This window comes from Haliotis rubra, unplaced genomic scaffold (genome assembly GCF_003918875.1).
Source record: "Haliotis rubra isolate DU_JTF1 unplaced genomic scaffold, ASM391887v1 Scf796, whole genome shotgun sequence".
Classification (NCBI taxonomy): domain Eukaryota; kingdom Metazoa; phylum Mollusca; class Gastropoda; order Lepetellida; family Haliotidae; genus Haliotis; species Haliotis rubra.
Genome location: NW_025767519.1, coordinates 398,373 through 470,461, shown reverse-complemented (window position 1 = coordinate 470,461; position 72,089 = coordinate 398,373). Strand labels below are relative to the sequence as shown.

Below are 72,089 nucleotides of genomic sequence, written 5' to 3'. Positions count from 1 at the left end.
GCACCACATACGGACAACACCTGTCAAGTGGATAATGTCGGTCATCTGCATCACTTTAGGATTTGTGGCGGTGGGGTAGCCTAGTGGTTAAAGCATTTGCTCGTCCTGCCAAAGACCCGGGTTCGATTACCCACATGGGTACAATGTGTGAAGCCCATTTCTGATTTGACCTGCTGTAATATTGCTGAAATATTGCTAAAAGCGGCATAAAACTATACTCTCTCACATCAGGATTTCTTCAAGTACAAAACAGACAGGTAGTGATATCTTTATTCATAGTTATGTTTAACTCCCTCAGTAAGGTTGTGTCTTGTCTTCTGTATTCAGGGGCACTGAATGACAAGCAGGAGGTGACAACAAGACAGACAGAGAACTCCAAGTCCAACTGTAAGCCAAAGAAAAGAAAGGGGAAGAGCTCTAGTAAATTTGCATTTGGATCCTGCAAACAGTCGTGACATCAGCTGTCTAACCTGGTTGTTCATGTTAACTGCTTCTGTGACTTTGTTTAGCATCGCTCAGCTCCAACTGCTGATCAAGACATCAATGCTAGCAGTGTAAACTGAATCTACATTCAGTCCGAAGATCCCTTTGACATCAGTGCCAGCAGGATAAATCAAGCACAGTTCCAAACACTCAAACATCAATACTAGCTGGACAGACTGAATTGATGTTCAGTCCTAACACCTATCTGTTAGCAGCAGTTGTAGCAGTGTACACTGAATTGTCATTCAGTCCTAAGACCTAGCTTTGGCTCACATGCTATCAGAATAGAATTACAACAGTCCTAATATTACCTTTAACATCATTTCTAGAAGGATAGCCAGTGTCTAGCTTTAGATTCAATGCCTGGTGATAAAAACCTGATGAGACATTGGCACCAGCAAGATAGACCGAATTTGCTGAAACAGCTGGAGGGCTTTACATTATGTCATTGCTAGCATTATTGTAGGAAGAAATACCTAGGGCACTGCAAATTAAAATCTTAAATATATACTTGTATCAAATCAAAAGATTTGACCACTAGTACGTTTTAGTCAGCATATGTCAAAGTTGGCATTTTTGTTCAAGAGATGTTGCCTCGTGGACCCAGTATGTGTGTGTGCAAGAGAGAGAGACAGATGGAGAGATAAGTGGAGAGAAAGAAAGTGAACATATCAGTATGATTTTATGATATGTGATAGATAAAACTGAGGCTGAATCTGTCTCTGAACCCACCATGTTATTGTGGAGATGATTGTACTGTGATGATCAGTGCTTGTAGGTCAGTGACTGGACTGAATGTGATAACATGCCTCCTGGTATATACAAGAGCATGCTGAGGGTAAGGTTGGTCAGTACCTCTCCATGATACTGTCAGCTATTTGTGACTACTGGTGATGCCACCATGGGCAGAGTGTGTCGGACTGATCATGTGGAATGTAAGGTTCCCTCTGATGATGGAGATATACTAAATTCACCAAATTGTTATGTGATGTCTCTCTTCATATTATGAAAGTAACCGCCAACCAGACCAAAGGAGGTAACTGATGTTAACTGATATTTGTTGCTCTGTTAGATATCCAATCGCCATGTTTAGGGACGGAAAGGATTGGAGCAGAATATTTTGGTCATTGAGTTGTCAAAGAGAGGTCAAAGGCAGGATGCCAGCAGAGCAGTATGTCAGAACGACATGTTCAGACGAAAGTGTCATCGCTCGGGTACAGCCACTGGACCTGTGATGAAGAGCTAATGGCAAGCTTGACTGAAGCTCAGAATCAGAATCAGAATCAGAAACAAAAGTCTGAAACACTTTGACGAAGGGAACACTGAAGTTTGTTGTCAATATGTTCTCCTATGTTAATGTTAAGGACATAAGATTGGGAAATTTTATTTATGGACCAGTCTGTTTTATGAATGAAATTATATCATAAATATATTTAAAACAAGTTATTCTGTGTTTTGGTTTTTGGTGTCAATGTGTGCCTGGAGAAGGAGGACTATAAAATCTGAAAATGGATGTTTAGAAAGTCGTACATATTCTGCAAAATATATACAATATACACACATCTAACAACCTAATTGTGACAGAAAACATCCTTAAAAAATAATATGCTTCATGTAGCTTCAGCCGTAGGTTAGATTGTGTTATTCATGTCAGCATGGACCTCATGAAGCAGCCATGTTTTGTCATGGCCCAAGGCAGTTGACCCTGGCCCAGTCTAAAGTTTTGCTGATTGACTGAAATATTGGTGGTTTGTTTGTTAGTTTTGTTTGTTTTAATGCCATTCTCACCAATATGCCATCCACATCTGTCTGGAATAATAACGTTTTGACCAATGCGGATGAGCATTGATCTACATCACTGGGATGGAATATCACTCATCAATCAAGTCCCCTGATCTGATCCAAAAAAACATGCCACAAGTTGCTTGGTGTGACAAGTATGGTTTGGTAAGCCAGGTTCCAAACTAGGTGAAAAATAGCTGGTAAGATTGCAGTTCATCAGCAGTCCTTTGTGCATTGTTGTTTGTTTTTTAAATATATGGGGGGTGTCATGGATGGCCCAGTCATGTGCGGCGCCACAATTTGCTGTGCAGTGTTGCGTCCCTTGGGCACCCCGGTGGGTTTCTTCTTTCTCGATGGTAATAACCGTGTTCTTCATTGAACATAATTGGTTCTGCGATGATTATGTGCTTGTGATGACGCAACTATCCATCGTAATTTTAAAAACAAGTTAAAACTGTGTACAGGTGTGTTAGAGATCCTGGCTGGACAAGCTTCTTGCTGGCACTTGTGAGGCCAGACTGGAACTTGGTGATGGTTTATGAAGCTCCCGTACAGGTCTTTGTTAATACCGACTTGGCCGTGCTGGATCTTGTGTAGCGTACAGAGTCTATATATATATCGTCAGTGTTGGAGGCTACCCCAGTGTAGGTTCCTTAACATTTGGGTGACACAGCCAGGTGTCTTGCTGTGGTAGTCATTCTGGACTGCTTCCAGTGAATTGATTTCATTGAGGCAGTAGGGATCCCACAAGGTGGACGCATATTCCAGGGCTGGTCTGACAATGGTTGTGTAAGTTTTGAATTTTGTTTCGGGTTTATTACAGGGTTTGCCAACATTCGTAAGTTTCCTTGAAAAAGAAAAAGGCCACAGACGAAAAAGCCAGTGTCTCGTCTGTGGCAAGTTAGTTAGATTCTGTAAGGGCAGGGGTTAAGTAATGGGTTTGTAGACGATAACAGAACAGCCAGGTGAGGGGCTAGACTAACAATTAGTCTCTGAAATGAACATATTTTACTGAAAAAAGTTCATAGTAAAAAATATAAAATATAATGAAAAGGAGTCCTGAGACTTTCTTCATTTTCAGCTGAAGCTGAGGAAATCAAGACTTGCCACATTTTCTAGACTTGTGTGGACTTTCTTGGATATATTTGCTTCAGGGTCTGTACGACAGACTAGCGAGGGGCTAGAGGTACTAATTAGTGGCTTGTAACAACAGGGGCATAGAGGAACGGGGGGCTAGAGGAATGATGCCATTCCCTTCACTAATACTACTTGGATATGACTCCATACGCATAATTCAGTGTGATGGATGTAACGCCCTTATCTCGACTGAACATGCGTGAATACCCAGTTCGCAAATTTATTTAAATGTGTATTTAGTACATTTGCAGGAGATGTAATTTCACATTTCACATGAAGTTGATATGTTTGTTTGCTCTTATTAAGTGTATTTTTGTACAATGTGATATATTATCAAGGCCATACAAGACCGCCAAACTTTTCTAGCGACAGAGCCTCGTTTTTAAAATTTCCGCGATTTCCGTTTGTCAGAGCACGCTGTACGACAGAGCACGCTGCATGACGTGTTTGCAAGGATTAGAAGGAGCGTAGTGCTGCAATATGCAAGTGATTAGATGTATCAAATAATGCTGATTAATGTTTATATATCCAGTTGATTGAGTTGGTGTCAAAATTCTGGACTGGTTATTGTACTATAAGTTGCTCAACAGGACGGAACCCAGTCAGCAGGAAAAAAGACTTACAAAAAAGTGTAGCTACTCAGATAACCAGACCTGTCACTGGAATGTCAGATAACCAGACACGTCACTGGGAGGTCAGATAACCAGACACGTCACTGGGAGGTTAGATAACCAGACTTGTCACTGGGAGGTCAGATTTTATAACCAGTCACATCACTGGGAGGTCAGATAACTAGACATGTCACTGGGAGGTCAGATAACCAGACACGTCACTGGGAGGTTAGATAACCAGACACGTCACTGGGAGGTCAGATAACCAGACACGTCACTGGGAGGTCAGATAACCAGACACGTCACTGGGAGGTCAGATAACAAGACCTGTCACTGGGAGGTCAGATAACTAGACACGTCACTGGGAGGTCAGATAACCAGACATGTCACTGGGAGGTCAGATAACCAGACATGTCACTGGGAGGTCAGATAACCAGACATGTCACTAGGAGGTCAGATAACCAGACATGTCACTGGGAGGTCAGATAACCAGACACGTCACTGGGAGGTCAGATAACCAGACATGTCACTGGGAGGTCAGATAACCAGACATGTCACTAGGAGGTCAGATAACCAGACACGTCACTGGGAGGTCGGATAACCAGACACGTCACTCGAAGGTTAGATAACCAGACATGTCACTGGGAGCTCAGATAACCAGACACGTCACTGGAATGTCAGATAACCAGACACGTCACTCGAAGGTTAGATAACCAGACATGTCACTGGGAGGTCAGATAACCAGACACGTCACTTGGAGGTTAGATAACCAGACATGTCACTGGGAGGTCAGATAACCAGCCACATCACTGGGACGTTAGATAACTAGACATGTCACTGGGAGGTCAGATAACCAGACACGTCACTGGGAGGTTAGATAAACAGACACGTCACTGGGGGGTTAGATAACTAGATATGTCATTGGGAGGTCAGATAACTAGACACGTCACTGGGAGGTCAGATAACTAGACATGTCATTGGGAGGTCAGATAACCAGACCTGTCACTGGAAGGTCAGATTACCAGACATGTCACTGGGAGGTCAGATAACCAGACACGTCACTGGAAGGTCAGATAACCAGCCACATCACTGGGCGGTCAGATAACCAGACACGTCACTGGGAGGTCAGATAACCAGACACGTCACTGGGAGGTCAGATAACCAGACACGTCACTTGGAGGTTAGATAACCAGACATGTCACTTGGAGGTCAGATAACTAGACATGTCACTGGGAGGTCAGATAATCAGACACGTCACTGCGAGGTAGGATAACCAGACATGTCACACGTGACTCAGGAGGTCAGATAATCAGACATATCACTGGAAGGTCAGATAACCAGACACGTCACTGGGAGGTCGGATAATCAGACACGTCACTGGGAGGTCAAATAACCAGACATGTCACTGGGAGGCTATTGATAATCCAGACATGTCACATGAGATAATCAGACACGTGACTCGGAGGTCAGATAACCAGACACGTCACTGGGAGGTCAGATAACCAGACACGTCACTGGAGGTCGGATAACCAGACACGTCACTGGGAGGTCAGATAACCAGACATGTCACTGGGAGGTCAGATAACCAGACACGTCACTGGAAGGTCAGATAACCAGCCACATCACTGGGAGGTCAGATAACCAGACACGTCACTGGGAGGTTAGATAACCAGACACGTCACTGGAAGGTCAGATAACCAGACACGTCACTGGAAGGTCAGATAACCAGACATGTCACTGGGAGGTCAGATAACCAGACACGTCACTGGAAGGTCAGATAACTAGACATGTCACTTGGAGGTCAGATAACCAGACACGTGACTGGAAGGTCGGATAACCAGACATGTCACTGGGAGGTCAGATAATCAGACATATCACTGGAAGGTCAGATAACCAGACACGTCACTGGGAGGTCGGATAACCAGACACGTCACTGGGAGGTTAGATAACCAGACACGTCACTAGAAGTCCATATAACGAGACATGTCACTGGGAGGCTATTGAACCAGACACGTGACTGGGAGGTCGGATAACCAGACATGTCACTGAAAGGTCAGAAACTCAAGCATGGCACTCGAAGGTCAGATAACCAGACATGTCACTAAAAGGTCAGACAATCAAACATGTCACTGGGAGGCTGTTGAACCAGACATATCGGTCAATTGTCACTTGACCTTGAAGGCCAAGGTAAAATATATGCTTTCCTTTAACGTGGACGATGTCCTTCTGTTCTTGTTGTTGTTGTTTTTGTTTTTGTTTTGTTTTTTTGTTGTTGTTTTTTGTTTTGTTTTGTTTTTGTTTTCGGTTTTTGTTTGTTTGTTTTTTTATCGGGGATGGGGGTGGGGGGGTGTTTGAGTGAATAGAACTTTCTTTTTTTCCAAGCTTGAACATCATTTCAAGCTTGGTGACAGATGGCGCCGTCAGAGCGAGATCCACGCAGTGCAGAACACGCAGATCGATTATGGCTCATTGGGGACCTCATAGAAATAAAATTATTGATTTTTGCCAAACAGGAATCCATTTAAGCAACTGGAAAATGCTTGGATGTCATCAAATGGCCATGCAGTTACAAGAAAGTGTCGTGTGCGTCTCTCCGACCCTCCGGTCAAATCATGCGTACATGCAAGGACTGCAACGTGGCCAAAACATTCAAGAATGCAATCTGACCTTCAACAAACGGTGTGACCGCGAGGTTTCGATAGCAGATAAGGATATCATGAGGAAATAAGACAAATATGAGTGTCACATGATTGGCTAGAACATGAAGACAACAATGGAACTTTCACAGTGAAGACAGCACAGACAGGCCACGTGCATGTCACGCTATAGGCAGCACCAGCGTGACAAGCATGTTCAGAGATAAAGATGGAGCAGAGGTGAGTAGTTAAAATAGTCAACAAACACGTGAGAGTAGGAGAGTAATCCGTCTCACAGTACATCAACACTATTTTTTTAAATTTCCATCCATTTCCGATATGCCAAGTACGAAATGAAACAAGTCTCAAGGTAGCGGTATGGTCACGTGAAGCAATTGTAAAGTCAGTGTATAGATGTGAGTTTAGTGTGGGGAGCGTGAAGTCAGTATAGAAGAAGGTGTAGAGGAGGATACAGACAGCGTGTAAGATTGCGAAGTTAGATTAGAGGAGCGTGGGGTCAGTGTAGAGGAGGGGTGGAGTGTGTGGGATCAGTGTAGAGGATGTGGGGTCAGTGTAGAGGAGTGTGGGGTCAGTGTAGAGGAGTGTGGGGTCAGTGTAGAGGAGAGTGGGGTCAGTGTAGAGGAGCGTGGGGTCAGTGTAGAGGAGTGTGGGGTCAGTGTAGAGGAGCTGGTGGTCAGTGTAGAGGAGTGGTGTGGTCAGTGTAGAGGAGCGTGTGGGTCAGTGTAGAGGAGCGTGGGGTCAACGTAGAGGAGTGTGGGGTCAGTGTAGAGGGAGGGTGCGGTCAGCGTAGAGGAGTGTGTGGTCAGTGTAGAGGAGGGTGGGGTCAGTGTAGAGGGCGTGCTGGGGTCAGCGTAGAGGAGCTGTGGTCAGTGTAGAGGAGTGTGGCCTCAGAGTAGAGGAGGTGTGGGGTCAGTGTAGAGGAGGTGTGGGGTCGGTGTAGAGTTGAGTGTGGGGTCAGTGTCGAGGAGGGTGGGGTCAGTGTAGAGGGCGTGGGGTCAGTGTAGAGGAGGTGGGGTCAGTGTAGAGGAGGGTGCGGTCAGTGTAGACGGAGAGGTGCGGTCATGTAGAGGAGGATGTGATCAGTGTAGAGGAGTGTGGGGGCCAGTGTAGAGAGAGGTGTGGTCAGTGTAGAGGAGGGGGGTCATTGTAGAGGAGCTGTGGTCAGTAGAGGAGTGTGGCCTCTCCAGAGTAGAGGAGTGTGTGGTCAGTGTAGAAGAGTCTGGGGTCAGTGTAGAGGAGGTGCGGTCAATGTAGAGGTGGTGTGGTCAGAGGAGAATTGTCTTATAAAGGATGCAGCGGACATTCTAGAGGAGGTTGGATTCAGTGGAAAGGTGGAATGTAGATAATGGGCCCAAGTTTCGGGGAGAATTGTCGGTGCAGGATGCAATCGTGAAGATGAGGATGAGGTCGGTGTAGTGATAAGTGGGCGGTGTCGGAACTGACGACGAAGGGATCCATGAAGGATGTGTGAGAAGTAGGAATTTGTCCAGCGCAGAAGGGTGTCGTTAACTCTTGAGCGTGTATCCACAGGACCACGGACACCACAACCACAAGGAGGACGGCACAGTGAGGAGCACAGCAGGATCATGGCCGAGTGGCCAGGTGGCACGTGCCCGGAGACCACCATGGCACTGGCCAGCACAGGCCCATGTGATACGGAATTAAACCAACACAGGACCACAGAGGAACACCACACAACGTGGCCAGTTGCCGACCAACCACAGTGGCCAGTGGAGACCGAACAAAAGGAGGTGGCTCGGACCAACAGGAGGATGGACAAGGAATGGACACAGGACCACAGTGGCCAGTGGCCGAGGAAGGAAGGAGGGACAGGGAATGGTACACAGACGAGGTGGAAGAAGGTGGCCATGGGTGGCCGACCAGCTATGGAAGGAATGGATGGAAATGGACCAGGAAGGATGGAGGAGGAAGGATAATGGAGGAATGGAAATGGAATGAAGTTGATGGAGGAATGGAACGGAGTGGATCTGGAAGGAATGAAGGAAGGAAGGAACCTTGTCGGAAGGACAGTGGACATGGACACCGGATATGGAACACTGGAATGGAGACCATTAGGGAAATACATCTCAAATGGACCATGTGATTAACATGAAGATGGAAAATAATGGAAACAGCTGATACCCCTGACTGATTCCATGAAGGACAGGGAATGGACGCCCCAGCCATGACAGGAAACCAAGAATTGAACCTTAATGAATGATACATGGACTGGATAAATAATAAAGGATAACATGATGGATAATGGATGGATAGTGGAACACAAGCTTCATTCAATATTGACATTGGATGATGTTTTTCAATGATGTTCAAGAATGAACTGACACTTACTGCTTACGTGACTGGAAAGAATAGAATTATCATCATCATCATCATTAATATGCATTTATTATCATTACTGCAATTACAACAGCGTTTATTCACGAACTTATTATCACTTTTGTCCCCTTATAGTAAGTGTAATGGTACGTCTGTGTTACAATTCACCTACAGATGTGTGTATCAACTTGAACATATACTGAGGGCAAAAGAAACAATGTCTTCCAGTTGATTGTATCAAATGTTTGACTGTGAAAAGTATTATGTAAGAGATAATATAAAAAAATATGAATTGCACTCGCGTTTAGTTAGCGTTCCAAGAATACATCTACATAATTTTGTTGTTAAAATATAGTTTTGCTTAACACATTTAAAAGCACAAAAATATGTTGACAGATTACACAACTACTGACGGGTATCTTTTCTTTGAAAATCAATAAATTTAATTTCTCGGACACAATTGCACAATTCAAACACCGTAGAGATCGTTTCTTATCCCAGATGACATTTTGTGTGTGCTTTAACGAACTGTTGATAGTATTGAGTCATCATCAAAGTAACAAACTAACGAAAACCAACTCAGTATACTTTTTAACCATTCAGTTTAGTTTGCGATAAAATTGTATCTATAATATCACAGTACAAAACATTAAGTGCTTTCTTGTCGGCCAAATAAAGTGATAAAGTTTCGCAGATGTATTCTGGTTACTTGTTCTGGTCTCAAGGAAACGCGGCAATGAAGGCTTTAATCACCTGACAAACATGATAGGTGCAGGTATGTTGCTCGATGTAGAGCATACTATGATCCCGAGGTATGCCCTCCCAATCCCACATCTATAACATGACATTTAGATGTTCGTGTTTTATCTGGATATCAGATATAAATACTGGTATGTATGCATGTTGTATGTATGTATGCATGCATGCATATGTATGTTTGCATGCATTCATATGTATGTATGTATGCATGTTGTATGCGTGTGCGTGCGTGCGTGCATGTGTGTGTGCGTGCTGTGTGTGTGTGTGTGTGTGCGTGCGTGCGTGCGTGCGTGCGTGTGTGTGTGTGTGTGTTTGTTGTCACCTAAGAGATCATATCATTTGTTTATTTATGTGGGTTAAAAACATGATAATGGCACTTGATTTATTTGCTTTATGCAGAATATTTAGTTAGTTGTTCAGTGGTAATACTCAAATTCGTTCCGAAATGGCAAACACGCAGTGCAAACATGTAAGTATTAGAAACAATAACAGCTTGTAAAATATGCAGGATTTCTGTCTTCCATTTAACAACATTATGGCCATACATTTGGAGGCATTAATACCATATGGCGTGTTGCCAGTTGTAGTGACGACCTCATCTTCCCTCCTGGGGTGATTTGCTCCTTGTACATGTCGTAATGCTGCGCCAGATGCGACCCACGGCGGTCAAAGGGCAGCTACTGGCATTACTCTACATCCCCACGATAGGGGACCCAACACACAGCTGTGGAGTCTTACGGCACACGCACCAGTAATGTCTTGCGCCAACCAGATCCCCATGGAGCTCCTCACTGCAAAGTCCCTTTCTCGAAATGCTCTCTCTTGTGCAGCCATACTACTTCTCGGTTGATTTTATCACGTTTGATTTTCAATATAATATATCTTAATTTAGCGATATTGTATCCAAAAGAGAACGACACTTGCTCCTAGCTTCTTTATAGTTTATTTTTTTACATAAGGTTATGTTACATTTGAGAGGAATTTAGATCGGGTAATCATAGCATAGTAAATGAAAATTGAAATATTTTGGAGAAGAATTGGATTTTACTACTTAACAGTGAGGAGAATTTTATCACATTTGGATGGACATAGTAATATCTTTTAATATATTTGGTTCGCAACCGGTCATAAAACGGACATATTAGGAGGAAATGTAATTCATCTTCGTTTAAATTACAAAGAGTACATAATTTTTATTTTCTTTTACATTCATATATCTGCCTCTTTCAATCAACAAATCATGAAAAGAACATCTGAATCGGGCCAGTGCTATTCTAAACCTTTTAACATTAACACAGGATAGATATGACTCAAGGACTATGGCATTTTTTAAACAATGAATAATACATGCATTTATTTGATAAGGATGCCCTTTCACACCATGTTTGAATATACATATCTTTTAGTCTTGTCGTCTAAGGATTGTATATGAATAATGTAGGTGATTCGACATATTGTGTATTCCATGTAATTCCAAAACCAATAGAATATAGAAAGTTGTTTACTTTAGTTGCCCAGCATTTTGTCCACTTTTTCATATAACAACATCATATTATAACACTTCTTGGGTAAGCGATTTGAAGGCATAATCAACAGTTTTAGCCAGTATTTAATAACACTTTAATGCTTGTACAAATGTGCATTGGATACCTCCCGCATTCACCATAAATCACTGTGTTAATAGTGTTAATTTTAACTCCGAGAAAGTTTTGCATGCATATAAATGGATTTTTTCAATTTTGTTATTCCCCAAATTTCGGCCCCATATGATAAAATTGGACTGACTTTGGCACCAAACATTTTAAAGAATGAAGAGTAGTTAATATTACCAATTTACACTGAACTGTTTCATAATTCCAATTAATGCCTTTTGTCCCTGTAACACTGCATATTTTACATGCATCGTCCATGACAGGCCACTGGTGAAATATAGTCCCAAATATGTATAAAAGCCAATACACTCCAGCTTCGTACCTTTATATAACCAGTTTTTCCATTTTAGACAATTTGCCTCCATTTTTGAATGCAACAATTTTCGGGTTTTTCGCAGTAACTTTCAAGTTCATTAATTTGATTCTGTAAGCCATTAATCGTGCTTGAGAACAAAACAATGTCATCTGCAAATAGCAATAGGAAAATATGAACTATTTCAGGGTGGAGTTGAATCCCGTGTACACAGTTAGTTTCGACTTGACGTGCTAACTCATTTATGAAAAAAGGAAAAGAGAAATGGGCTAAGTATACAGCCTTGTCTTACTCCAAGTTGCAAGTCAAATGTTTCTGAGAAATTATGATTACTTTCAATACAGGCCTTAACATTTTCATACATATTGCATAAAGTTTACTCTTTTTACCACCGAGGACGTGAGTATTAAATAGAAGCCAAAGTTTATTTCGTAGTACTGAATCAAATGCTTTTGAAAATAATGCTTAGAATTTTTCCCCTTCAGAGTTTAAATACCTTTGAATAATACATTGTAGTATAAACGTATTATCTACTGTCGTATATCCCTGTCTGAAGCCAGCTTGCGATTCGCTGATCTTATCCATTGAGTCTCCCCAGTTTACAAGTCTTTTATTTATTATAGAAGTGAACGTTTTACTAAATATGCTCTGTAGTGTTATGCCTCTGTAGTTATTTGGATTATTTATGTTACCTTGTTTATGGATAGGGACTATTATGACAACTGCCCAACATTTTGGGAATGTACCATTTTCTAATATCAAATTAAAGAGCAATTCTAAGTATGGAACGATAAGATCTGAGTATTTAAAATATTCAGATATTGTTTTATCAATTCCTGGTGATTTATATCATTTCAATTGGTTAATGCTATCTAAGATTTCATCTTTATTGTGAATTGGGGAATCAAGTATTACCTCGGTATGGGGAGTTCTGAATTCGGATCTTGTGGAGCTGATGGGTTTTCATTCTCAAAGAAATTATCGACCACATGTTACATCGTCATTTTCATTGTGTAAAGAGTTAAAGAATTGTCGAGGGAAGCTCTCTGCCAGGGACCGATTGATGTTCTAGCCAGTCGTTCATTTCGATATTGTTTTGGGCTTCATGTCTAGTATTCGAATGAGTTGTTCTATTCAGGTGTTTGAGTTCATACCAGAATTTTGTTAATCAGATGCTATCTTGTTCTGTTTTACTGGCTTACCCATGCTGTCGGTTATGCTCTTGAGTTTTCTATTCTCTCTGTCACTTCAGGAGTGAGGCGTCGATATGATGATGTAAGACTCCTCCCCTGCCAGAGGGCCACAGGGTGGAAACAACCTGGGCTTCAGTTTTCAGTTACTGAAATTTCCGCACAGATTATAATGATTAATGCTATCAACAGAATAGAAGGAGCTACTGATTGCGGCTGCCCTTCATATTATTTACAAATTGAGTTATATTTATGAATATGAATATATCATTTCGAAGCTTCATGTCCAGGTGTTTGAGTTTCTGTTTCTCTCTGCTTTCAGTTACATTTTTGGCCCTCTGTTTATTTTTGGCCCCTCTGTTTCATTGAATGTATAAGACACTACGTCTACTACATTAGAAATCAAACATCAATCTAATGCCAAAATACGGCAAAAGGTTGGTACAAAAACATCATTTTTCCGAAAGGAAGCTTATATAAATCCTGTAGTCAAAAATATATAATAAGAAAATGACGCTGAGGAAAACAAACGACGATTGAACGCTCATGCCTAGAAAAGGTTGGAGCCTAACAATTATTAGAAAACTGGGAAATACCCAAATACTGAAGCGAAATGATACAAGACCAGTCGCATATAAAAAAAATCAGTCTATGATGGGTCACTGTCACGGGGCGATGGCCTGACATTACATGGTTGTATCATAGAATGACAAGTATGACGAGATAGTTGACGGTCCGGCGGTCTGTAGGGAAGCCTATTGTACAGTACTCTGTAAAGGTATTTGGCAAGGACCTATTTTGTTGGTAAGTGATAACCATAAGGTGATTCCATTGACTTTCGTGAAGATTTTGATGGCATCAATAGTGACGCACTTCGGTTGAAACTATATCATTTGGCACCGGAGTTAGTTGTGCATGCATTCAACTTTGTTGAAAGATATGTAAGTTATTAATGATATTGAATGACGTAGAGGAAGAATGTCCCGTATTGTAATACTGTATCTACACCCCTTTTCTATGCTATTTGACTATCCAATATGCTTGGGTTTATCCAACAAGTAAAAAATATATTAGTAAACAATTATAAAGTAATAATGTAACAACAATAGAATAGCAGTAGAAGGATTAACCCACGGGAGGATGGGGTGGAGTCTAGTCTGTCTCACAGTAATAATGTGTCCATTTATATAGCGCCACACTAGGTACGCTCATAGCGCTTAACAATCAAGGCACAGCACATTATTACCCCGGATAACCCAAGCTGCCTGCTAGGCGCTAGAAGGATATAGCCATATGACTTTTTCCACAGGGTACCCATTTTCCTGCTGGGTGAACAGAGACAATTTTGAACAAACTCACTTGCCTAGGGTGAGACCACATGTGTCACATGTGCTCTCGTTGTGGGGCAGGACTCAAGTACTAGAAACTCTCAGGAGTCAAGCTGCCAAATACAGTCACCCATCCATGGACTCTCCGAGCTCGACGCTGCTTAACTTCGGCGATTTGTGACCTGAGCTTTGAGCACAGGACCTGCGCGCCGCCACAAGTCGACAGACTTATAATAAGAGCGATGTGCCACCAATTGTTGGATTTGCAATCAATGGAAGCTTCAGAGGATAAGCTGATTCAGGCGACCCTGGCACTGGGGCTCACAATTAGGTACCACAGACTTCAATTAAGTGATCGCCATCGTCCAATTTACCAGAAATTGTAGTAACTTTATTAAGTCATTGTAAAACCAAATGTAGCCTATGCAGAGGGAAGTGAACACTTTCATACATAAATAAATATTAATAACACAGGAATAACCAGTAGCATTTTATGCATAATAATATGTGAATATTCGACGTTGCTCTGTGATAAGTCAATTGCTGCTTTGGCTTCCCTTTTGTGTTAGATTAGTGGCTAAACTGAATTGTCATGACATCCCTTTACCTTCAGAGAAAATGTTCATGCTGTATAGAAAATTCACAAAAGTTGTAAAGTTATCAGAATTGTAAATTAATTTTGTAGCACCGGAACACTTTACATCAGTCATTACCAACTGACACTGAAGCTCATAAAGACACATGTATGTACATTTTGCCAATAATAGAGAAAATGTATCGCATGTGTTTTGATTGTGTCAAACATTTCTGAATACATCCTGAACAATATCTAAACGACAATATGGGGAATAGAGAATTCACCCCGCGTCTACTGATATCAATTATATTCAACACTCGTTGATAAAGTTACAAATATCCGAGGCTTGCCGAGGATATTTTTAACTTATCAACGAGTTATTATCAACGAGTGTCAATTGATATCAGTAGACACGAGGGTAAAATCATTCTTCATTAGCTTTCAATGAAAAATGTACATCTCTCAACACTGTACTATTATTAGACTTGCAGTGCAGTGATGCCATAGCATTGTGACGTCATCAAGTTGATGACGTCATAGCATTGTCAGGGCATTGTACAAAATCTACTGTCAAAACGATATCTCCTAGGAGATATCATTTGATCTCACACAAGCAATATCTCCTGTGGAACACAGTTTTGGATGATAAATATAAATCTATCATACAGGCCATGCTGTTTGGATAAAGGTTCAGCAGATTACCTAATAAGTTGAGTTAGCTTGTTTTTTTTGGTTTTGTGTTGCTTTGGTTTTATTTTGGTTTTGTATGTTAAGGACAAACCACACCAGTTTCAATGATGACACACAGCAGAAATGCGTAAACATGTTTTCGAACATCGGATGTGTTTTTTGTGCTAAGCCGATATCGAAATATGTCAAAAGGGAAACCAAATTTGTGTAGTGGGATTACCTCATGCCTAAATTCACATTGGAACGCGCTTTGATTTTTTAGTCCTTTGAACAAATATTACCTTTAACATTAACAAATAACATTTGACCTACTCATGCCGTGTTCCTATGTGGTATACATGCAGTATGATGTAGTGAGTGAGGCCAGAAGCACGTATATAGAGGATATATTATATCAGTGCCCATGTCATACTATGATGACGACTCCAGTGCCTAAGTGTTGGTATTTCCCGAGCGAGAGCGAGGGATATACCGATATTTAGGCACGAGTGTCGTAAACATAGTATGCTATGGGCACGAATATAATATTCTGTTTATTACCGAAGTCGTCAAATTGAGGATAAACCCAAATCTACTTTCAAACATAGGCTGGCTACCCGCCGTCGCCGCATGTAGAACGCAACGTCACAGAGGAGACTTGAGCGTTATACCTGAAGTCAGGTCACCATGACAAAGTGATATTTTGGCCCAGGAAAAACATGACCTCCGATATTTCCTCCCTCGCAGGTAATAAAACACAATAATACATATGTGATCATGGGATAGTACATGGACAACCACAATCAAATAAAATAATTCCCCTGACACAACGGTCTCTTATCACATCCCCTCACACATTATTATAAGATATTTATATAGCGCACATATCCACGCAACTAGTACATGCTCAAGGCGCTGGTATTTTTTCCTTCGATCATTGGATGTTAATCTCAACGGCACATCGTATTATCAATCTCAACTCCTTTGGGAGCATACAACTCTTGCAGCCACTAGGAGCACCAACTTATTATTATCATACGATATTTATATAGCGCACATATCCAGGCAACTAGTGCTTGCTCAAGGCGCTGGTATTTTTTCCCCTCGATCATTGGATGTTAATCTCAACGGCCCATCGTGTTATCAACTTCAACTCCCTGGGAGTATATGCAACTCTTGCAGCCACTAGGGAGCGCCGAGTTATTGTGGCTTTCCCCATTCTTACGAGGTACTCCATTCACAGCTGGGCGGACTGGGACGCATAGTCACAGTACTTTGTCCAAGCTTACTGCACGTTACTGTACCTTCGCCACTCAGGGTAAGTTTGTAACGTATTCATGTGGCCACCATCTGGTCATATACCAACGGATTCGTGAGTTCTTATGCACAGGGTTGTGCGTACTGCACACCCAGGGGTGCGACAACACTGAAAGAGAGCCCGTACACAAAGCTGACTCGAAGGGACTTTTACGCCCGGTCACAGGTGGCCTGGATCCTGACACCTCAAGCTCGCTGATCACTTCAATCTGGCGCCTAAGCCAGCTCTCGCCCACCATGCCCCATATATCCGTCCATTATCTTATTCCCCTTACACAACTGTCCCTTTTTTCATTTCCTTACATATCTGACCTTTTTCTTATCCCCCTTACACATATGTCCCTTATCTCATCCCATTACACACGTATTCCTTTTATCTCACCCCTACACATCTGTCCATTATCTCACCCCCTTATATATCTGTCCTTTATCTCATCCGCTTACATATCTGACCCTTATCTCATCCCCTTACATATCTGACCCCATTTCTTATCCCCTTACACATCTGTCCATTATCTCACCCCTTACATATCTGGACCCTTATCTCATCCCCTTACATATCTGACCCCATTTCTTATCCCCTTACTATATCTGTCCATTATCTCACCCCTTACATATCTTGACCCCTTATCTCATCCCCCTTACATATCTGACCCCATTTCTATCCCCTTACACATCTGTCCATTATCTCACCCCTTACACATCTGTCCATTATCTCACCCCTTACATATCTGACCCTTATCTCATCCCCTTACACATCTGTCCATTATCTCATCCCTCTTCCATATCTGACCCCATTTCTTATCCCCTACACATCTGTCCATTATCTCACCCCCTTACACATCTGTCCCCTTATCTCATCCCCCCTTACATATCTGACCCCATTTCTATCCCCTTTACACATCTGTCCATTATCTCACCCCTTACATATCTGACCCTTTTATCTCATCCCCTTACACATCTGTCCATTATCTCATCCCCTTTACATATCTGACCCCATTTCTTATCCCCTTACACATCTTGTCCATTATCTCACCCCCTTACACATCTGTCAATTATCTCTGTCCCCTTACATATCTGACCCCATTTCTATCCCCTTAGATATCTGTCCATTATCTCTCACCCCTTACATATCTGACCCTTTATCTCATCCCTTTACATATCTGACCCAATTTCTTATCCCCTTACACATCTGTCCATTATCTCACCCCCTTACACATCTGTCCATTATCTCATCCCCTTACTATATCTGACCCCATTTCTATCCCCTTACACATCTGTCCATTATCTCACCCCCTTACATATCTGACCCTTTTATCTCATCCCCTTACATATCTGACCCCATTTCTTATCCCCTTACACATCTGTCCATTATCTCACCCCTTACACAATTGTCCCTTATCTCATCCCCTTACATATCTGACCCCATTTCTCATCCCCTTAGATATCTGTCTCTTATCTCATCCCCATATATATATCTGTCTCTTATCTCATCCCCTTTTACATATCTGTCCCTTATCTCATCCCCTTACATATCTGTCTCTTATCTCATTCCCCTACATATCTGACTCCTTATCTCATCCCCTTTACATATCTGACCCCATTTCTAATCCCCTTTAGATATCTGTCTCTTATCTCATCCCCTTATGTATCTGTCTCTTATCTCACCCCTTACACATCTGTCCCTTATCTCATCCCCCTACACATCTGTCCCTTATCTCATCGCCTCACACATCTGACCCTTATCTCATCGCCTTATGCATTTGTCCCTTATATCTCACCCCTTACACATCTGTCCCTTTTATCTCACCCCTTTACACATCTGTACCTTTATCTCACCCCTTACACACCTGTCCCCTTTATCTCATCCCCTTACACATCTGCCCCTTATCTCACCCCTTATCCAACGGCCCCTCATCTCACCCCCTTATACATTTGTCCCTTTATCTCACCCCTTATCCAATGGCCCCCTTATATCATCCCCTTATACACCTGCTCCATATCTTAACCCCTTATACATCAGCTCAGTAACCTCATTCCCTATGGCATCAACCCAGTCGGTCGCTAGTACATGTCCATTATATTTTACATATATGATGACTTTTAAATGCTGTTTTATTTCCATATTATCGACTTCTGCAAACTTATGCTATCAGTACGTGACATATGCGTACAACCGTGTTACAGCCTTTGTACTTAGTTATTGTTGGAGTTGGATGCGCTCTAGCATATTGAATAGTACAATTGTCAGAACATCACCCATTTAAGGCACTTGCTGTTACGACGAACGATTTCCCTGACTGCAAGAGTGTATGCGTTGCTCTGCCTTGCCACACTTTTATAGTAGTTACAGAGTTTCTGGGCATTGACTGATGTTAACAAGCGCTGGTGAGTCCATCCTTCGCCTTATCCGTATAACATCTAATCGACTCATATCTCCTAATCCTATATGTTCTTTTAACAGGATGCCAATGAAGGATATAGTTTCAAGTAAACCACAAGTTGTATTTTAGTATAAATAGCTTACACAAGAAGTAGAGTGAGTATAGTTTTACGTCGCTTATAACAATATTCCAGCCACATAACGGCGGGGTTCACAGGAAATGGTCTTACATGTGCAAAATCAGCAAAATTAGTTTCTTGTTTTAGAAAGTACGACATGTTTACAGTGTCCCTGGCATTAAGCATACTATTACAGTGCATATATTTCTTCATACATTTTCATATATTTTCACAAAAGTGTCCACGCCAACCTTAAACTAATCCATCAAAGATGAAGTTAGTGAGGCGTGTCTGCACTCGGGTACATCTCTTGATTTAATGCAGATAAGTATTCCCGACTCAGGTGCATGTATTACCAGCAGCTAAGTCGAATCAAAAATCAACTTTTGTTGAACAAGCTCGAGATTATCATCATACCATCCCCTTTCTCCTGTCGTAAAATGCCATGGACAATCGCTGGTAGATATTTTGTTATCAGCTGGCGCTAGTTGACTTTGGCTACACCATAAAGTGAGTGAGTGAGTATGGTTTTACGCCACTATTAGCAGTAATTCAGCAATATCACGGCGGGTAACACTAGATATGGGCTTCACACATTGTACCCATGTGGGGAATCAACCCAGAGTCTTCGGCGTGACGAGCCAAAAGCTTTAACCACTAGGCTGCCCAACCGCCCCGGCTACACCATAAATAAACTCAAACCTTGTTAGGCAAGTCAATACATTGATTACACAACAGTCTCGTTTCCTGCTGACTGGGTTTCGTCTTATTACGCAACTTCGTACAATAACCAGTCCAGAATTTTGAGACCAATTCATTCAACTGGATACATAAACATATTAATCAGTATTATTTGATACATCTGAGCACTAGTATATTGCAACACTACGCTCCTTCTAATCCTTGCAAACACGTCGTGCAGCGTGCTCTGTCGTACAGCGTGCTCTGACAAACGGAAATCTGGAAATCGTGGAAATCTCAAAACGAGGCTCTGCCGCCAGAAAAGTTTGGCGGTCTGGTACGGACTTGATATTATATCAATCACATTGTGCATTACACAACCGCATTGAATAAGCACAAAGAATACATAACAGGTGTAACCAGTGAGCCAGATGAATTGTGAATCATTTTACGACCTCATCAAACAGGGTCAGTCTGTGACGTCTTAGTTAACCACATGCTGCCTACACCTCGCCATAAAATATAGAAATACGATGTTATTAAAGTTTAAAATTAAAAATTACTTGTAAATACTATTTCCTTATGAAACAAGGAAATGGAATTCAATGTAGCCATAGTTGTTTGTGGTAGTGTCTTTTCACTTTCACACGAGATAATTCGGATCGGCTGAAAAGTCATTAGTTTAATGAGACTCATGTTTCGGTTTGAATTACCTTCTTACCACCTCGTGTTGTAAACTTAGTCAGCATAGGGTAGATGATGCATCTGGAAATTTGAACTTTAGACAAATGGTAAACGAGTGGAGCTGTAAGGTATAAAATCCTGGGTTGTTCCATCTCAGGCACACTTGCTTGAATAAACCCAAGGAACTCTACAGCTGCTCGCTTTCTTGTTTTAAGGTAAGAAACATTTAAACTTTATTCTTGTTTATGTCTAACTTGTTATTGCTTCGTAATTATCGTCTAGAAAAATTTTAGAGTTAAGTTTGAAGCATTCCTAACGAATATTGAAGCACTTTTCGAAATACCTAACATTGTAAATACTAGTTCAGATAACCGATTAATTTTAGGCACTATCCAGTGAGGTCTATGCATAGCACGAATATTTCTTTTCAGTGTTTCTTGACACCCATGTGTATATTCCCAGTCTCTTTGTCTAGTCTTATTCATTTCGCATGTTAGATGCTGGTTAGATTCTCGTTCTGTAGCCTAGATTCCAGTAGCTTAGTCACAACTGATGAATTGGTATGTAGGTCACTTATTCCGTATTTTACATAGTCCGCCGATCAAATAATATTCGAGTAGATTTATCTCAGATACGCGCTCACTGGAGTAGATTACAACAACCAACATTTGTATTTTGATATTTTCACCAGCATGAATAAGTATTTGAAAATGATATAAAACGTTCCGTTCCGCATGCAGTTCTATACCGTACAGAACAGCTTTATAAATACGAATCGCATTACCGTAATCATTTGAAAAAGTATTGTGATCTTTCATATTACCCGAAATTATACATTCAAACCCGCATAGTTTAAGTATGCAATTACAGTCTTCATTCCGTTCTTATTTAGCTCCGTAATTTCAAGAAATACAACAGCGCCGCCTTAGTTATTGTCTTGAGTTGTAAAGCACAATAAAGCTACCTTCTGACATCTTTTGTTAAAGTATGCGTCTGCTCGTCACGCTGAAGATCCGGGTTCGATTCCCCACATGGGTACAATGTGTGAAGCCCATTATTGTTGTCCCCGCCGTGATATTGCTGAAATATTGCTGAAAGCGGCGTAAAACTATACTCACTCACCCACTCTTTGGTTTAATTCAAGGCCTTTGGACGCAAATGAAGAGAAACAGTTCTCACCGGCGACAGTTGAACATTATTTTGTAATTTAATGATAAATGGATAACAAAACTTTGAATATAGAATACAAACAAGGTCTTCTGCTACTTTAAAACATATACAGACATCTGTCACTCTCAAAATGATAATTTTATGGTCCTTAATAAATCTTCCTAGAAGTTACAGGTGATGACACATGAAACATAAAGTGACACATCACGTGATCCTAGGGCTGACAGAGAGCATGACCTTCAGTTCTACTCTGACTGAGTTTTACATCCTATGATTCAAGTAAGAAAGTAAGCATCCATCACCTATCAAACCTACTACTGACATTGTTCCTCCTTTATTCTCTTGGCCTTAGCATGTAGAAAGTGGATGTGCATGTACAATAAGTGCACTCAAATATTTTAGCTCCCAGTAGAATGCAATACAGATAACTGGTCATACCTAAACCTATTTTAAGATGGATGTAAGGAGCAGAAGGACCCATTTATATGTTTGAAAAGGAAATGTGATAAAATGATGTACATATAGACTCAATGCTTACAGTCCCGTAGAGTCAGGATGTGACATGTACTGATGTAACATACCGCTGTTAAACAGTTCTAACGCAGTTCCTATTCAAATACATGTTTCTTTCTATATGTGTGCACAAATGGACAAACTGGCACCAAACAAAACTCGCGCAAATACTGTATATGATGTTTGAATGTGTTTGTTTATTATCTCACAGAAAAATGTTATTCACAAAGGAACTGGCTCCTTGATCTCATGAGGATTGGGGAGAGTTCCCACACAATCATGTTACTCAACACGGCAATAGTGCACCATCTGGAGACAGATGTAATAGTGAATAAACACCACCATGTTACTCAACACGGCAATAGTGCACCATCTGGAGACAGATGTAATATTGAATATACACGATCATGTTACTCAAAACGGCGATAGTGCACCATCTGGAGACAGATTTAATAGTGAATATACACCACCATGTTACTCAACACAGCAATAGTGCACCATCTGGAGACAGATTTAATAGTGAATATACACCACCATGTTACTCAACACAGCAATAGTGCACCATCTGGAGACAGATTTAATAGTGAATATACACCATCATGTTACTCAACACGGCAATAGTGCACCATCTGGAGACAGATTTAATATTGAATATACACCACCATGTTACTCAACACAGCAATAGTGCACCATCTGGAGATATATGTAATATTGAATATACACCATCATGTTACTCAACACAGCAATAGTGCACCATCTGGAGACAGATTTAATATTGAATATACATCACCATGTTACTCAACACAGCAATAGTGCACCATCTGGAGACAGATTTAATAGTGAATATACACCATCATGTTACTCAACACAGCAATAGTGCACCATCTGGAGATATATGTAATATTGAATATACACCACCATGTTACTCAACACAGCAATAGTGCACCATCTGGAGACAGATTTAATATTGAATATACACCACCATGTTACTCAACACAGCAATAGTGCACCATCTGGAGACAGATTTAATAGTGAATATACATCACCATGTTAGTCAACACAGCAATAGTGCACCATCTGGAGACAGATTTAATAGTGAATATACACCATCATGTTACTCAACACGGCAATAGTGCACCATCTGGAGACAGATTTAATATTGAATATACACCATCATGTTACTCAACACGGCAATAGTGCACCATCTGGAGACAGATTTAATATTGAATATACACGATCATGTTAGTCAACACGACAATAGTGCACCATCTGAAGACAGATTTAATAGTGAATATACACAATTATGTTACTCAACACAGCAATAGTGCACCATCTGGAGACATATGTAATATTGAATATACACCATCATGTTACTCAACACAGCAATAGTGCACCATCTGGAGACAGATGTAATATTGAATATACACCATCATGTTACTCAACACGGCAATAGTGCACCATCTGGAGACAGATTTAAGGATAAATGTACACGATACACGAGTGGTGGATAACGAGCAGTTTTACCGTCCGTGTGTGGAAGTAGACGGAAGTTTGAGCTATTGTCCTTTACCCGGCGGTTCCGGTTGGGGGGCTGCAGATTTGTACATTCATCTCACACTATTGTCATATAAGTAGTATACATTATCAAATTAATTAGTTGCACTGTGATTTATTAAAGAAGGTATTCATTTATTTATTTGCCTCAATTCACCCGTGTTTGGACAGCATAACTAAGTATCTATCAACATGTTCATGAATGCCAATGAACACATTACAGGACTAAACTGAAAGTTTTTCAAATAATTACTCGTGAATACACCCACTGCTTAGCACAAAAATGGCATGTCCCTTGAGACAGGTGTTAAATAGAGAATGTATTCCACTACAATTGCCCTATTACGTCCCGGCAAGAGTAAACTTTTAGGACATGTCATTTGTCTGGTTTGATTTAATCCATGTAACGTAGCTGTACGTAATTTTTATTATTCGAACAGTGACATAGTTGCGCGTTTGATGATAACAGCGAAAACATACACTTAAAATCACAGTTCAGAAAATGCTAGCTAGAAAATGTAAACATAGAACTGGAAGGATACAGATTGAGTGAAGTTATACTTATTTATAGAACGCAGAGGACAGCGAATATAAAAACCGGTTACTTAAAAATTATCCAAGCTTTCAAAAATGTATTGAAAGACAATATTGTTTTGCTATTTCTCCACGCGTCGAGTCCAGTTGCATTAATATGAATGGATAATATTTAAATACGGCTTGTTCCTGCAGTTCCTATGTGTAAATATATCCCATGCAAGAAGCATGTATTTGCACAACATAAACTCATGGCAAATAGAACAACAGATGCTTGAAATATATACTTGATCTATACACTTCCTCTGACATTGACATGGGAGAGATATTAAAACCAGGGAGCCTTGGGAAAAGGAGAAATTGAAAGAAGTTGTGGTACAATCCTTTCTGAATTTACAGAAATGTACAAGCTTTGTAAATATCATCTTTTCAAAATTTGTAAATTTTTATAAATAATCTATTTTGTTCTTGTGTTGTATCTTGAGTATACATTGATCCATGTCTCTTTAACTTCTTGCAGATCACTGATGGGTCCGGGGGGGATATTCAGACGTTTCCTTCTGACAATAGTGACGTCATCATTTTGTCTGTTCACATTATACGGACTGTTTTTCTGGGATATTCTTCCGTCGAGGCAGGTGAAAGTGATAGATCACAGCATCAACTGCAGCAAGATATTCGAAGGTGACAAAGACGCAATAGCAAGAGGGAAGCGTGTAACGCAAAATAATGACATCAGGCAATATTATCCACTTCTCAACACAAACTGCACAGAATTCCTGTCCAAGAGATTGTATATACAAGAGGTTTCAAAGGCCGAGGAGGAATTCCCCATAGCATTTACAGTTCTTATGTATAAAAGCTTCGAACAGTTTGAACGCCTACTACGCGCGATCTACCGTCCACACAACGTGTATTGTATTCACGTTGACGCCAAGTCGTCGTTGGAGGTCCGAAACTCAGTGACCTCACTTACAACGTGTCTTCCCAACGTCTTCCTGTCGTCCCGGTCGGTGGTGGTAAAGTGGGGAAGTTTCACCGTGCTGGAACCAGAACTGGTGTGTATGCAGGATCTGCTAAAACACAAGTGGCGTTATCTGATTAATCTCACAGGACAGGAGTTTCCCCTCAAGACCAACATGGAGCTTGTCCAGATTCTCAAAGCGTACGATGGCGCCAATGACATTGAAGGAACCGTTAAAAGGTGAGGAAATGTTTACATGTGCCACGGTTGGGTATAGTACCTCTTCTGGTAGTCATTTATTCAATTCAAGTAAACTATGTCTGTACCGAACACGCTTTTTACGAACTGTCTTGTTTTTCTCCCTGAATCCATGGTGTATATTTTGTCGAAATGCCAACTAAAATTACTAGCTCCTTTCAGTTCGTTATAATCGGAGTTAACTGTAGTTCTTTATGTCTGTGGTGGCGGTTGGTAGCTTAGTGGTTAAAGGCGTTCGCCCGTCACGCCGAAGGCCCGGGTTCGATTCCCCCACATGGGCACAATGTGTTAAGCCTATTCCTGGGGTCCCCCCGCCGTAATGTTGCTGGAATATTGCTAAAAGCGGCGTAAAATCACTCACTCACTCATTCTTTACGTCTGTGGAAATACTTTCGTCGCTTTATGTACGTAGCCGACCCTGTATGGCGGGCTTGCAGAAACCATGTCCAGGTTGGGTAACTTTTTGATGAACACGCTTTTATCAGGATGGGAATCGGATCCGGGTCTTCACTATATAGGGGATGAATATGGATACCTGTTTGTATCACTGTTGTATCGCGTGATGATCTAAACACACTGAAATAAGTATCGCAACATCCATAATTTAACCCCCCATATTGCCATATATATTTTTCTATCATTATGATGTTTGATCGATTAACTGGACTCTACGGATGCACAATGCAATGATTTAAGATATGCACGTGCTAGGATGAAGGTGGACTACGCGTGTAATACGTGTACCTGTCAAGTTTTAGTAAACTGTTCTCAAAGCTCGAGATCATGGGAAACCAATTGGTTTCGTTGTTGATATATAAATCAGTTCTCCTCAGTTGAGAACTGCTCAAAGGTGGTATGTAAGTGAGGGCTATTGCAAGAGATGTTGGTTGCCGTCCATCGACTCTCAGCCGACTGGCCAGAAAACACCGGCAAGCTAATATTGACGTAGAGCATGGCAAACGTTCAGGATATAGCCCTTCTCAGATAAAAACAGACTTTATCCGTTCATGTCAAGTGGCACGTTAAAAACAGAGTGGCTGCCACATCGCTGTTTGCAAAACAGAACGTTCCGAAATCGCCTTACCTTCACCGGATCTGGAACCAGACAACCTATCATTTACCCAGACCCAACGGCCATTGCTACACATTGAGCACACAGCAGCAAGACAAGTCAGGCTCGACGTCACTCGAATTTTAACGTCATGGGAAGGATCCACTTGTCAGTTTGTTTTGTTTTTGACTGATGGCCGAACTCGTAATCGTCGTGGCAGAAATACTACATGTGCACAACGCAATATCCAGGAGCAAGTACCGTTTAGCGGGGGTTCATTGATGGTGCGTGGGTGCCTCTCATGTGAGTCTAACTTTGACCTTGTGACGGTCAGACAAAATCTGAATGGCCAACGGTACACTTCTTTCGTCAGGAGGCGGTAACAGTTCTACCTTGGCCTTCCAACAGAGCCGGTTTGGGACATTATGGAGCGAAGAAAACGCAAGAGATCCTCCAGTACGAAGTCATGGGGTATTGGAACAAATAATCCATCAAGAATGGAACACAATGCCTCAACGCCAAATTCAACATCTGAGACAGTCATTGAAGAGGAGGGATGTTGTTGCCGTTGGCAGAGAGTACACCAAATCTTGACATTGTGATCGATTATTGATATCTATGTGATTTCTTTATTGATTTCTGATTGCATGCCAGAATCCTAAAAATGTCCGCACTTGACCCAACGTCATTGTGCATAGTTGTCAGCACTGAAATAATAGTCAAACCTTGTCCTCGTGGCGTTGGGGGGCGATTTGGGTTAGTGGTAATCCTAGTGGTTAGCCAAGTGGTTAAAGCGTTCGCTCGTTACACTCAAGATTTCGATTCCCCTTATTGATACAACATTGAGACTATTTCAGGTGTTCTCTGTCGTGTTACTGCTGAACTTTTGGAATATTGCGGAATCAAAACAACACTCACTCTCTCTTTCCTCATTAATCTGTTGCTGTTCAATCAAAAGACTCTCAGTAACATAACAAAATAGGACACAGGTTATTGGATAAATAGAACCTACAGAAGAATATTTTAAATTGCGAAACGAAAATTCAGGTTCGCTGCTATATTAGAAGCTATCAGAACGAAGCTATCATTGCAAGTAGAAATGAAACAACGTGTGACGTCTTGTCTTACTGTCCTGATATAGATGTTTGCTATGTTATGCAGACAATGTCATGCTTTGCGTAATCATTTGCTCTTATCAACAGAATACCGGATCGAAATTCTCGATGGGGCACCGCTGGCGTTCCTCCCCACAACATCCGCCCAGTAAAGGGCGCCGTCCACGTGGTCGCTAACCGTCAGTATGTGGAGTACATTGTTCACGACCCAGTAGCTAATGATCTGCTCATGTGGTTGAAACGAACCAAATTTCCGGATGAGACGTTCTTTGCAACATTAAATCATAATCCGCACCTCAAAATACCAGGAACCTATCAAGGTACGTTTCCCACACGGCAAATGTGTCACCGTTTCAACACCCACATTTTTATCCAGACTAAATATATTTTGCATCCCAGGCATTGTTTTACATCCCAGGCGTAGGAAGAAAATGAATAATGTTCCACTATAATGATATAGATCCTAAACATTCTTAGAAATGCAACATAATTGATGCTCTCGCTGAATGTCAAGAACATCAAGCGCATCATAATGGTCACGGTAAAGAGAAAAAAAATGGTATTGTGTAATCATAGCTTTCGTCCGTGGGAACCGGGCCAATTTACACCTGTCAGAGGAGTACACAAAGCCCGCAGTCTTGACTACCAGTTGTCCGACTTCCATTCTTGTGTGCTGGCGATTAGGTGCGTGACTCTGAGGGTGTGGGTTCGAATCCCGCATGAGACTCAACCTAAAAAAGTACTAGAATTTGTACTTTAATAGGAAAGTGTAATCACCAATATAACATATGTTATATAAATAGACTTGTATGTTCATAATTTGGAACTCAGCCTTGTCATGATATTTCTGACGCACTCTCACCCAGTCCTCGTACTCGTTCTTGGTACCTCTACTGGACCTTCTTCTAAAGACCTCCCATCCTACCCTTTAACTTAATATTGTTTTCTGTCCTTCTAATCTCGACCTAATTCTGAAGATTTGCATTCTACCTTTAACTCGGCCTTGCTTAGTCACCTACTAACCTGTCACAGTATGGATGAAATATTGCCGATGTGACTTAAAATCTTAACTCACTCACTGACTCCTACTAACCTGGACCTCCTTCTGAAGATCTCGCATCCTTTAACTCGACCTGGCTTCTCTCCTCCTTATTTGTACCTCGCTTCTTACCCTTTAACTAGACCATCCTACCTGGTACCCGTTCTTCGTAACAGTCCTCGTACCAGTTCTTAGGACCTCTCCTGTCCTGCTACTCGTTACTGGCATAAAAGGCCTCGTTCTTGGGACCCCTACTCTTACTCTGATTCTTTGTTCTAAGAGCCCCTTCTTATATCCTGGTCCTTGTTCTTAGGACCAGTCCTCTGTTTCAGGTCCTCATATCTAATCCCACCTAGTTTGTATTCATGAGATCTCTAATCTTAACCTGGTCCTTTATTCTTTGGACCGCCCTGGTTCTTCTAAGAAACTGCTGATTCCGGGTTTTCCCATTTTGTCTCATTCCCAGTTCTAACACTGACCATTCTCAATCCTTCCATGTTATATACCTTGTACATTGTGTGGCATCTTCTTTGTCAGGTCAGCCGGAGACAGATCCAGTCAATAAACCCTTCTTGGCCCGATACAAGGTGTGGCAGGGAGGGAAGTTATTTGGTGGAGATTGCCAGGGGGAAATATGTCCGATATATTTGTATCTTCGGGGTGGGAGATCTGGCCAAGTTACCAGAGAGGAAAGAATTGTTTGCCAACAAGTTTCATCTGGACTTCCAGCCAGCGGCCCTCCAGTGCATGGATGAGTGGTACTTGAGCCGGACTCTACGTGAGCGTAGAGGAGAATCTACGTTTGATGACTCGTATTACAAAACACTAGGGTTCGTTAAACACAAGATCCCACTCACGTAACACTGGCTAGAGCTCCCTTTCACATTCCAACATGGCGCTGATTGGGGTACTTCATATGTATCTCGTGGCCATTGCTTTTGAATTTGAATGGAGATCCGCGAATCTGACCAACGTTATTCCAGTATCACGGAGAAAATATTTTGTGTCGATGAGGTTTTAATGAAATTTTACTGTTGCGATGTCGAAATGGAGACGTTTAGAACGGCGTCATATTAATGTAAGAAGACGACCCAACTTGACGAAGGTTTTAGACTCTTTGTAGTTATGTGAATCACGAGTGTAAGGTGGTGGCAAACCAAGGCTTAAGTTTATGTTGCACCTGGGACTCGAACTGGAACAAGGCATGATGAAGGGACGTAACTCTGCACCACAGATTGCAATCCTTCGTCTCCACTGTACCTCCGATAGACACCTCCGTATGTCTAACAACTATCTATTCCTATTCAACAGGCTTCCTCTTAAACATGACAGAATTCATATGTATAGTATAATATTACTTCATAATTTGTATATGTTGGGTATAACAAGTCTTTTAATTTGAAAAACTCCAGCCCGAAACTGTAGGTAAACGTGGAATTTCAGGATGGGATGTGTTTTACTCAGTAAAACAGGGTTAGCCATAGTATTGTTTTCAAGAATGGGTGCAATTCTTACTGTATGTTAGTATCAATAGGGTATTTCACGATTTTGTTGGTTTCAAATATTTGGATACCCATCGCGGTAGAGGTTTTTTTATGATTGAACATGTTCAAACAGTGAACTAGCATCATTCATCATTACTTTGTTTCCCAATTGGGTCTACCTGAAGAGTAGAATTGCATCAATCATTGTATTCAGGAGTTGGGCGTCCTTCAAACAGCGGCATAATTTCAAATATTGTGAGACTGTTTGTGTGACTGGGGCGAGTAGCGATCACTCTTATCCTCTTTAATGGTACTTTTTGGGACTGTCAACTGAGCACAAGGCCGTTTTCGGTCAAGTACATACTTTCGTGTCTTCCGTGTGTGGTGTGTGTGTGTGTGTGTGTGTGTGCATGTATGTGTGCGTGCGTGCGTGGGTGCGTGCGTGTGAGTATTTATAGAATTTATGAACTGACTTTTTCCAGGAACATCCAGCTTTTTCCAAGCTCAAGGTGTTGCTTAGAGTAAAAGGTCAGTCATTGTCATCTTATCCAGAAACTGAAGATGTTTATCTCTTTGGAATAAATTATCTTGTTTGTCAAATGATTTCTCAGTGTTGTTTGTAAATAGCTGACACAGCACGACGCAAATTTACAATGATTCAGCCACTCTGACGGCGACCTTTGCATCATGTGGTGTAATGCAGCGACCACAGCATGAAGTTACACCGCAAACACGCTGTAATTATGTACTGTATTTCCTGGTGTGGTGTAAGTGGATCCATATGGAGAGTTACATGTCAGGCTGACCTGTTGAACAATACTCTATATGACACACACACCGAAGAACAGACGCGACCTCTGCTCAAGTTTAGTTGTGTTATATACTTGTCTAATCCGTCTTCTAAAAATGATTTGAAGTGTGGACAAGAATACAAAGTGATTTTCGTTCCGGCCTCAAGAGTGATTTATGTTTTATGCCGCCTCGAGCAATATTACAACAATATCAAGACGGTGGACACCAGAAATGGGCTTCACACATTGTAATCATGTGGGGAATCGAACCAGGGTCTTTGGGTGACGAGTGAACGCTTCAACCGCCGCCCACCCCGGACTATCTTTCGGTTTACAGGGCACATCGCTGACAGAGAATACAAAGTCAAGAAGTCAAGGCCTGTAAGAACAGAAACAAACTTCACAACTGGAAAATGATACTTGGAAGATTCACTCAAGAGGGATAACTCTTTACACCACCAATCGCAAGACGACCATGTGGTCTCAAAGTTCTTTAGAGCTGATCCACGAAGCTATAACTTCCTGGAACGGTTGAGAAATTATCCTGAGGCAAATGAAGTTACATTCACACCATACTGACCACCGAATAGTAGACGCCTTGTCATTGTGATAGGTTCAGGGTGACACTATACGTAGAAGCGTTTGTAAAATGTCTCATTCTGCTCCACGAGTTCATACCATATCACAAATCATGTCTCTTGTTACTACCAATACGTGGATAGCGTGCATCAGCATATCCTCAGTAAATGGGATTCTTTCCTTTAGTCAGAGGGAATATGTATCTCTGAACAAAACTCTTTACCAGTTTGTGGTTTGAATTGTTGATAGACTCGATAGGATGATGGGCAAAGAAGACATGTTTGTCAGATACTACACATTCCTTACATGTTCCTTTACACTTGTATTTACACTTCCCTTTACATATTCCTTTACACTTGTATTTACACTTCCCTTTACAAACTCCTTTACACTTGTAAATACACTTCTGTTTACATACTCCTTTACACTTGTAAATACACTTCCCTTTACATACTCCTTTACACTTGTATATACACTTCCCTTTACATACTCCTTTATACTTGTATATACACTTCCCTTTACATACTCCTTTACACTTGTATTTACACTTCCCTTTAAATACTCCTTTACACTTGTATTTACACTTCCCTTTAAATACTCCTTTACACTTGTAAATACACTTCCCTTTACATATTCCTTTACACTTGTATATACACTTCCCTTTAAATACTCCTTTACACTTGTATTTTCACTTCCTTTTACATATTCCTTTACACTTGTATTTACACTTCTCTTTATATACTCCTTTACACTTGTATATACACTTCCCTTTAAATACTCCTTTACACTTGTATTTACACTTCCCTTTAAATACTCCTTTACACTTGTATTTACACTTCCCTTTAAATACTCCTTTACACTTGTATTTACACTTCCTTTTACATTTTTCTTTACACTTGTATATAGGTTTGATGTCATATCTTGCAAGAAACTAAAACTGACAACTTGGATGATATATGCATAGAAGGCTATATTCTGTTTCTAAAACATAGACAATCTGGACTTAGACGTTCCGGTAGCCTGGGTTTAGCGGTTAGGAATAAGTACTCCTCATACGTTTCACCTATTGAAGAGTATCATAGTGAGTATGCCATCTGGTTTAGAATATCTAAAGAACTCCTTAATGTCAGCCAAGATATGATAATTGGTGTTGTATACCTACCGCCGGAAGGGTCAAGGTATGCTTCTACAGATATGTTTGTGGAGTTAGAAAGATCGCTCCTGTACATGTTATGAGAGACAGAACTGGTGTCGGTTGTAGGAGACTTTAATGCCAGGACAGGGTCCCTGACTGATTATTCTAAACTGGATGAAAACATCCTCGATGCATTAGACATAAATCTTGACGACATGATGCGTGAATTTGATCCCGAAACTAATCTAACCGATCTGAATATACCCCGTGTAAGCGACTAAATAATTATGGTAAATTGCTAATAGAACTTTGTCAGTATTTCAATTTTTTCATCTGTAATGGTCGAATCGGAGATGAGGCGTCGGCAGGAGATTACACTTGTAAAGACCAAAGTACAATTGACTATCTTCTTGCGTCCCCGAAATGTTTACAGCTGTTACAAAATATGAAAGTCGAACTTTTTCTCTTCGCTTTACTCCGACGTTCATAGTCCACTTTTATTTTCATTTGCCAGCAATACCCAACGACAAAATAAAACTGCACAGGAACCTGACATGCCCCCGAATAAAAAGCCACGCCGTTATGATCGAGCTAAAGCCAAAGAGTATTGTACACATATTGATGCAGACTTGATGGGAGAACTTATGATACTCACATCAGAAGCGTTATCCGGGAGAGCAAATCCTGCTGACGTCATAACCGAAACAGCAACACGACTGACTAGTACTCTCGTTGAAACCGCGCGTGTAACATTTGGAGTAAAGTCCGTGAAACGTGGCTTATCAAAAAAGGCATTCGCTAATAAACCGTGGTTTGGAAAAGAATGTCGTTCCAAGAGGAAATGTTATTTTAAAGCTAGAAAGCGTTTCCGAAGAAATAAAGGTTTCCTAAATCATTCGTACTTACAGCATGCTAGTAAAGAATATAAAAAGTGTATGAAAAAGCATTTACAAAAACACAAAGAAAATGTTTGTAAGATGTTAAGAGAACAACAATTCAAAGCGCCTAAAGAATTCTGGCGCGCTCTCAACAAAACGAACAAATACCAGCAATGAAGATACACCAAGTCTTGGCAAATTCCATTCATTCTATATATAAACACTTAAATTCGAACCGACATTCTGATGTTGTTGAACATAGTAATCCCAAATCCGAAGTTGATAATGATATACTTAATAAGGATTTCACCCCTAGAGGAACTGATAAAAGTAGTAAAAAACTTAAACGAAGCAAAGCTGCAGGATTAGACCAAATCGAAAATGACTTCATTATTGATTCAGTAAATATAGTAGACCCTTGCCTTGTAAATTTGTTCAATCTCATAATTGTTAACGTCATTATACCCGAACAATGGTTAATAGGGATCATCAAACCAATCTATAAAGGTAAAGATGCGAAAACAGATACAAATTCATATCGCCCTATATAACCATCCTGAGCTGCCTGGGGAAAGTATTTACAGGTATACTCAATGATAGGCTTACGGAATATCTAGAGACTAACGCAATTGTGTCAAAGTGTCAATGATAGGTTCCTCGCCCTAGTAAAATATGTACCAGAATATCAAATCATGTGTGCTACTTAATGATAATATATCAGACTTTTTCCATAGTCACTCAGGGGCTCGACAAGGTGAAAATCTTTCCCTATTATTATTCTATATCTAATGACATTGAAAGTGGCTGACAAGTGAGAACTGCGAAGGAGTGAGTGTCTCTGGTTTGACTGACAATGCTTTGATATATGTACAGTTGTTGTTACTACTCTATGCTGACGATACAGCCTTGTTTGCCACTAGCCCTAAATCTTTGCAAAACTCACTGAACTCTTTTAAAGATACTGCGACAAATGGAAACTCCACATTAATATCGTTAAGACTAAAATAGTCACATTTGGAAGTGGCAAAAGAAGAGTTAGTAAGCTATCACTTTTCATTGAGAAAAAAAGAAATTGAGATTGTTGACCATTAATGTTATCTTGGATTTGTATTTCACATAAATAGAAAATTTACCTTCGGTTTGAAATCATCAGCTGTGAAATGCCACAAAATGTATGTATATACCTTTAAGAAATTCTCGTAACATTGATCTACCACTTGACTGTACGATTAAAGCCTTCGATGTCATGATACTCCCAATTCTTTTGTATGGTTGCAGATATTTGGGGGTATTCAAATTCAAATATAAATATTCTTGAAAAGGTACATCTGAAGTTTTTAAGTTAGCATCAGGTCTTAAAATGTCTACACCTAACTTTATGGTGTATGGAGAGCTAGGCAGAAAACCATTAACAATGCCGATAGCTAAAAGAATGATAAGCTACTGGCATAAACAAGGAACGGAAAAACTATCGTGTGACCTGTTAACCTTTATCACATCAGATGTATCTTCCAACTATCAATCTGGGTTAGCCACATTGAATCAATTTTAAACAACTGTGGTCTTTCATATGTATTACTGATGCCAAGCCTAGCCGACAGACAGTGGTTGGTTAGTATGATCGACACGATTCTCAGTGATCAATTTTTTCAATCATGGAACAGTTCAGTTACCAACAGTTCGAAAGGCTTTTCTTATAAAATTACAAGAAATTACCTAAATTTGAAAATTACCTTTATCTACCAAAATCTATCTCTTATCCCTTACTTAAATTTAGAACAACAAATCATAAACTACCAATTGAAAAATGTCGCTGGACCAATACACAAAACAAAATAGAACCTGCAACCTTTGTAACTCATCAGCCATAGCAGACAAATTTCATTACATTTTCGCTGTACATCACTTGAAAGTCTTAGAGAATTCATTTCAAGATCTGCACTCTTGTTTTCCGCTGCAAACACGGCCTAGCTTCTCCATACCTCTCTGAGATGTCGTCAACATATATGCCTGCCCGTTCTCTCCGCTCCCAGAATCAACATCTTCTCTCAGTTCCCCAAGTTCGTCTCAAACACTTTGGCCATAGGTCATTCAAATTTGCAGCACCAACCCTATGGAACAGTCTTCCTACTCCCATAAAAAATGCTTCATCCTTAGAAGCATTCAAATCGGGACTCAAAACCTTCCTCTTCAAAAAAATCTACAACCTATAACTGCGAAATATTTTCATGGTCATTTTGACGAATTGTCATATCTTCCTCTTTGACTCTAGTGACTCTTTTTATATGTAGCGCTTTGAGCATGCTCTGGATGGACTATGGCGCATAAGAAATATCCATTTATTATTATTATTATTATTATTATTATTATTATTATTATTATTATTACTGTTACATTATAGAACAATTGGTGTATATCGTTTCCTTTGCTCTTAGATATTCTTTAATTTGTCACACATTTTTAAAGTTTCAAAATCATGATCTGAAGGTCTATCTGTTAATAGTGCAAAATATTCTAGGAGTAATATATTTTATTCAAACGGAAATATTGTCAATGTCAGCAGTTGCCTATCACGCAAAAATAATCATATTAGTGCCCATAACACCATGCATTAGGTATTTCAAAATTTCTGTGAAGAGATGGGACCTTATATTGAATGAGTGGAATAGTGACTTTTTTTCCTTCCTTAAGTGGCATTTAGAAGCTGGTATGATGAAGTGAAACACTTTTTGTGGATAGACAACTTCTTTGTTGCAGTAGTAGTTGTGACGTTTCGGTGTAGATTCTAACACCGTTATCAAGCAAATGATACACACCATTTGCACAAGGAGAAATATATACATGACGGGTATTGGGTTTATACAATAGAAGAGGTTGATGTACGTGTGTCGACATGAAACTTGTTGTGATAAGAAATGATTGAAGCCAGTAGACAAAGGGTGGGTTATTCTTGATTAGGCTTGATTAGTTGATCGTAAGCTCTGGGGATGTAATAACCTTGATCTCTGTTGATTGCCGGGTTGAGTCGTTTGATGTTGATTACCTCTAAGAGTTTTCTTATCTTGTAATCTGACCGGTTGGCTTCTAGGATGCTGATGTTGTTCCAAAGTATGGTATGGTTCGGGTGGGTTTGGGTGTGGTCGGAAATGGCTGATTTGGAGTCTTTTGTCTTTACAGATGTCTGATGTTCCTTGATTCGTAGGTTTAGGGGGCGGCACGTTTCTCCTGTGTATGAGTCACCACAGTCGCATTGAATGTGGTAGACAACGCCTGAAAGGTCTTCTTTGTTGCTCGTGGTTTACCGTTGGCTTGTAGGATATGCTGAATTCTTACACACCCGTGGGTGAGAAACCCATGTGAGAAAACTGGTATCACACATATGTGTGAGATCGATTTCTAATCCCGTGATTTGCTACTCCATGGTGATGACCTAGGGTCAGGTTATGACGGACTACTTTCCTGATTAAAATTCATTGATAAGTTACTCGTGCTTCAATCGAATAGAGACCTGTTACTCTTGCAAAAAATACCCCTTTACACCTACCTGTTATTTTCGCGATTGCAACATAAATAGGTATCTATACAATGAGTCACAAGTAGAATAAATATAACACGAATCTATTTATTTTCTAATTCTTTTTATTAAAACTTTTGATTTCTAGTCATGAATTCAAAATGGCTCGAACAATCAGTGATACCTGTGAAAACCACCGTTAGAGATAAAACCCCGGGATTCCCTTCGAATATTCAAAATGTACAACATTGGTACTTTTACTGGAGAGATGCGACAAGTGTCGTGTGTCGTCTTGCAAAAATACCTGACACGATAACGCCTGTGCCTGTCCATTGTGATTTGCCTCGTTGTTTCTTTGATGCATTGATGAAGATGACATTTTTCACTGATAAACATGATGAAGACCCACTTCCAGCTCCGAGATACTATGTGATTTCTTATGTTATCAAATTCACTCATGACAATCAGAACCAAAACACACTCTTTGAAACAATGTTCAACATGGAACGTTTTGCAAGGCTTCATCGGTGCAAATGGCGGCACACGTCTTTTCTATTCAATCGAACATGTACAGGAACGGTTGATCTACACAAAAGTCATTGCTCGTGACATTCCTCCGACGCATGATAATGAAAAGTTTATGTCTTGATAACATACAGGATGTAATCAACTCACATTTCATACTGAAAACTCCGTAAATTCCATTACATTCCAAGTGGCAGCTTCTGGCTCGGGAAAACGAGAAGGACGTGGCGAAGAAGAGTAGTCCCCCATTGATAGTGAACGTAACCTCAGCAATGTCACATTCAACCACACTGGGTGCACCTAATTACACACACTCAAAAGTTTTGGCTCCAGTCGATGGAAGAACATTGAACGTAAACTAGTATACACAAGTGCAGGTCTCCAATGCGCAGAGATAATCAAAACAATCTTCCGATGACGACAACCACCAAGCGATTACGATGACGTCACACGCTCAAATAATTTTCGCTTGCAAGAATTAAAATCATCCACATTTGCAAGGTAACATCATCGTTTTAGAGGGTTTAATTAATTTTCTGTGATCTTATCTAGTTATCATTATCACTATTGCCTTGATGTTGCGAAGAGGTGGCAGAAACTGTTTTGTGCAGGGTCACCATGGGGATGAGTAGTGATTAGGAAACAAAGTGACGTCACTCATTCATAAACGTTGTGTTGTGTATTATTGCGCACCTACGATGAGAAAAAATGAAATTTGAATCCATTCAACCATAAAATGGTGCGATTTTATGGTGTGTAAGAAACACATTACTGTACTCGTGTCTGTCAGATACCATTTATCTTACAACTCGTTGTTTCAAAACGTATTTAACTCGCTTTCGCTCGTTAAATACGTTTTGAAACAACTCGTTGAAAGATAAATGGTATCTGACAGACACTCGTTTAGTAATCTCTATTTGATGTGCCTCTCTGGAACACAATATCTATGTTGGCTTGCTTCTTAAGTAGTCCCCGGATATGGTGGCTGATTGTATCGATGTATGGTATACTGATGATGACCGGGGCTGATTGTTGACGTGGTGGTTTGTCTTTTGGGTTGACTGTGGTGTTGATGGTTCTGTTGACTAGGTTAGCTGTGTAATTGTTAAGGTTTAAGAAGACATGGCGAAGGTGTTCTAACTCGACTTCAAGGGCTTGGGTTGTGGGGCTGATGTTCTTTGCTCTTCTGGCTAGGGTGGCGATTATATCTCTCTTGACTTGCAGTGGGTGATAAGATGAAAAGTGAAGATATTGGTGTATTGAATAGTGACTTACTGGAATATTGAACAGTGTAAATAAAAGTGGTGCATTTCTTAACTATCAGAACATTATTTGTTTTGGTTTTTTTAAAATTAATTACAGGTAAGGGAGGTATATTGATACATTATTAGTGTAATAACACAACTATCATTTAATTAATTCACTGGAAATGATAGCAATGTATGTTTTAAGAATCTTGTATCCTTTAGTAAACGTGGAAAGGTAATCAAATAAATAACAATCAAACCAATTTATTCATGATTATTTAATTGATTGACATATCAGATTCATATGATTTTAAGGCAGAACTAGGCAAACTAACACTATATACATATCATGGAAGAACAATCACTTGGTACTAACTTAGTTAGTTCCCTGCTTTAAGATATGGTTGGGTTATTTTAAATAATATATTTACTAATGAGATAATGCTGAAAGTGATTACTAGGATCATAACCCATGTAAATTATTTCAACATCTAAAGAAAAACAAAGGCTATGTTTTGGTAACACCCCGGTCAGGCATTATTCAGTCCTGGAACAGAATCAATTACAAAATTCCCATTTGATTTTGTCATATAACTGGATTGTAAATTGAAACATATTTAACCCAAACTGTATGTAATTATTCTGAGGAATCATTAGCTTTTCATGGTGTTTCCAACATTTGAAGACTGAGCCAAAGTTTTGTTTATTAAGATATTGGTCCTGGGCAAGTTGATCAAGGTTTCTTGATGGTTATTTGGAAAATGAGCTTCATATTGAATTGCACACTGGTTTGCAGGAGGTGAAAGCTTCGGGCCATTTTCATGTGTGTTTTTCTAAACTTTTTTTATGACTTTACTAACTTTGAATATATCAAAATTAGTGTTATATACTCTAAGGATATGTTTTCAGACCCAATAAAGCAAAGAAGAAGCAATAATGTGTAATTTTATTGACAAAAAGCTTTGAACATGTGACATATTCTTTGCACCTTATGTACATTAGTAGTTATAAGTATCTTTGGAGAAATTAATTGTATCTAAATTAGGATCACACAACAAAGTACCCATAGAAAAATATATTGGATAGGATGATTTAAAAAGGATTTCCTTATGTCCAGTGTCATTTTAGATTGGTGTGGAGATGCAAAAAACATTTAAAGAGGGGAATTTTACTGAAAATTGCTGCAGATTAGTCGCTGAATATTAGCTACGGGGTAGGTCCAGACACATCCCTTGAAACATACTTTTTACAAGCCCAATCACCTTTTCCAGGTTCCCAATTAAAATCAAATAAGTTATGATGTGATTGATTTGTGTACATTACAGACAAATAGGTGAGAGTGAGTGAGTTTTGTTTACGCTGCACTCAGCAATATTCCAGCTATATGGCGGCGGTCTGTAAATAATAGACTCTGGACCAGACAATGCAGTGATCAACAGCATGAACATCGATCTACACAATTGGGATACGATGACATGTGTCAACCCAGTCAGCAAGCCTGACCACCCGATCTCGTTAGTCGCCTCTTACGACAAGCATGGGTTATTGAAGATCAATATTCTAACCCGGATCTTCACGGGTAGTGGAGGAGTTGTATGAATGACCATATTCAGCAGATTGACGCCAGAGGTTTCTTGGAATCTGTTTCTGTCCCTCACTGAAGCACATGTGATGCGACATGAGGCAAGTGAGTTTGGTGAGTATTAAATGGGGATTAAAAGTTAATTTAGATAAAACAGAAAGATTAGTGTTCAGAAATGGTGGTAAGCTAAGGGGAACAGAGAAATGGATGTTTGGGAGTCCTCAGGTTAAGATATCAACGTATTATGATTATGTGTTAATTGTATTTTCTAATAGATTATGTTCATATAAAGCAATTAATGTTCTTGTTCAGAAAACCAATAAGGCTTTATTTTTAGTTAAACACCTACAGTATAAGTTACAAAATATTTCTCCCACTGTTATATTTAAGATTTTTTATACACAGATAAAACCAATTTTACTTTTTTTTCCAGTGAGGTATGGAGATTTTCCAAAATTGGACATGTTGAACATTTTCACATTAAACTTTGTAAATATTTTTAGGCGTTGGGTATTATGTCTCGAATGATGCTGCTTTTGGTGAATGTGGTAGACATGGTCTGTTTATTGATTATCACAAACGATGTATTATATTTTGGTTACAATTGTTAGCAATGAAAACTGTTAGATATCCAAAACAATGTTATTTATTATGTAAATCATGAGATGAATGTAATCGTATAACTTGGGCATCGAAGGTTAAACACTTAGTATTTAGTAATGGCTTTGGTTTAGTGTGGATCACACATGAAGTGGGGGATAAAAACACCTCTTTTGTCAATTAAATATTATTTGTGTGCTATCCCAGAAAGGGAATATAGAGCAGTTTTATGTTTAATGCGTACATGTGGGGTCCCTATAATGGTTAACATTGGTAGACGGTGTGACATTATCCGCTGTAATAGAATATGTACATTTTGTGCGTTAGGTTGTGTAGAAGATGAATATCACTTCCTTCTAAAATGTCGATTGTATGACTATCTCAGATCAAAATATATACCAAGATATTATTGTAATTCACCCACGATGGTAAGGTTTAAAACTCTTCTACCATGTAATTAAATCAATACTTTAATAAATGTTTGCAAAGTTTATTAAGGAAGCTCTATTTCTCAGAAATTCCCATCGGTCATTATAATGATTATCTTGTATACTGAACCGCAAAAGAAACGCAAGTTGATTTAGAAATGTCAATATTTCTGAATCTGTGGAACAAACAATCTTAACACTACGAAAAAACAACAGACAAGTGATTGTTGAAGACATGAGTCGTGATCTCTGGTGAAAACAACACTCAAGTTTACTGTAAAAGCATATGTTATCACTCCACCCTCACACACCAAAAATGTCACGAAACAGTGTGTCAATCAGTAGCGCGTGTGACCACCATTGGCTGCAATGCAGGCAGCACAACGACGTCTCATCGAGTCAACAAGTGTCTGAAAGAAGGCTTGGGGAATTTGATTCCATTCCCTGACCAATCTGGCTTCCAAATCTCTAAGGTTTTGAGGTTAAGCAGCTGTCTGTATCCGTGTACCAATTTCATCCCACACATGCTCGATTGGTGCCATATCCGGGGACAGAGAGGGACAGGGCAGTACAGCAATGTTGTTCCCTCTGAGAAAGTCCATAGAGACCCGTGCAGTGTGAGGACGAGCATTGTCCTGCTGGAACGCCTGGAGCTGAGGTTTGGCCTGGAAGAGCGGTACAACGTGGTGTTGAAAGACCTGGTCTCTGTAGACTACAGCAGTCACACGTTGACGAAACACGTGTAAACGTGTTCTGTGGTGGTAGCTGAAGCCACTCCATACCATGAGTCTTCCACCTCCCCATCGGCGTGGGACAAGTTGAATCTGGACTCATCAGAAAACAACAGTTGTTGCCATTGTTGACGTCGCCAACGCTGGTGTTGTCGCGCCCACTGTAAACGATTTTGGCGGTGACGTTGCGTCAGAATCGGTCCGACGTAAGGACGGCGACATCTGATCCATGCTGCCCTCAGACGACGACGAACAGTGTCTGCAGAGATGTGACGTTGTGGCCCTTGAATGGTTGCAGCTGTCTGTGTTGCTCGTTGCTGTCGGTTACGCAGATGAGTAACCCGGATGTGACGATCTTGCGCTGGCGTTGTTACCCTGGGACGTCCTGAACGTGGTCGGTCTGGAACATTACCGGTTTGACGATGCCTTGCAGATAGTCTTGTGATTGTTGTCACGTGACATCTGAAGTGCCTGGCCACTTTAGTTGGTGTGGATCCGGTCTGCAACATTCCAACGGCGATTTATCGTTGCTGTTCAGTTAGACGTGGGATGTTTTCTCCGCGTTGTCACAGTCAATTTTGTGTTCTATGGTGTTTTTTTGAATGACCTGCCTTATAAAGCTTCAAACTGGAGTGAAATACACGCATTTTTGTGTGAAAAACACAAAAACTTCATGCAAAAAACACGAAAAACATAAAAAATGATTGCGTTTGGGCGATATGGTCAAGAATCAGCGGCAACAACGGCAAAACCATCTTCGAATGCCTGGTTCTGTAATGGTATACTTTGTTGTCCTAAAAGGAATGCATTTGGAACGTATGTTTTGAAAATAGTAACTTGCGTTTCTTTTGCGGTTCAGTATATTATGTTGTACATGGGCCGTTGGCCTTTATACCGAATAAAGAAACTGAAAATTGAGTTTGATCGAAAATGCTTTTGTTCACATAGCATAGAATGGGTACAAGGTAGGAATAGATGGAAATGTGACTACTAACTGATAACTTTGCCTGACAGGCAGATTGTATATCAGGGAGTTGATCACCGAGCGCACTTTGTTCCTCTGGCCGGAGTAAACGCTAAGAGTGCGTATTAAGCGCATTGTAACTATGTACACAGAGTCAACCTAGCACCATAATGCGTCGTGATATTTAACAACGTTTTTAATTCTCTAATGTATTGTTAGTGTGTGTTTATATATCTGGTAATGCGTGACAGTAGGATATCGTTGAACGTGGATTTCCGTAATGATTTCTTTGTATGGAGCTTCAGTGTGACAAATTAATGCACTACATCCAGGAATTCGAGGACACAGTAAACAGTTATTACAAATCATCCATGTTGAGAATATCATTGTTGGGTTTAACACCAGCATGTAATCCCAAACATCGTGATAGGTCCATACATTTCTTTCCGGCATCGACACTTGACAACAACACGATCCCAGTTGTCAAGGCCTTGATAATGACAGAGTAAACGCAATTACACGTTTCATAATAGAGCCCATGTTTACCAAGTATAAATTTAAATTTATATTTATAGAGTACTACTATACGTGCATGGAAGGTATATATGGGCCGGTAGTATCCGATCACACCGCAGTGTCTGGCACAGCTTATCCTGGTGTATCCGAGTCAGTGGAACCCCGAGTCAGACACAATGGCAGGGGATGTATGTGACCAGGTATCAAGTGGGAAGTGCCTTCGATCCATTCTGCAAAGATTTGCTGACAGAACTTCCATGCAGGGTGTGTCCTTTCTCAGTACCTCCCGGAGCTGGTACGCAAGGGTAATTTGGAGTTGTCTCCTCTTGACGTCCTTGGCAATGCTGTTTTATCACCTGACCTACCTGATACATATCTACTACAGTTGGCCAAAACACACATCGATGAGCATAGGGTTCAGCCCATTGCCTTTCCCAACCATAACCATCTGCAACACCAACCCCGTGAGGTTGAGCCAAATGAAGAATGTATCCAAGGAACTGAAAAGGTTCTTCGAGAAGACCAACCCTAACCGTCTCGCTCAAGAACTACAGAGAGAGAATCGTAAGGTACGTCTAAGTACGAACATTGTGTACTTTAAGGAACTGTGGGGTAATAATGAACCGCAAACCATCATCAGTTGAACGTATTAACTTCCTTGGCTGGTACTGAGTCTTAACATATGTGTTGACATCCTTCGCGATGTGAACACTTGTGAATAGAGTAGCGACATATAATTGGTCTTGTATGTAAAGTTATAAACGGTATCTGTGGCCTACATGGAGTTACCTTACACTGTTTTAAAGGAGACACAATAACTCACAACATTTCTAAAGATGTCATAAAAGATCACACAAAGTATACATTCACACACACAAAATAGTCATATCTGCTTTCATTGTATTCTAAAGTAACAAACAACTGCCCAAATTCGATAGCCATCGCTTAAGCATATTGTAATCGCAGCTTCAGGGGAAGACGGGCTGTGACGTCATAGATGCAAGACAACGCCATCTTCCTTTGTTTACAGTCCTTATGTCTAATTGTTTGATCGGCATTCTAGAAGCCGGTGAGTCAAAAATGAAACATACAACTTTCTGAAACTTTCTGCTGCTTTGTGTATCAACTGTATTCCTCAGTGACGTATTCCCGTCAATGATGGCTGTAATTTCACGCTGCATTGTCCCAATACTTGCTCTCCCATGTCCTGTAGCAGTTCGGAACCGTTGAACTCCGGTGGGCCAGGGTTTGGGGCTACATAGGTGCTGGTGCGTATTGTTAACAATGATAAGAACAGTACGCCCACGTACCAGCCGGCACGTGCAGTGCGTGAACGATATGAAAGTCGGGTGAAAGCATTCCATTCTGCTTCACTGTTGTCCTGTATCGCATCCCATCTTGTTACTTGTGATATCGGAACCAAAGAGTTCAAACATTTGTGGCATAAATAGACGCTTATTGAGGTCTAACGAAGACATTTGCCGAAGTGAAGCACGTCTTGTCACTTTGACCAATTTATCCGCATCATCTTAACACAAATATCAGATCTCCATAAGATGATCCATAAAAATACATAAATTATACAGTACGTAAAAATAGCTGACACACTCAACGTGACAGGAGACATTTCTGAATTTGTTTGTGGTTCTGTGGCGAATAACCTTGGTGGTTGTCACTGATCATCTGGCCTATCATTCAAGGGGGATTTTAACAAAATGTCGAACAGGTACTGACGTGAGTTCAGAGGTTTCTACAGAATATATTGATATTCTCAAAATGGTCGAGTCGAGAAATGTGTGTTCATTTTTTCGTTTAATTTACTAGGATATGCATTCAAACACTCCGGCCAATTGCGAAGATTACAATTTTGTACATGATTCCAAACAAGGCTCCTGTTTTCATTTGTGCTTTGTGATTCTCTGAGGTTTCAGGAATTTCATACTGCATTGATTTCAGAGTCTTGATAGTGCAGTAACATGGGTTCGTCTTCTTGTTGATTGCAAAGCTGGTGTTATAGTGGTTTCACTCTTCCTTCTAACACGATACACATCACAATCAAGATTTGGCAGTGACGTATCACTAACTTTCTGGCCCTCTGATCACTTGATGATCTGGATTATTGCAATCTGCGGTTGCAAGGCAGAGGTATTGCTGTGTGGCATCAAGGATTCAATACTAGCCGTTTTAGTTTAATTTTTGGGTTTGGGAATGGGCTATTGGGAATAGCAACGTCAAACGTACTGACGTGTTGCAAGTTTATTGTCTAAAGGTATTACTTACTTCTGGTATTTTCAGACGATTCTCGAAAACACAGCGTCGTTTGGATTAATCAACATTAACTTTACCACCGTGGACTACTTCACGCAGATGTCGAACATGCAAACTCGGGAGCAAGGGAGGGGAAATGGGTCTCAATGAAAGTTCAACCTCTGCCAACATTCAGATTGAATTCCAGAACCTGTTTATGAAAGAGACACGGTGAGATTCAGTGGTACAGGCGGTCAGGGTACTATATTTGTAATCGACAGTGCAGGTGATGGTACAGGGTGGTATGGGGAAGCATATAAGGCGAGGTTATTTGTGGTAGCGGTGACGAAAGTAGGTGAGGCTATCTGCTACCTACAGAACAGGGTCCTTATTCTCAAAACGTTCGTAGCCCTAAGAATTGTTAACGTTTATCGTAGCCAATATGTGAAGAATGGGCTTAAGAAGTTCGTAGGGCTACGAACGTTTCGAGAATAAGGACCCAGGTGAAGAGAGAGCAGGTGAGGTTATCTGCGGTGCAAGTGATGAGAGCAGGTGAGGCTTTATGCGGTACAGATTCAGGTGAGGTCATCTGTGGAAAATATTAACAGGGTAGGTAAGGGTATTTGTTGTACAGGTTTCGAGGGATGTTTGCGGCATAAACGAAGCGATCGCATGAAGCTCTCTGCCGCACATGTGAAGAGGCCAGATAATGTGCAGTGCAGGTACGGGTAAAGGGGGTCATCTGAAATGTTGTTAGGATGAGTTCAGAACATGATTCCCCTTTATGGCCATCCTCAATGTTCCCCTTGTGGTTTGCTTGAATTATAGCACCCACTCTCAATCACTTCGCCTTCACTGCACTATATATGCCAACAATTATTTATGATATATCAGTTGATCTGCCTGTATGCACATAAATAATATATCAGAAGCTATTTGCAGGCAGAGGAGGATAGCTATTGGACATCAACTGGACGACATGATGATGGATTGCTCCTTCGCCTGCCAAACATGTAGTCAAAGGTAAATATAAGCAGATACCACGCATTGATATGAGATATCCACCTTCACGGAGCTAACAAAGGTCGATTGCTGACTACAACCATGCCCAGGCAACCCATTTGCACAGGACAAAACAGAGAATTCCACACATTTCGATCAGTTGGATAACCGAAGGCAGCCATTGTAGTGTAACATCATTTATTGATATTAGAATTATGTCATTTCAGCAGCCTAACATATTCACTGGGGACACGGGGACTCATTCGTTTGAGGCGCTATACGCCGCTATGTGGTGCTGTGTCCTTTTGGCACAACAAACGCTATGGTCGTGGGGTCGACTCCCAGTATGCCCAGGTTATATGTCCGCTATGCAGAGCTGCAAAAAGCTATGGACGTGGGGTCGACTCCCCGTGTGCCTAGTTCATGTGTCCGCTATGAAGAGCTGCAAAAAACTATGGTCATGTGGTCGACTCCCCGTGTGCCCAGGTCACGTGTCCATGCGTGTCCACACCAAACCCATGCTCGGGGGTTTCACCACGGTTAACAGTTTTTGATGTCCTTCGACATCTGCCAAGCCGAACTACAACTTGAATACCCTTCAATGCAGCGTTTATCAGCACGCACTCACTAACACATTCATCGATCGCCAGTGCGCTAGACACTCGATGAAAGTCAGACAAAATAACTTCCCTTTTTTATTCAGGCATTTCATTAGGAAAACGTCGTCCACATTCGGGAACTGCTACACCTTGGAGCACACGAAGTTCGTCAGCAAGAGGAGTGGTCCGATACATGGTGATTAGTTTCCTTATTCACGAACACATACACATATAATAGAGTGCGCTACTTCAGTTAGATTCAGGGTCATCTCGACACCTTGGTAGAATCACTAAGGTGCATAGTCTTCTGGATAGGGATACTGAACACACCAATTTCGGATCTTCTTGCTTCCGATGACCCTATATGTTGTGTTCCTGCCCATCTACTGCATCTCTACCTGTCTACGGGTAACCCTGTATGTAACGTCCTTACCTGTCTTACTATTTACCGTAACTCTACCGGTCTGCAGGTGATCCTGTATGTAGCGTCCTACCTGTCTTACTATTTACCGCATCTCTACCGGTCTGCAGGTGACTCTGTATGTAGCGTCCCTACCTGTCTTACTATTTACCGTAACTCTACCGGTCTGCAGGTAACTCTGTATGTAGCGTCCTAACTGTCTTACTAATTACCGTATCTCTACCGGTCTGCAGGTGACCCTGTATGAAGCATCATTACCTGTCATACTATTTACTACACCTCTACCGGTCTGCAGGTGATCCTGTATGTAACGTCCCTACCTGTCATACTATTTACTGCATCTCTAACGGTCTGCAGGTGACCCTGTATGTAACGTCCCTACCTGTCTTACTATTTACTGCATCTCTACCGGTCTGCAGGTGACCCTGTATGTAACGTCCCTACCTGTCTTACTATTTACTACATCTCTACCGGTCTGCAGGTGACCCTGTATGTAACGTCCCTACCTGTCTTACTATTTACTGCATCTCTACCGGTCTGCAGGTGACCCTGTATGTAACGTCCCTACCTGTCATACTATTTACTGCATCTCTACCGGTCTGCAGGTGACCCTGTATGTAACGTCCCTACCTGTCTTACTATTTACTACATCTCTACCGGTCTGCAGGTGACCCTGTATGTAACGTCCCTACCTGTCTTACTATTTACTACATCTCTACCGGTCTACAGGTGACCCTGTATGTAGCGTTCCTACCTGTCATACTATTTACTGCATCTCTACCGGTCTGCAGGTAACCCTTTATGTAGCGTTCCTACCTGTCTTACTATTTACTGCATCTCTACCGGTCTGCAGGTAACCCTGTATGTAGCGTCCTTACCTGTCTTACTATTTACTGCATCTCTACCGGTCTGCAGGTGACCCTGTATGTAACGTCCCTACCTGTCTTACTTTTTACTGCATCTCTACCGGTCTGCAGGTGACCCTGTATGTAGCGCCCTACCTGTCTAACTATGTACTGCATCTCTACCGGTCTACAGGTAACCCTGTATGTAACGTCCCTACCTGTCTTACTATTTACTGCATCTCTACCGGTCTACAGGTGACCCTGTATGTAACGTCCCTACCTGTCTTACTATTTACTACATCTCTACCGGTCTGCAGGTAACCCTGTATGTAACGTCCCAACCTGTCTTACTATTTACTGCATCTCTACCGGTCAGGAGGTGACCCTGTGTGTAGCGCCCTACCTGTCTTACTATTTACCGTAACTCAACCGGTCTGCAGGTAACTCTGTATGTAGCGCCCTACCTGTCTTACTATTTACTGCATCTCTACCGGTCTGCGGTTGACTTGTATCTCGTGCCAGTTATATCTCAGTATGTAACTGTATTTGTGTCTGTGCCTAGATGAACCTGTAATTGATGTCCTTTCTCAGGTCTGCAACTTATTTTGAACCTGGAGAACTATGAACAACTGGAGGGTATCACGACGGGTAACGGGTTCCAGCTGGTAGTCAACCCCCATGGCATGCTGCCCTTCCCAGTCCATGATGGGATCACCATAGATGCTGGAAAGGAAACGAATATAGCTTTGAAGAAGGTGAGGAAATGTGAAGTGAGATGTGTGTGATACGATGTCCCAATCAATCCAGCGAGCCTGACCACCCGACCCCGTTTGTCGCCTCTTACGACAAGCATGGGTTACTGAAGATATATTCTAACCCGGATCTTTTCGGGTCAGACTATGGAGGCCTTTAACAGGTGTATATGGTATACGTTCACTCAAGTGTCCACAGTGTACAGTTTTGTAACGCCTTGTATAGCCACAATAATTCACCTCAATACACAGAGGTCACTTAGGTCACTGTATCAATGTTATAGGTGGCGATCCACAGACTGGGCGCTCCGAAATGGGACTGTGAAAACGGGGAGATGTTTCGACGCAAATACAACATCACCTACTCCGTGCAGGTTGTGCTTTTTAAACTTTACCTGGTTTTAATGTAAATAACTGAAATGGGTTTTGGAACAATACTTGAAAGACATTCCAATAAAATTCTGCCCATGCGTGGGAAGAAAACCAGTATGACCATGGGTTTTCTTGCTTGACCGTTTAAAGGTTAAACTTGAACAGGACTAATCTTGGGATTCGAAACCATAACTGTCTGTTTTCAGTTGTATCGAATAGATTACTCAGTCATCAGTGATACCAAGTGTCTCCAGAGTTTCTATTTGTGACCGCGTCTCCTTTTGTTGTGTTTCTCATGCGTCTCAATAGATCATCTTCTGCTCGTGTCTCACCTCTCTCGCGTATCTCTAAAGATCATCTTCTGTTCGTGTCTCACGTGTCTCGCGTAACTCGATAGATCATCTTCTGCTCGTGTCTCACGTGTCTCGTGTATTTCGATAGATCGTCTTCTGCTCGTGTCTCACTTGTCTCTCGTATCTCGATAGATCATCTTCTGCTCGTGTCTCACCCCTCTCGTGTATTCCGATAGATCATCTTCTGCTCGTGTCTCACCCCTCTCGTGTATTTTAATAGATCGTCTTCTGCTCGTGTCTCACGTGTCTCGCGTATCTCGATAGATCATCTTCTGCTCGTGTCTCACGTGTCTCGCGTAGATCATCTTCTGCTCATGTCTCACCCCTCTCGTGTATCTCGATAGATCGTCTTCTGCTCGTGTCTCACGTGTCTCTCTTATCTCGATAGATCATCTTCTGCTCGTGTCTCACGTATCTCGCGTATATCAGAAGATCATTCTCTGCTCGCGCCTCACATGTCTCTTCCGTGTCAATAGATGATATTCTGTTTGTGTCTCACGTGTCTCTTGTGTTTTGTGTCTCACGTGTTTGAAAAGGTCATCTTCTGCTCGTGTCTCACATGTCTCTTGTATGTCAATATATCATTTTCTGTTGGTGTCTCTGTGACCTGTTTGTCGATGTCTCTTTCTGCTCCCGTGTTTGATATATTGTATTGTGTGAGATATCTTACTATATTGTGTGTGATATCGTTCTATATTCTGTATTCTACAGACTTGCCAGCTGCTGTGTGAGCACGAGATGATCTCCAACACGTGCAAGTGTTATCACGTGTCCGAGGAGGAGATGATCATACTCATGAACACCACAAAAGCTTACCCGGCATGCCGGACTAAGAAACGTATGCCTCCAACAGAAACCGCATATACACATGAGCAATAGATACGCACCATCTGAATCAAAGGGCAACATTTACATTTTACATTTTACCATACAGCACACGTAAAATGAACAAGCTTCAAACGATATCTTCAAAGCTATTGGTCGCATGTTCATGCGAAGCGAAGGCACTGATAAAACAATCTATTAATTACCTATTGTGTTCAAACAATTGTCAAAATATGTAACGAAAGTGTTGATAACATGATTTTACACAATTGCACAAGTAGAAAATCGCCTTCTTACAAGGATTTAACAACGCATCGCCACAACACAACAAAAATCACCTTTCAGTTGAAATTGTGCAGCAAAGAGCATGCACTGTCTGGCTATTAAAACCCAGATTACTTACGGAAATCGGCATTCGTTTTGAAGGAGTTTCAAGGTCAAATCACTACGCCACGTCTTGACGCTGTGACACGGAACATCGCCATTGAAAGAATGCACGCTGGAGATTACCAGTCTTCTGTTGCCAGGCGTCTGAATGTTAGTCTGAGCACGATATCACGGCTTACAACTCGTTACAACCAAAGAGGTATAACAAATTACCGTCCCCGTACAGGCAAACCTCGAGTCACCACTGCAGCCCAAGATCGGTACATCCGGGTACTACATTTGCGTGGTGGTACTGCCACGGGTGAGAGCACAGCAGCCAGGGTGCCTGGGCTTCGGAGCATATCGGTCAAACTGTACGGAACAGGTTGAGAGAGATTGGACTGAGAACCAGGAGACCCGACGTCGGGACCGTGCTCAACATCTCCGTTATCTAAAATTATCCACTTGGTTGTATAGACATGTCCTTCTTCTAAACTGATGTAAAAATTCATGCACTAAAGTCTATTTGTGGACGACTTATGTTTGAAAATACAACATGCGTTTCTTTTTTGGGATAGTATGGTACTTGCATACAAAAGTAGATGGTGCTTATTTAATGCTCATGTGTATATATGTTGGCTTTACAGTCTGATGGTGAAAATATTGATAGGTTGGTCGAAAAACATTTCATTTTATGAGGTATTTTAATCGTCTTTCTCTGATTTGGGTAATAGTTGGTATCTTTTTAGATTTGTCTAGTCTGCGTCCGTGTACATATTCGTAATCTGAAATCTAACAGCACTACTTTTTGGATCGGTTGGTCTGTTTGTTGATTAGGATTTAACACTATCATATAAAAGTGCATATTAATCCATTATGACGATTTAATATTGGTCAAAAGTTCTGTAATAGCTACACAAACATTTCTTGGATTTTTCTTGTTGGTAAAGCTATTTTTAGCGTAATTCACTAGTCAATGTGTACGTGTATGTTTATACAAAATTAATGTCAAAATATTCTTTAAAAATAATATAATTTAAACGGTAGAAATCAGAGGAACTGTGGACTCTCAATTATATGATGTGTGCAGCTTAACTCTTACTATTTGACATAATCCATTGTATCACACTGCAGGATACCGCATGGATACCTACTACTTGTTTGATCGTTCTCTTATCTGTTCATTTGTAGAGGTTCGCTGTGTGCTGGACCAGATGGCATTGTTTGAGACCACGCCACAAAACTGCAGTTGTGGGAATCCTTGCAGGTAAGCGGCAGACAGTCTGGTGGATAGATCTGAGCCCCGCAATACAATGACTGGGTATTTTCATAACAGGAACTTTGCTAACACATGTTAGTGTATCCGATTTGCGTAGATCAATGCTCATGATTTTGATCACTGGATTGTCTGGTCCAGACTCGATTATTTACAGAAAGGCGCCATATGGCTGGAATACTGCTGAGTGCAAAGTTAAAACAGTGCGAACAACCAAGCAACGGACTTGCCTGTTGGGTTGCGGAGACTCACGGTTTATAGTAGACATATAAGATCCGCCTCTTCTCCCAATTCGTCTATTATACACTTGGGGAAGTGACGAATGTTTAGCCTGTCTGAACATCAGAGCTGATATTTGAAGGAGTATGTATTAATACAAACTCAATGTGATGAGATGTTTACAAATTATATTTACTCATTATTCATTGTAATTGGTGGGCAAGTTGGAGAGGAGTTTGTCGGTGTATATATGTATTAGAGTCAGCAACGTTAGAGAAATAAGATACAAACGTCACAATATGTTGCAGTAAAATGCGATTATGACCTGAAAATATGTATGAGCATTAAACCAAGGAAGGTTTGTTTTCTTCTCAGAGAAACAAAGTACGAGAAGAGGTTATCCTCCCGACAATGGCCTTCGCACAGCTATGCGGTAACAACCTCAGCAACATCAACAATATCAATGCATGAATGTTAACCAAACAAAGTGCCATGTCAAATCGGCCACGCCAAGTTTTTCAAAGGAGGGATCTCTGAACGACCGCTGCATTGGGTATATATGCAATGCGTTGAGAAGAAAGGCACTCCTGTTGAGTCCTTTGCTTGGGTTAAGTCGGTTGGCCTGAAAATGAAATAGAAGGCTTTCTCTTTGCTGACCATGTCCAGGCACTTCCTGGAGGTCCATCCATAGTCCGACCTAGAATATGTACAGAGTGTTAAGGAAGTAATGTAATTGTTTAGAATAATCCCGCATAGGACTAAGGCATACGGCCACAGACGCATCCTAGCCAACAAACCTGACCTTGTCGGGATATTTTTTATAAAATTGCTGAAATTATTCATATCATAAAATGTCTGTCACAGTTAACACCATTGTGACTGACAAAATTCATGAAAAATATGGCTAATATGCGGTCCTCACTTTCGAAATACAATCCAAGTACCAAGTTGTCCGACTCCAAACTATTCCTGCTGCCTTAGGTGAGGTATTTCCCAATCTGTTGACTTGGGGAGCGTAAACAGCTTTGCTGCCAGGAACACGGCCTCTCTAACTAATATGGGTTATGCAAAAGGCTTCAGTGTTTGGGAGTGTTCACATTTTCCAAAGGTTCTGGGTTGGTTCCACTAGACAGACGTCGCTGTTTGGTTTGCGTATAAAGAGAGCAAAGGATGTGGCTGTCCAATCTGCTTGCCAGAATAACCTAAAGCCTCATTGCTGCATATTTTGTTATTAATCTGTATAATGAACAATTATAATGAACATATTAGGGGTGAAACGGTACGCTCTTATCACGGCACGGTACGTATTGCGGTACGAGGCCTTCGGTTCGGTCCGTTTCGGCTCGGCATATGCGATGTGATCATAATGCAGAAAATTTACAACAAGAACCAACCTTTACATTGTTTACTAACACGGAGAAAAAAATAACCAAAATCTTTGTTATTTTGAATGAACAACACTGTCATTTTATGACTAGATAGAAGAACGGTACGAAAACCAAAAATACCGAATTTTTGGATTGCATTATGGTATACAGAACCGAAGGCAAAATACCGCGGTGTACCGTTTCACCCCTAGAACACATTTACAGTCTGGGATGCGTGTGAAGGGGACAAGGCTGGGGTTATCTAGTCTGATTGTGCCAGGATCACCCGAACCCTCTTTGCTGCATTTTCTTTCAACTGAATGTGTCAAACATAAGAAAGGCTTTTGAACAGCGCAGTACTCTCAAATGGTATATTCTCTCGCGTTTAATCGTTCTAAATTCACCATGTATAATACTTAAAGTTTTCATGACATAACATATACTCAACAAAATTAGAAACTTGACACCCACATTACATTATCGATAATTATTGGAAGGTGGGTGGGGCAGTCCCGTGCAGCGAGTCAGGTGATTACGTGCACTGAAAAGCAAGAAGACTGACTGCAAAGCAAGAAAGTTGCAAGTTTATTAGAAAGGCGATCATGTCGAGACTTACAAATCACCAACGTAAGCATGTCTTTGATGGGCTTCATGCTGAGCAATCAGCAGCAGTTGTACGAGACCTGACTGCAGTCATCAGTCAACACTAAATGTGAGGACTCGTGTGCAACAGTAAGACATCGATGACGGTCGCCCTGGGGTGCCGTATGTGACGTCAAACTCAAGAAGACGTACAAATATGGTTACGTTCTCTCCGCAACAGATTTGTGACTGCAACTTCCACTAGCAGACAGACCACCAGGAATTAACCGTGTTCCTCAGCTGTCCGACTAGACGACAATACACAGGACATATCCTGACGAAAATTAAGATCGGTCCGCAGAATAGCCAGACTAAACAAGAGGCAGTGAAACAGGATTGTCTTCCGTGACGAGTCACGTTACACTACGCTTTGCCAATGGCAGGTCACGGGTGTGGCGCAGGTGGGGTTAACGTCATGCACAGTTTCGATTTGGGAACATTTTCTGCGGACGGTTGATCTCAGTTGACTGTCGTCCAGGGGAATCTCATCGCGATACACTATTGGGACCAAGTTTAAACTCCCGTCCTTATGCAATTCATGCATCCAAAGTAGTACTGGATTGATATTTCAATATGACAACGCCACGCCCCATTCCCCAGACTGAACATGATCCAACACATTTGGGGTGAGTTGTGAAGACGAGTGCCACATGAGGTACATCAACCAGAATGATGCAAGAACTAGGGCAAACACTCTGAGGTCACGCTCGTTATGGACTTCTGTTGAAAAGGTTTTATCAGTGTGAAATTTGCGTATCATACACATCCATTCTCATAACAATGAACACACTACTTTCATTGTGGGATTCAAATTTACAAACGGTAAGATTTCAATTTGGTTGAGTATATGTATACTATTAGCATTATTAGCCTACTGCTTATCTAGTCACTGACCTTGCCCGAGGTGCGCTCTGCATCCCTTTTAACCTGTTTGTTGATGAAATGTCACCTGGTGCTACAGAAGGTGCTGAAACAGAAGCGGTGCAAGGTGATCTCCGCTGCCGACTGCGCAAAGCTGGACATCCCTTCAACGGACCTCAGGTAAAGCTAGTTCTGGTGCCTCGTCATATTACAAGCATACTTAGGCGTAATAAAGAAATCATGAAATAAATTATTCAACGTCCAGGGAAAAATATTGTTCAAAGAAACCTCGAATTTTATTCTCGTGAAAAACGTTATCAGTGCTACATATAATATCTTTGTAGAAATGAATATTCTGTGCATGTACGTGCATTTGTTTTAAGTAATTAGTATTGTCTTGTGATAACAAAATAACAGGTTTACAGTGATTTCTCCTGCCTACAAAACGATATTTGGCCCTAAATTAGGAACGACAACTGTCTTGCCGTAGTTGAAGTCACTTGTATTTCATTTATGACAAGGGCAGAGATTGTTTACCTCCAATGAGTTAACATTTAATTGCAGAATGTTAATATATACACATGGACATTAATCAAACACCATGCACATTTATGTAAATACGGAAACACTGCGGGGTGTTGCATATGCTTTGAAACATATTTTACTTGGAGTAATACAAAACAAAACTGAAATTGAAATTTGCAATCTGAGAGGAATTTACGACAGCCGCAAGTAAAGTGAAGAATGAGTTAGACGCCGCTTTCGATAAGGTGTACAATATACCGACTTTCACCAGCCAAATGAACTGTACGCCCTGTCCTCAAGTTAGGGTTGCACCACAAAAGACGTTCCTGACTCTATCTCCTTGTGAGGAAGGGGCGTCTGATTGGACGACGTAGCCTCCTCTCATGGTACTGGTGGAGAGCCAACTCGTCACTGTCAACGCAGTTCCTCGACGTTAGTCATGGGATTGCGTCTGACGAGTGGAGAGTCGGGCATTGGTCCTACGCGGTCTTCAAGGTCTTGGACCGGTGGTCACGTGACTAATAACCTTGTACTTAGTGATCAAGTTAGCGCCGATTTTGTGACAGGCCAATAACGTGCTATCGTGTAGTTTCTGGCGACGTCTAGCCATTTCAAGAATGCATAGCGTCTTTTAAATCAATTTAGAAGATACCACAATTAGAGTTTCAAAAGCCAATGTGCTTGGTGACTCTGGTTCACGACCTATAGCTTTTATTATATCGTGTGAAGCCTCTTGGTACCAAAATTATAACATCTGCCCTTGAAATTAGATGGTGTTATATTGATGCTCGTGTGTATGCAATGGTACATATCTGTGTATTTAAGAAAATAGGAATCCTGACCTTGTAAACATGTTCTTACTGCGGTCACTTAGTCTCATTCGTTTTCACAATTTCATTTCAAGTTTAAACTTCGCTAAACTGAACATCTTCTACGAAGACCTCAACTACGAAGTGATGAAAGAGGAACCAGATTATGAGGTACACACGAAGGAGATTTTACTGAATATAAACAGTTGAAACATGAATTCAACCATGCCATTGTAGGCTAGAATTGAATTCATGGTTTAAATGTATTCCCATGTCTCTGAAAGACAGACCACAATGTTATGGTAATAACGTCCACGGGTCCAGTTGGTCTAGTTGCTAGTGCTTAATTGAAGTAGTGAGTGAATGGCGACACCCACAATTACCAGTCACACGAAGTAACGCATTCTGTCCCGGAATTACCAATGGGTCGCGTGTATGTACAGGTAATGGATTTAGGCCTCAATCAGCACTATTCCAGCTTTAGAAAGGTATGATGCGGGAATTAGTCAATGAGTAGGGGGTATTTTATTAATGCCAGGTGGAAATGAATCTGTTGATGGAGCTCCCACCAAATGAATATTCTTCTGTCAGCACCACAACTTCTAAATACTTCATGAACCGAGTTACATAAACAAGAACTTAAATATTATATCAAACCCCAACTCAGTCAGTCATACCGACCTTTTATGTGTGTTGTCCAGCTGACCCAATTCGTGTCTGACGTTGGAGGTACCCTTGGCCTCTGGGTTGGATTGTCCGTCCTCAGTATATTCGAGCTCGTGCAGCTGCTTCTCGAGTTATCCACGTTTGCCACGTGCAGGGCGTGCAGGGCGAACGGCCCGGATGATGACACCCAGAAGTTGAAGGAGAAAAAGCCACCTGACTTTCCTCCTTCCTACCCATCCAACCCAACCGGTCACATTTCTGGCTTCTCGGGCTACTGAACATGGTATCTTCACTACTGAATGGCCCTGCAACGTTGACACACGTAACTGTCGGTGACGGAAATAAAGATTAACTGAAGAAATAGGCCTATTCAGTGTTTTTGTTTTCACTACCATCACATCACATAAGAGAATGTATACTTGTTACTCAAGAGTATTAAACCAACCAGACTCACATTATACACACGTTTAACAGTATTCCAGCAATATCACGGCGGGGGACACCGGAAATGGGCTTCGCACATTGTACCCATTTGTAGATTCGAACCAAGGTCTTTGGCGTGACGAGCGAATGCTTAACCACTTGGTTACCACACCCCTCTTACACATTACCAACAAAATACATATACAAACATGTTTTAGATTATAGTGTGCGAGGAGGTAAATTTATATAATAATTGTAAAACTGCACAGGAAACACTGACAAAACTCCTCGATATAACAACGCACGAGAGAAAATATAAACGCAACACGGTGTAATTACGTAATTAATAATCGTCACGAAGACTGTATTCTCTTCAACATCTTTAAAAATCTGGAGGCAAGCAGTTTATGTGTTACATAAGTGTTTGAATTCATTAAGTAAATATACTCAGCAGCAAAAAAACGTCAGTACGAATTCAAAATTAGATAGGCACTGTAATCAAATCATTACAGAAATGGACATAAGTGGATCAAAATATTGTTTGTGTACAATATCCTGACACATCAATGAGTAACTCAGCACAATTCCAAGACATTGCGTGAACGTTTGCAGTCCAGTCAGACCCTTGACTTCAGTATCTAGTGTGACCACCACAAGCGGCAATAACTTCAGCACAGCGTCTATGTATGGAGCGAACCAATCGATTGATGAAGGCCATTGACACATGGAACCACACTCTGAGAAACGCCTGGCGCAATAAATCGGCTGTGTTCGGCCTTGGTATGACATTATTCAATCTCCACTGAATTTCATCCCAACTATGTTCAATTGGGTTTAAATCAGGACTAAGGGATGGCCACTGCATAATGTTGACACCGTTCTGCTGTAGGAAGTCCCTTGTAGCTCTGGCAGTATGGTCCCGGGCGTTTTCATGCTGGAAAATGACGTTCCGTTGACGTGCGAAATGAGGTATGACGTGGGGTCTGAGAGGTTGGTCGATGTAGCGCACCGCTGTGATGCCGCCGCCTCTCCCTGGACCAAGGTTCTGGAACACCACAGGACCCACTCTCTGGTTCAGACCTATTCTACCCCATACCATGATGCTTGCACCTCCCCATGAGTCTCTTTCCATAACACATTGGTCTGAGTAACGCTGGCCACGTCGTCGCCATATTCTTGTTCTGCCATCTGCATTTGAAACGCAGTACCGACTCTCATCTGTGAACAGAACAGTTCTCCACTGCCTGTATCGCCAGTTTGGATGTTGTAGGGAAAACTGTCGACGTTCACGCCGATGACGAGGGGTGAGGATAGGTCCACGGTAAGGTCTACGGCGATGGAGGTTCCCGCTGTTAAGACGTCGGCGTACTGTATCAGTACTGATTGGTCTTCCGTGTGTTCCCACTGTCTGGCGTGCTGTTTGGATGCCTGCATGAAGGGATTCTGTACATGCTGTCACACAACATGGCGGCCTTGTCGTCTTGTGGTCACCCTTGGGGGCGATCATTTGTGGTGTTGCAGCCTGCAGATCGTCCGAACGTTGGCCTGGAAGTGATTGGCAACGGCTTGTGTAGTGGGGCCAGCTTCAAGTCTTCCTAGCGCCTGGGACTAAATTTTCGAAGCTCTCTTAGCGGTAAGATAGTCGTAAGTGCCATACATTAACATTAACTTACGACTATCTTAGCTCTAAGAGAGCTTCGAAAATCTAGGCCCTGGTTCCTCTGAGCTGTCGTGAGTCGCGGCATCCTGCTGACGTGGTAATGTGAATGTTTCATCCAGGTGTGGGGGAGGGGGTGCATTTTATAGGGCTGGTCCTTGTAAACAGCACGTGCAGCATGAGTTGCATGGAAAACATGGGGAACACCGTACCATCTCCGAGATCACGTTGAGTTTGGGAAGGAATGTCTTTGCTCAGGTAAAGTTGGAGATGTTGTCAAAACTGTACAATCAAAACATTAAATGAGTTTACAGTTATGCGTTTCTGCGAATAAATATTCGAAACTGACGTTTCTTTTGCAGCCTAGTATATATTTCCCTCGTTGCATATGTTGTTCAAATGTGTTGGGTTGTTTTCTCTAACTGTGCAAAGAACTAACTATGTGCATTCTTCACAGAATCTACAGTGGAGCGAAATGCCACCTTTAACTTACCCAACACAGCGTTATAAAGACAGAGTTATACTGTTTCGAAGGAGTAATTGTCTACATCTATCCGCCAATTCAGCGACGTTTCAAGTAGACCAGAACTAGAAGTATGTGAGTGAGTGAGTTTGGTTTTACGTCACTTCTAGCAATATTCCAGCAGTATCACGGCGGGGGATACCAGAAATGGGCTTTACACATTGTACCCATGTGGGGAATCGAACCCGGGTCCTCGACGAACGAATGCTTAAACCACTAGGTTACCCCTCGCCCCACTAGAAGCATGTATCGTCTATTCGGTCTTTGACACAAATGAGTATTTGCTTTGTGTTTAGACACAGGGGGAAGGCTGTCTCCTAGTCGGGGTGGGGAGGGGTAGTCTGTTGTCGAAAATACTGGGGGAAAACTTTTAATGGAAGTTTTTAAAGGAAACGTTCAATATACTTGTGACAATGTGTCGTGAGTCATACCTAACCGTAAGCCATGAAAACAACACTAAAATAACACCCCTTGTTACGACGTAAATTGTAATAAAAACGCAAATTGTAATACTTGCAGCAAATTGTAATAAACTTGACGTAAATTGTAATAAAAACGTAAATTGTAATATAAATTGACGTAAATTGTAATACGCAAATTGTAATAAAAATTGACGTAAATTGTAATACTTTTCGTTGCTATAAAATGTAATAAATATTTCCGTAAGTTGTAATAACAGTTTTAATCACTCGTAAATACGCGGGTGTTTGTTTTTCGTTGCATTTCGTACATCAAATAAGCTTGTTAGGGCGATAACTCAAGAAAGAAATGGTGGATTTTGTTCAAATTTGGTACCAAGATATATTGGTGAGATTCACCGACACAAGTGAAATGGAGTGACCTTGAGATAATTTTCAAGGTCACAGCAAAAATCTGAGGGTTTTGCCAATATAAAGATTGTTAGCGCGATAACCGAAGAATGAATTGACAGATCTTAGCTAAATGACGAAAATGATATTCGTCCTGATATATAATCAATATAAACTGTCCTCTGTATCATGTCTTTTCGCAAATATCTTTTGAGGTTTTGATATGTATACATATAAAGTGGGGGTGGGTTTCTAACGGGTATATCTAACACACTTGCATGCATGTAGAGTCGGAGAGGTGGGTGGGTGTTCTAACGGGTATAACTACGAGGGGCGTTCAAATAGTAGTCAGCCTAACCTAGAATATGATACAAATGCAGCTGTTTTTATGTTTTATTTTTCTACATACTATCTGTCAGCCTCAAGCAAATTGGTTTTGCTATGTTGCAGCCTCACGATCCCCATTTTGTGAGACTTTGTATCTTGGCTTGGTACTCCCATAAAACGTAAAATCTGCAATAAAATGCATCTCAGACTTCAGGAAACAAAATATGCTATGTTTGAGATTGGATACTAGATACTTAGAACTTAGATATTAAACTGCACTAAAAAGCAATTTGAAACTACAATCGCTTGTTCAAATGAGTCCCCATTCGGTTTACTGAAAGAACTCGAGAAAGAAATGATGGATTTTGTTCAAATTTGGTACCAAGGTTTATTGACTGGAGATTGAAGATTTACCGACACCACTTGAAATCTGTGACCTTGAGGTCATTTTAAAGGTCACAGCGAAGGTGTAACAGTTTTGCACATGCCAAGCTTGGTAGCCGCGAACTCAGGAAAGTATTAATAGATTTTGATCCAATTTTACATCAAGGTGTATTGGCGGGATTCCCCCTACACCAATTGATTGGGAAACTTGTGCTCATTTTAAGTTCACAGTGAAAAGTGTTTTGCACATGTCTAACTTTTTAGTGCGAAAATACAAGACAGAATTAATATGTTTTGATTAATGGTAGTACCAAGATGCGTTGGGAGTATCGTCTAACGCCAGTCGAATTCAGTGACCTTCGGATTATTTTCAAGGTCACAGCGAGTATTCTTGGATATCTCCAAACCTAATGGATGGAATTTGTTTGCATTTTGACCTTTAGAATACAGCACCACAACTTCTCGTGAGGACGATCTCTGCCGTAGGTCACGTGTCCTTGAGACAAGCAACCAGTTTGTGAGAACCCGTCGGACGCGAACCCGACTGAGCTACGTCCACACTGTTGCGCAATGTGCAAAATTATCGAGTCATTCCTGTGACGTCACGGAAATGAACCGAAAGAGTCGAATAGGTCACGGACAATTACAAAATGCTACGGGTAGACTTGGTGTCTCGTGATTTTATTCTCCGGACAATTGCCGAATGGATCCGATACCATTTGGCACACTCGTCCCATTCCGTAATCTACAAATTAGCGTGTGGCGTGGAATGAGCCGATATGCCTCAAACTGAAAAGGGTTGTTGACGTCAGGCGTCAGACGTAGATTTCACAGTGCATGCATGAATGACGCGCTTTTATATAAATCGGTGATTTTTGACAGAAAAGGGATGTAGGGAACACTGTAAGGATAGTGTGGATCGCACTAAAGAACGAGGGAGACATAAGCATGTGTAGTGACGGCACTCGGGTGAGTTTACAAAATTTATGTTGCGTGTGAAAGAGGCTTGAGCGCAAATTCCAGAACCAATTTCCATAAGCCCAAAATTTCTACATTAAACCATTTCATAATTTACTTTCGACGTTTTTGGTTTCCCGTTTTTGTGTGAAAAAAAAGTATTAAAATGCAAAAAGGAAAAACAACAAATGGTACTCACGTATTACACCGGACATGTACCTGCTATATTGGATTAGGTCCCCAACCCTAACCCTAACCCTAAACCCTAAACCCTCAGCCCTAACCCTAACCCAAACCCAAACCCCTTGAAATAATCCTAATAAATAGAATGCATTGACCGAACCAGCGGACATGTACCTACTATATTGCATTAGGTCCCCAACCCTAAACCCTAGTCCTAGTCCTAGTCCTAGTCCTAGTCCTAGTGCTAGTCCTAGCCCTAGTCCTAGCCCTAGCCCCAGCCCTATCCCTTGAATTAATCCTAATAAATAGAATGCATTGACCGAACCGGCACAAACACGACTGACGTGTCTAGTGTAATGCATTATTACCGCTTCGAAAAATAAAATACTAGTAAAACACTTTTCTATGTAATGGTGCAAATTACTGAATGACAAAAATAGATATGTAAATTAAAAAAATACAAAATACAAATTACGCAAAACATAACACCTCAGCAGCCCGTAATACAAATAAATATGAGCGTATTAGTGAAAAAAGGAAAATATTTCAAACTGGTGCTTGCAAAATATTGCGCATCCGCCGGTATACAACTACTGGAAACTCTCAACATCGTTGGGCTTATGCAATGACATAGCTCTTAGAGATGAAACACCAGTGAGCGGAGCTTATACGCACTCGCTGAGCCAGACAACCGTGTTGCCATGCAGGCGTCATAGGGCATTGTTTCGAGAACGTGCTTTCGAACAAAATCACATAACATTACGTAAAAGGGTATTATGACGTATTTCTAAAGTTTGTGGTGCTGTATTCTAAAGGTAGGCCGCATTTTGTATCAAGGCATCAGATGACAGTTTCGGTAATGTTTACCTAATTTTCAGTGTCAGACAGAGGATAATTGCTACATTCAGATATCGACATGTGGCGGGGGTAATAGCTATATGTTTGTGACAAACGCTTTGTCATTACTAATTTTCAAATTTTTGTTAGCATATGGTTTCTATGATTTCATGTTAATTCTACAAGCTGTTAAATTATTCGTGACACGTCTTAAAAAAGCCAGAGATTATTTGTGTATGTTTCGAAAATTAAAGTTAATTGTTTTTAATTATGGAGTTATTTTCGATGTTGACGCAAGGACATATTTAACGAGCAATAGCTTTCAATAATTTAATTTTATTTCTATTACATTTTGAAGTTCTTCATAGCATATCCCAAAATAACAGGATATTATTTGTTTACGCTTTGAAATGTACGTTTCTTTTTCTTCATTTTCGAATTATTTTCAATGTTGACGCGATGACATATTTGAAGTTAATTTAATGTGTTAATCATAGGTGATTTATTATGATTTATGTTTTGATCACACATTCATATATTGCGTTGTCATAGTTTAACCTGCTTCGTATTATTTTCTTCATCATATTACTACATATTATTGTATTTTTATGAGAGGGAATTTTAAGTTACATTTGCTAAGGATATCATAAATCGATGGCGCCTGGTTATTCCTTGCCACATAGCAGTCACTCTGTCTCCTCATTTGTTGTATTTGATTGATGCATTTAAAATAAAATGTAGAAATGATATTGAATTGCATCATTTGCTTCAAGGAATTGATCAGATGTGCTCGTTATCAAAGTAAAGTCAAAACTTCTCTCTGTAAGGTATACAGTGGAGGTTGACACTTTAATTGTTATGGGTAGACCAAACAAATCATTTATTTAGTTTCACCGCTCAAAATACAACAAAGAATTCAACGGGTGGCATTAACCTCAAAGAATGATAATAACAATGCTTATAACATACGAGGGCAAATTTATCGGGGATAATTTGTTTTCATGCGATATGCACCGGGTAAAATATCACTTTGCCATGGTGACATGACATCATGAACAATATTATGACGTCACGTTGCTTCTAAGAAGCCGCCTTCTAAATACAACGATGACGGGGAGCCTGCCTCTGTTGGAAAGTAGATTATCGCGTAATTTCCGCAATTAAAGACTTCGTTAATAAATAGAAAATTATATTCGTGACCATAATATGCTAGGTTAACGAGCTAAATATCGGCATATCCCTTCTCTGATTTCGAAAATACCAAGATTTAGGCAGTTGTGTTGTAAACTGATATTTATCTTCTATAAAGTCGGCTATTTTCAAACGATGAGAAATGTCGTCAAATAATGTCTGATGACAGTTACCAACGTCCCAATAGTGTCCATATATGTTTTAGAAATCTATAACAATAAAGCACAACCTCACTACTTTTTTTGATAAATGACAAAGGATTAATCAACCATATTAAAAGGTTTCCAGGGTTGAAGAACGAAGCTCATTAAAATCTATTGCCAGCTCCCTTTTAGAGACTGATAAAAGGTCCGAAAATGTGGGTCATAAATGCATGAAAGTTTTTATTGTTGTTCATACCCGTTAGGCCTCCCGCCTCTACATGTATTTGAGATATAACCGTTAGAACCACCACCACCCCTTCTATGTCTTAAACAGACCACACCACTTTTCTGCCCATTTATTCAATTGGGCTAAATCATAGTTGAGAGTTGCTTCTATGGATTTTACATATTTTCCCGCAACACCGATTGATGTGTCATCGACCAACATTATTGTGATATTTTGTAAATTTCCAGGTAAATCATTGATATATACAAGGAACACGAATTAACCAAGGGCAGATCCTTGAGGAACCCCTGCAGTAACATGTAGTTTTTCATAATGTTCTATTAACAGAGACACACTGTCGTCTAGCAGGGCCCGGTTGTTCAAAACTCGGTTATCTTTTAACCAGCCGTTAAGTACATTTAACCGACTGTTACCTAATAACAGAGGGTTATCTTGTTGTTCAAAACTCTGTTAACTTTTAACAGGCTGTTAACGTGACGTTAAGTTAACACACCTAAGGACCGCCGCTAACTTTTTAACAGTGTGGTTAACTCGCAAATGGTGTTCATGGCTAACACTGTTTTCATGATGCCAGTTCAGCAAAGAAAGGATAGGGTGTATCGTGGACTGGACTTCGATATTGGAAATTATTCTGACGAAGAGTTACATACGAAACTGTATCTATGCACATCATAGGAACTAAAATACATGTTGTACAAGTACATGATGCCTACGTTTCATCTTTTAACACTTGTGGAAAGGTTTATATATGCTTTACTACACTAAATGTGTGAATTTCTTCTGTAAATATTATTCAAACAAACATTTCAAAGAATATAACACGTACACCCTATACCCACGTATGATATGATATTGAACAAGGCTACATGTGGATAATTAAATTAGTTTCATGAAAACATATCCGAACGATTACATTATGATACTGAAAGTGTAATCGGCGGGATATGGTGATTGTGTATACTCTTATTCTACCGACCTTCACCTCAGAGAAATTGCCAAATACATTCCCATCTTAAGAAGAAGCCAGAAATGCCGATTATTACCGTTGTCGTTCTGCGTGTTTTTACGTCAGTCATGGCGTCACGCAGCACAGAAACTTGACAGTTTCGTGTAAACACATCACATTCCTGTATTGTATCTATTTTTAATTTCCTATTTCTTGCTACTATGCTTTTTTCCATGCAAATGGGTGTCTGAAAATTTGAGAAAATGCTACACAGTGTAAAGTTTCTTTGTTTACATTTCAAACATGTGTTGTCTTTCGAGCACAGCACTTGTTTCCACCCCCAATATCTTTCGTTTCACTTTATCTAGACACTTGGTATTGGTGCCAAAAAGACCACTTGTAATTAGATTCTAAAATGTATGAGGAATTCAGTAGGGCTGGGACGAGTAGGAAACAATGGAATCGACTACCCGCATGTACATGCTCAAATCGGAATCGAGTACCCGGAAATGTAAGAAATACATTCGGGTCAACTTTTTGAATATTCAATCACGATTTGACAGAGATTATTGTAGAAAACTTGAACAGTTGGTAATAAGACATTAAAACTGACCCCAAGCTATTTAATTTACGTCTGTTTAACCAATATAGAGAGTAACATCATTACTTACACTCCTCGTTATAACAACGAACGTTTTGTTCCTGCTGCTACTGTAACTTAACTACTCACTGCTCAGGCACAGATAAATTACAGTCATTAAAACTATGCTCCATTAATTGGACAATACCAATGATGTACAACCCGTGAATTTCCGGGTTAGAATTGATCGTCAGTAACCCATGCTTGTCGTATGAGGCGACTAAAGGGATCGGGTGGTCAGGCTCGCTGACTTGGTTGACATATGTCATCGGTTCCCAATTGCGCACATCGATGCTCATGTTGTTGATCACTGGATTGTCTGGTCCAGACTCGATTATTTACAGACCTCCGCCATATATCTGGAATATTGCAGAGTGCGGCGTAAAACTAAACTCACTCACTCACTCACTCAAGATGTAAATGTGTGTTACGTCAAAAATGAAAAAGACAAGCTATTGTCTGCCCTTGTCATTGTGCTGTCAATTATAACTAGTACATACAAAATATGAGTGTCATGAGATGACTGGTTATTGACCAGACAAATTAACACTGTCAACATGGGCATTCAATATTGTACATCCCTCACTTAACTACAATATTGTATTCATGAATAATTATTCGTATTCGTTACCTAATATTCGTGAGATGTATTATATTCGCAACATAGTGTATTCGTTACACCCCTTTTTTTTCATTAAAATGTCTTTTCTGTTGTCGGAATTGAAGTAAGTCCCACACAGAGCTGGGATCATATGTCTTTGAAATATAAATTATGCAAACGTCTGGAACCTTGTGTTCCAAAACAAAACGTTCGTAACGCTACGACATTCGCGTTTCCATTTTTGGTAAACCGGAAGTAAACAGAAAACGGAACTATGGGATATATGGAAGCTAACCAGTGACGTTAACCACACTGTTAAACTTTGACGGCGACGTTAGCTAACGGCATGACTAACCATGTTCTGAACAACGCATATTTAACGTTCTGCTACCTAACGACCGGTTAAGGATTTAACCGCCGTTAGGAGTTAACCGGCGGTTAAGATAACCGAGTATTGAACAACCGGGACCAGATAGATAGAAACTAAGTACCTTTCCACGAACACCATCATTTTCTAATTTGTGCAACAAACCTTTATGCCATGCCCTGTAAACAGCTTTTGAAATATCACAAAACAGCATACAGTAAAGGTGGTGATTATCTAGGACTGAGCATATATTATGATAAATGTCTATGTTGAGATGTAGTAGAATGACTAGCAGTACAACCTGACTGAGTAGACTGGAGTGATAAATAGTTATCAAAAATAGATTAAACGTTTCCCTTGGCTATTCTTTTCAGATAATATTTACTTTATTCCTTTGCTTTTTGTATTTAAATAGCTCAGAAGTATTCAGAGATCGAAATGCTTTTTTCCTTAGACGTTCTCTTTTCTTTTAAGTATGTTACGTGGGGCGTTGAAAAAGTAGTCAAACTAACTATATTCTCGATGTCCAATATTTGAAAAACAGCTTCCATTTTATTTTGAAGGAATCATTAGCAAAGTCATATCCAAAATTTCATGTGGGTAATGTGGTTAACGAGATATTAGTCATCACAACATTTGGGTATTATGTTTCTTGCAAATTTGCAGAAAATGGAAAACGATCTCCCATTTGGTATCTAGTAATAGTAATAGTCCGCTTATATGGCGCTCACATCCAGGCACATTGCCTGCTCACGGCGCTACGTACATTACTATCCCTGATCATAGGACACTATCGTAGTTTCCGATACTTTTTCAACTCCCTGGGGACTGTACAGCCATGCTGCCTGTTAGGCGCAATGCACTAAACACTCACATTGCCAGCACATACTCAAGGGACCCATTTTACAGCTGGGTGAACTGAGTTAGTGTAGATCTAAGTATCTTGTCCAAGGATACTACGCAATGTGCCCCATCTCGGGACCCGAACCTAGGTGCCCCTCGAAACAGGCCCTTCAGCGTGATAGGCAGATGCCTTTTTACAACTGCACCATTGCGCTATCTCTTGGATAATGGTATACCCCTCAGATAGTACCATATAAAATATGTTCAGCATAATATTGATGACTTCCGTCATCATCAACATTCAAAGATTTGGATTGCTTGATTTACATTTAGACGGGGACTGAGGACACCCTCATTTTAAATTTTCAAAAACGTTGTGTCCAGATATACAACATATTGAGAACTGACACTTGTGTGACCATTCAGTATTTAGTTTGAACCCTTGACACCATGTATGAATAAGTGAAAACTTTAGGATGAGTTATATCCTTATGATGACGTCAACTGAAAGGGGGTTGGTAGTGTCTCCCAAACAAGCCCTTTCAGTAAACATGAAGGGGGAGTCACTTGAACAAGCGATTATAGTTTAAAATTGCTTTTTTTGTGCAGTTTAATATCTAAGTTTGACTTTTACCAACATACAACATGGTTTTTGCATATTTTGTTTCAATTGGTGCAGGGGGATTCCCATCAATACACCTTGATATACAATTAGATCAAAATCTATTAATTCTTTCCTGAGTTCGCGGCTACCAAGCTTGGCGTGTGTAAAACTGTTACACCTTCGCTGTGACCTTTAAAATGACCTCAAGGTCACAAAATTCAAGTGGTGTCGGTAAATCTCCAATCTCCAGTCAATAAACCTTGGTACCAAATTTGAACAAAATCCATCATTTCTTTCTTGAGTTCTTTCAGTAAACCGAAGAGGTAGTCATTTGAAAAAGCGATTGTAGTTTCAAATTGCCTTTTTGTGCAGTTTAATATCTAAGTTTGATTCTAGCCGACCTCTACCAATCTCAAACATACAAAAATGTTTCTTGCATATTTTGTTTCCTGAAGTGTAATTTGTGATGCATTTCATTGCTGGTCAGCTAGGCTATTCCATTTGTCCGAACCACAGCATACGGAGACAGATCATTTAGCAGACCGGGTGCTGTACTCTGGAATTTATTACCTGAAAATGTCAGAAAATCGGAAAATATCAACAGTTTCCGATCGTGTCTCAAAACCATCCTCTTCAAACGAGCATTCGACTAAGCGCACATGAGCAGGACTCTGGATATGTAGTGTTATACAAATGTCTAATTTGATTTGATTTGATTTGTTATAACCGTTAGAAACCCAACCCCGACCCACCCTACTTTATATTTATACATATCAAAACATCAAAAGATATGTGCAAAAAGACATGATACAGAGGACAGTTTATATCGATTCTATGTCAGGACGAATATTATTTTCGTCATTTGGTTAAGATTTGTCAATTCTTTCTTGGGTTATCGCGCTAACAATCTTTATATTGGCAAAACCCTCAGATTTTTGCTGTGACCTTGAAAATTATCTCAAGGTCACTCCATTTTACTTGTGTCGGTGAATCTCACCAATATACCTTGGTACCAAATTTGAACAAAATCCATCATTTCTTTCTTGAGTTATCGCCCTAACAAGCTTATTTGATGTATGAAATGCAACGAAAAACAAACACCCGCCTATTTACGAGTGATTAAAACTGTTATTACAATTTACGTAAATATTTATTACATTTTACCGCAACGAAAGTATTACAATTTACGTCAATTTTTATTACAATTTGCGTATTACAATTTACGTCAATTTTTATTACAATTTACGTTTATATTACAATTTACGTCAAGTTTATTGGAATTTGCTGCAAGTATTACAGTTTGTGTTTTATTACAATTTACGTCGTAACACCCCTATCTATGTCAGTGTTAGTTATCATGCACCTGTATCTGAACAAAAATTATTCATGCATGAAAGAAACAACGCTCCTGTTCTACGGTATTTTTTAAGCTGAGATTTCGAAATTCATCCTCAAGTTAGTCTCCACATAAGCAGTGTGATCAGTTGATGTAAGTCGAGCAGGATATCCGCTTTGATAAGGAAGTGATACACTAGAAACATGGCCACGCTCGTAATGTCTGGTACGAAGAAATTAGACGAGCATTGAACACCACCTTGTTTGTTGTCAGACAAAAATAGTGAATACTCGAAATGGATTTTTACCTCAAAACGACCAAAATCGTTACTGGACTGAGGTCAGTCAGCGAAACAGTACAAAACTAATGCCAATAACTCAACTATGATCGCCATATTTAATACATCACCGTCCAATACCCTGTTCGTGTTTGATTCAATCATAGCACCATCAAGCAATGGTGTCTTCCTCCTTGCAGTATCAGCCCTCCCTGCTCACTAACACAATAGAGGTTGTCTTTTCCTGCTATCAAAACACCACTTGAGTGAGTGAGTAGTTTTATGCCGCTTTTAGCAACATCCCAGCACTATCACGGCGGGGGACACCAGAAATTGGCTTCACACATTGTACCCGTGTGGGGAATCGAACCCGGGCTTTCGGCGTGACGAGCGAACGATTTAACCACTAGGCTACCCGACCGCCCCACGGCCACTTGAGCATGTACCCAGCTCCAAACACCCCCCTACAACCTACCGCTCCTCAATCATCATGTAGGTGCTGTGGGTAGAATCCGTCACCTTCCACAGAGCACGCCTTTTGTGAAACTGACGCGACGAACAGACTCAAACTGGCAAGTAGCATGCCAAACGCTATGTGAGTCATTTTGGGCCACTGGTCATCAAAACACAATCACGAATATCTCAAAATGGGAACTATATTTAAGCCGGTAGGATGTTTTTGTCACGATGTCTTCCTTCCACTTACACCCAGAAATCAGTCACCGTCACGGTCTGATTGCCTCTTTGAGAGATAAATTGTCTGATACAATGGGTAAGTATAAGTGTTGCATACACC

General features: G+C 40.7%; 3 protein-coding genes and 1 long non-coding RNA gene across 4 annotated transcripts in view; 3 read left to right on the top strand and 1 right to left on the bottom strand.

Annotated features, from left to right (window-relative positions):
- LOC124261324 (serine/threonine-protein kinase STK11-like) overlaps positions 1-530 on the top strand; it is a gene marked incomplete at its 5' end in the record, with an annotated part of 13,012 nt that extends 12,482 nt beyond the window's left edge. The window contains one exon of the mRNA XM_046695631.1: positions 328-530. Within this exon, the coding sequence (XP_046551587.1) occupies positions 328-455 (128 nt within the window). The remainder of the gene's footprint in view (positions 1-327) is intronic.
- A 24,439-nt stretch (positions 531-24,969) lies between these two features.
- Positions 24,970-30,961, top strand: LOC124261325 (beta-1,3-galactosyl-O-glycosyl-glycoprotein beta-1,6-N-acetylglucosaminyltransferase 3-like). Its single transcript, XM_046695632.1, is given in 4 exon segments — positions 24,970-25,654; positions 27,926-28,158; positions 29,415-29,503; positions 29,505-30,961. Coding segments are annotated over 4 exon segments (1,233 nt in total). The 5' UTR covers positions 24,970-24,977; the 3' UTR covers positions 29,739-30,961.
- Positions 26,742-36,230, bottom strand: LOC124261326. The gene is made up of 3 exons (XR_006894291.1): positions 36,133-36,230; positions 29,697-29,702; positions 26,742-26,751 (listed from the first exon to the last, which is right to left on the bottom strand). It is a non-coding gene; the product is annotated as an uncharacterized LOC124261326 (long non-coding RNA).
- Positions 36,231-44,027: 7,797 nt separating this feature from the next.
- LOC124261323 (amiloride-sensitive sodium channel subunit beta-like) lies at positions 44,028-58,329 on the top strand. Its single transcript, XM_046695630.1, has 13 exons — positions 44,028-44,420; positions 45,065-45,087; positions 46,219-46,329; positions 47,041-47,121; positions 47,804-47,895; positions 49,557-49,720; positions 50,002-50,091; positions 51,154-51,280; positions 52,768-52,900; positions 53,504-53,561; positions 56,099-56,178; positions 57,428-57,503; positions 58,034-58,329. Exons 1-13 carry the CDS (start codon positions 44,028-44,030, stop codon positions 58,274-58,276), a joined length of 1,671 nt encoding a protein of 556 aa, XP_046551586.1. The 3' UTR covers positions 58,277-58,329.
- Positions 58,330-72,089: the final 13,760 nt, after the last annotated feature.

Excerpts from the sequence above, each read along its gene's own strand:
- LOC124261323 (XM_046695630.1), top strand. The coding sequence starts at position 44,028 with ATGGCAGGGGATGTATGTGACCAGGTATCAAGTGGGAAGTGCCTTCGA. Across the intron at positions 46,330-47,040 it reads CTGTTTATGAAAGAGACACG|GCAGAGGAGGATAGCTATTG; the intron begins GTGAGATTCAGT and ends AGCTATTTGCAG. Across the intron at positions 53,562-56,098 it reads GGCCTTCGCACAGCTATGCG|AAGGTGCTGAAACAGAAGCG; the intron begins GTAACAACCTCA and ends CTGGTGCTACAG.